We start from the raw sequence: 72,089 nt of genomic DNA on the forward strand, positions 1-72,089 counted from the left end.
ATATAAATATTTGAATGAGAGGTATTTAATTGAAGCTATTAAAATGCTGTAGACACCCATTATACCATATGCACCATTTCATTATGCAAAGATTAACCCTCCTTAAACAAGAGAATAAAACACAATAAAATGCACAGAAACGGTTAAACTGTGAAAACTGTCGCCATTTCTGTGTTGTCTAGTTCTTCACCCCTTTACTCAATCCATATTAAGACTTTTACTTTTTTATTTTGAAGCTCATCTCATTCTTATGAAGCAACTGCAGCATTACTGTAAAAAGGCGCCAAGATAAAATGACCTCAGATTGTGTTGATAACAAACTCCAATGACTTGTTAATGCAGGCATAATGCAAATGCATGTTCTGTAATTTGTAAGTCAAGGTCAGACGAAATATCAGTGCTACTGCTACAGTAGGGATGTCTTTAGTGAGGTCCAGTTTGTTTTAGTAATGACCAAAAATATGACTACGAAAACGGATCGTGTCTATCTTGCAGATCCAGTTACCCAGATGCCGTTGGCATTGATTTAAAAATCAACATTGCGACCACACTCATGTTCATTAATGACACTGTTTTTTAGATTGGCACTCAATCTTGGGGACCAAACCAAATAACCGTCCAATATACTGTATCCTCATATCCCAGTTTTCAAAGTGATGTCATCTTTAGGGATACATGAATAAAGCAATGCATTGCTTCTATCGGCCACAAGAAAACACAACCAGTTCCTGGCTGCAAAGGCATCAGAGAAATAAATCCCTAATTCTTTGAGAAATGTCACATGACCACTGACCAAATATCTTCCCAAGATATGATCAATATGATCAATACCATTTAATTTTCCCCCAATGTGGTTGGGCTAAGTTCAGTACAAGTTGCACCTCTGCAGCTGTGTAGGCCTGTCTGTCCAGATGTACCTCGTATTCCATCATATGTCTTTGATGATGAGTGTCAGTTTACAGTTCATTATTTGTGCATGTCTTAAAAAAATGTGAAATCAAGATGACAAGTAGCCTATAATACACCAATATATTTTGTATTTTGGGGCTAGATGGTCAGGCTTCATTATGTGAATTTTGAGTCGCCTGCTTCAATTACTCTTCACTTATTTATGCAGTATCTTTACTACATCATTACACAAAGTCCACATAATGTCTGCAGTCTTTACTTCTGAATCCCAAAGAAAAACAAGCATATATCTATGCGCCTGTTGTGTATTTTTTATTAATCATAATTGGTGTTCCCATATGGGGTTCTGTCTGCAGTGCTGTGGTTTCTGTAGAGGTCACAGGGGTGGAGCCTATAGGTCATATGAATAGCTGAATTGTCCGGTTAGGTTTTGGCATGAAAACTAAATGAGATAGAAATGAGTCAAACGGGAGGGTAAAATCACATCGTAAGTTGCAGAGAAATAGTCACGTTGCACTCTTTCTTGGAAAAATGTTGACAGTTGCAAAGTGAAAGTGTCACTTTTTCTGGGAAACACCAGCGCCTGTGGCTGCGGAGGTGACGTCTTCTGGAGACAGTTTGGATACGTCCACGCATGGCCGACGTCTTCTGGAAACAGTTTGGATACGTCCACGCATGGCCGACGTGTTCTGGAAACAGTTTGGATACGTCCACGCATGGCCGACGTGTTCTGGAAACAGTTTGGATTCGTCCACGCATGGCCGACGTCTTCTGGACACAGTTTGGATACGTCCACGCATGGCCGACGTCTTCTGGAAACAGTTTGGATACGTCCACGCATGGCCGACGTCTTCTGGAAACAGTTTGGATTCGTCCACGCATGGCCAACGTCTTCTGGACACAGTCTGGATACGTCCACACATGGCCGACGTCTTCTGGAAACAGTTTGGATACGTCCACGCATGGCCGACGTGTTCTGGAAACAGTTTGGATACGTCCACGCATGGCTGTCGTCTTCTGGACACAGTTTGGATACGTCCACGCATGGCTGTCGTCTTCTGGAGACAGTTTGGACACGTCCACGCATGGCTGTCGTCTTCTGGAGACAGTTTGGATTCGTCCACGCATGGCCGTCGCAAGGGGGTGGAGCTGAGTACCCAGGGCCCCAATAGGGAGAGGGTCTCGTGAAAATCCAGGAATTTGTTAGGATTGACGTGGGTGCCAAACCTCACGCATTTGGGGGGGGGGGGGGGGGGTAGTTGTCTCGAGGGGGGGGAGACGTCCTGGCGGGGGGGGGGGGGGGGGTTGCTTGTGACTAAGTGAAAAAATCTCAGGGGGGGCCCCACAGAGATCGTTAATGTATAGGGACCAGATTTTTGTGGAACGCCCCTGCGCCCATGCCCCCAATAAGGCTCTAGAAAAACACTTGTGTTTCTCATCTGGGAAAAGCTGGTCCAAATTCACCATTACTGAAATAGGACTGACTTACATTCGTCTAATGTCTTCCTGATGTGCCACCATTGTTACTGGGGTAGCTTAAAAATGCAGGTGAAGTTTGCGTAGTAGTATGTAGTATTTACATTTTTCCATGGAAAAAATGAACAACAACAAGGTTGAGCAACAAGATTGAGCTAGCCAGGCCATGTGCTAACGTGTGGTATTTATTCCGTTTGGGAAATCCCATGATCTCTAGAGCCAGCTCAGGCTATGGCGCACGCAGACCACATGATAATACATGGACTTGTGTGTAGTCCAGGTTGAGAAATGGTTAGCATTGCAAAAACATCGACATTAAAAGCAACTAAGGGCTTCAAAATAAACAAACAAACAAACATAGGGTACTCTATTCTGTGAGTGTCTGTTAAACACAGACTTTATTTACAGCATTTTTCAAAAATCCCATTCATTTTTCCAATAGGGGTTTTGGACTACACAATGGCGGAAATGCTACTGTAACTTAAAGCCTACAGAATGACATCACCACCTCACCAGTCTATAGAAGCTAGAGCTCAGCACCCCTGTGTGAACCAGGTGTGGCCACGCCTCTATGAGAGCACAGTCAGAGTGCCAGGATGTAAAGTTTACAGACTTGTCTTTTCTCATTGACTGCTTCCTCTCCATTAATCATAGCAATAAATAAATAACACCCCCCCCCCATCAACCTGACATCTTTCCATTTCGTAACTCCTAATATAGCTTGTAATTACATCCTTAGCTTTTAATCATAGTTATTGTTTTTAGACTAGCATACCTGTAAAATGTACTCCAATTCAACCTGTGTTACTTATGTACATTGCTGCCATGCTGAAATAATAATAAACTCTTTACTACTATAAACTGTTTACTACAATAGCAATATTGGAACCCCAATGATTCATGGGAATCACAATCAGATTTTATCGCCAGGTTTTTACACATACTAGGACTTCTGGTCAGTTGGTGCGTAACACTGATGGATAGACAGCATTAGACAGGGGTCCAAGGACTAGACAGGGCAGTGCACAGACAGAAGGACAACATTGAAGTACAAAAACAAAATAATCTACCAGGACATAGAAAAGGCTCCATGTTTTTGACTGGTCAGTTTTAATAACACTCCTTTTGAAGACAGGGATGTGACAGTTTGAATACTGCGGTGTGAGTTGAACTCACATGGTGTCAAGTCAATGAATGCTGTGCATGTAAAGACACAGCACTGCAACTGGCCCACAAGAAGATTAATCAGTCAAAACCAATCATTGATCTCTTTATTGATCTTTCCTCTGACCTTGCAAAAAAAAAATGTGGAAGCCATCTTGAGCATCACTTTACATGAGGCATGAAGAATGGCAAACCAACCAATTGTACTTCAAAATCCACTGTTCTCTGATTGGTCAGTAATGAATGAGCATTTAATCTGAGGAGGATAAACGGCACCATTTTTCTTAATCATGTCCAAACACTGTTTTCCGCTGAGTAAATCTAAAGGTGTTTTTCAGCCACTGGCAAACATTGAGCCATTACTCCTGTTTAAGAATCTGTGTGACTGCCAACGTGCTCTCCCGACAGCGGCTATTCTAATTGCTTGTACATTGAATAGGAAATGAGTGTTTAACCTTTGCTATTAAAATGCAAAGCAGGAAGGTGCACTGTTTCTCAACTCTGTTCAGTTTGAAGGAATGGATTAAATCCAACCAAGACAAGAAATGCTGAGTTGAGGCACTAAAAGTTTCAGTGTCAAAAAGGTCAGAATGGAAAATAGAATTGCCTAAAAACTGTGTTTCTGCTGTTTTTACTTGTTTTTTTTTAGCAGGGTCCAGTGTTTCCACTGAAGATATGGCCGGGAAAAACAGAGTTCATCAAGGTGGAACTATGGACATTGCATCCATCAAATCTGGTACAGCGCTATGGAAATGGAGATATCCGGCCTTTGAAGTATGTACAGACACACAGACATACAGACACATACATAATTGATAGTGTACTTTATACTCGACGGCCAAAACACCAGACACGTTGTAACACATCCATAAATGTCAGATTTATGATATCACCCACTTTAGAAAGCACCAATTAACCAACACACAGAGCCAATTAGAAAGAGCCAATTAACCAACACACAGGATCAAATAATGGTTTCTAATCAAACTGAATATGTCCATACCCTCCAGTGATAACTGTTCTCCAACCTGAATAGGCCTACTCTAGTAAGGACCGCCACAACAAACATTATTGTGATTGGCTATCACTAATAAGGCTACGAGAATAAAAACAACACAACAGAACCTATTTCCAACTAGATTGGTTTTGCCCCCCCCCCCTTCCCCTCCCCCCTCTCTCTCTCTCTCTCTCTCTCTCTCTCTCTCTCCCTCTCTCTCTCTCTCTCTCTCTCTCTCTATCTCTCTCTCTCTCTCTCTCTGCCTCAGTGATGGGCAACTGCGGCAAGGCAACTGACTTTAACATTTAACATGATGTTAACACGGCTGACATGATTTTGCACACATAGCCTTGTGAGACACACACCCACTCCAACACAACCTCCAACAAATGTATTCTGGTAGGATTTTTGCTAACGCAGTTAAAGCACATAACACGCATTATCTCACAAGTTTGTAAATTGACGGTTAAGATGCTGAGTAGGCTATAGTTGACACCTCTTATCCACAAGAATAAGCTTATTCTAATATGGACGACATATATATACTTACAAGTCCTGCCTGTTTTCGAGCCTGCTGAAGTTCTATTATAAAGCTCTGCAACTCCTTCCCTTCAATATATCCACTACCTGCAAAAAGTACAGGCACCAATTCACTAAGAGATCAGTAACCACCGAATATTACACACGATATCAAATTCATCTTAGATATTGATTTTAGTTTTGTATGCAGTTGTTTAACTGGCTGAAATAGCTAATTGTTCAATAGGCGTCTAAAAAGTACAAATTGAGCATTTATGCAGTCATTGTTGTCATTATAATCACTAAAACATGACTAAGATCATTAATAATCAAATAATTATTAGTCAATTAAGTAAAGATGTACAGAGGTAGTCTACTAAAGATCATTCTTGGGATTTAATCACTAAAACGCGCAAAATGATCCATGCAGTATTTGGCGCAAAAGTGTCCCAAAATCGTTCTACTTCAGTGCCACGATACTCCATACTTCTCAAGAATTGTGAAATCGGAGTTACCATCGTTGTCATAGTGGTGGAAGATGTCCAAGAACTGTGACGCGGATATCTCCACTCCTTGCAGGTACGCGTTGGCCATGTCGCCGGATAGGGTTGGTTGACTGGAGCGCACGGCTGCTATACACACTTGCAGAGGCTCTGCAATGAACGCGACTCCTTGATCAGTCTGTGCACGGTATTTAAAGGGCGCACTTTGACGTTAATCTTTCGGCACCACCCCCTTCCCCTGACGCTGGGTAACACGCCAAATGCGCAAGTCACCTCCCCGAGCGCCCTGCGCCGTCCGCGCTGCCGGTTGCGCGGGCTCAGCACATTGGTGCTCACCAGGGGTGCACGGAGATGTGAGCTGCATTCAAATAAGAACTGCTTTTTTTTTTTTGTTAAACTCACTATCCACAGAGGCACAGTATACAAGTTCTTCAGTCTAGAGCTGCAGCAGAATGTAGTTTAAGGCATTCCAAGTTTATGTCACTGCATACGAAAACTTTCAGGGCTGGAGATTAAGTGATTGTGTTTCATCAGTGGCCTCTCTCCTAAAGTTATTCTCAGTTAAAACCCCCCCAGCTGCACTAGTTTACAACTACTCCCACTAAAATCTGAGATCGCGTTCACACCTAAAGGTCCAAAAGGAAAATGTAGGCTACTCTTTTGTGTACCTTATTGTAAAGTCAGACATCATACAGAGTAGTTATTAGGTAGTCCTTTATTACCTCATCATTACTTAAGCATTAATTAATCATTAGGATATATAGCAGTCCCCAGTCTGTTCTCTTGTAGCCCATCATTATCTACTATATAGTCATGGATTGATAATTAATCAGTAACTACTCATTAACTAATCATTGGTTCCTCATTAGTTACTCAGTAACTACTCATTTGTGTACCTTATTAAAAAGTGTTACCGAAGTGGTTACTATTGCACAAGAAGAGAAAGAATGAAGGAACTCTCTTCCCAGATAGCAAGCGGATGTGTAATGATTCTGGGCCATATATGGGCCGGAACTAAGCCACGAGGGCAAGATCTGGCCTGTATATGGCTCAGATCCGCTTGCTATCTGGGCTGTTTCTACCAGTTATTGGATCTATCTCTGTTTCTGTCTAAACCATGTTCCCAACCATGTCTGTCTCTCTCTCTCTCTCCCCCCTCTCTCTCCCTCTCCCCCCCCCCCTCTCTCTCTCTCTCTCTCTCTCTCTCTCTCCTTCTCTCCCCCCTCTCTCTCCCTCTCTCTCTCTCTCCCTTTCCTCTCTCTCCCCCTCTCTCTCCCTCTCTCTCTCTCTCTCTCTCTTAATCTCTCCCTCTCTCATGACTTAAAGGGATATCAAGGGACTCTCTAAGTATATATTAGGAATATATCATATACAGCACAGTGAGCTCTGCAAAGAGCTACGAAAAATATGAGGGGAGAAAAAGCACTCCTGGGTGGTGAAGTAGGCGTGCATGTTGATAAGCAATGTCTACTGCCCTCTGCTGGTTGATTGGTGTACATCTCATGCTACAAACGGACACACGTCACGTATAAAGGTGGCTACACCACTTCAAAACAGATTTCAAATTGCACACTTTGATCTTCCATGATGCTTATAGGGTTGGTTCTTCCTTCAGAGCACAGTGCACCTTTACGTGTTGGATGGCCCAGAGCACACACACACACACACACACACACACACACACACACACACACACACACACACACACACACACACACACAATACCTGACATTTTCATTTACTGTGTGCTGTAACCGGTGTCACAGCAAATTGAGAGGTGTTGGGGGGCCTAGCGATTTCTTGTACTGTTACTGTATGTGTTTTCGGGGGAAAAGAAGAACAAAGGGAAATAAATCAATAGTCATGCAATGACAGATAGGCATTTTGGCAAAAGAGGAAATGAAAGGTGGAGAGGACATTTTGTTTGACTGAAAGAAGATTGAACTGTATTAGAGACTACAAGGATAGCTAACACATAATTGCCGACCATGTAGGCAACTTCTCTGTAACTATTTGTGCACTCTCCTGTTTCATGTCTCTCTTATGAAGTATTTAGCCCATTTACTGCTCTGTAAATGTTCTTAGCCATTAGACAAACATTTTCCAGGAGCTTGCTCGATCGCCTCGTTGAGAGAGGTCAGGGAAGAATTTTTATAGTTCACTTTTCTGGCCCCCGGGTGAAACTTTTTTTTTCTTCCCTCTGGAATATGTAGGGATGGGACCTATGCCCCCCCCCCATTGCTCTCTGTAAAGCACATTGTGTTGCCTCTGTGTATCAATCAATCAATCAATCAATCAATCAATCAATCTTTATTTATATAGCACAAGTCATACACAAAGTGCAACTCCAAGTGCTGAACATAAAAAAGCAGAAAAACAGACACAATACATGAAATGCGTTATACAAATAAAGTTTGATTTGATTTGGCTCTCTGTTTATCCTTGTGCCGGTAGCTATGGAGTCTCTTAGTAGCTCATTTAATGATCTCATATGTGAACATAAACCAGACCGCATGCTTCTGACTTAAACTTGGTGGGATACACATCCTCCTACCCCAACTACTGTCTCTCACAGTCTACCAGAACTGGGAAAAAGGGTTAAAAACATGGGAGGAACAGCCACCATAGCTCTGATGCTCTGAGCTGCAGGAGCATTTCCTTTGATGATTTGACCTCATTTGAATTTCACGCTGTAGTGTTGAAGTACCACTTTCCAGTTCTAGCAGTAACTGTCTATAGACAACCCAAGAAATGCCCGACCTTTTTAGTGGATTTTTCAGAACTCCTGTCTATGATCCACACAAACTATGATCGGATTATTATCACTGGTGATTTGAATCTGCATGTAGACAATGAGGGTGACTCAAAGGCCAGGGACTTCACTAGCCGAGGCCACACCCTTGACCTCGTGATCACAAAGGGTCTTAAAACGGTTGTTTCTTCTATCAGTGACCTTAACATCTCTGACCATTTCTGTATTTTCTTTACAGTGTTGCTACCCCAAAACTTGAAATTGTCACTCAACACTTTGTTAAGAGGCGCTATCTTAACTCTGTAGCAGCTGAGCATTTTAAAATAATGATGAATGCAAATAGTGCAACAATTCATGTTAATGATCTAGTAACTATTTTTAATGACAAACTGGGTGCAGCTCTTGACTCTGTAGCACCGATAGAAGGAAAAAGGTCGTAGCTAAGCAACAAGCTCCATGGAGGAATGAGGAGATAAATGAACGTTAGAGAACATGTAGGAGGGCTGAGCGCACATGGAGGAAGACCAAGCTACAGGTCCACCGCGATATTCTAAGAGAACATCTTCACTCTTTTAACAAGGCCAGAATAAATGCTAGAATAGATCACTTCTCAAAATTGATCTCTACAAACCAAAACAATTCCAGGGAACTTTTCTCCACCTCTTAAATCCCGCCCCCTAAACACCTATCAACATGTCCCCTACTGTACCTCAAGGTGTGAAGAATTTGTAGCATGGACAAGATAACTGGCATTAGGATGAATATCACCCAGTCGAGACCAAATGTTTGGATTGATGACCCTCTTCTCCCATGGGGCAGGGTTATGAACTGTCACAACTTGGATGGATGAATGGATGAATGGAAGGAAGGAAGGAAGGAAGGAAGGAAGGAAGGAAGGAAGGAAGGAAGGAAGGAAGGAAGGAAGGAAGGAAGGAAGGAAGGAAGGAAGGAAGGAAGGAAGGAAGGAAGGAAGGAAGGATGCAAACGTATACATTCATAGTATACATTCCAAAGTGTGTATGAGCTGTAGCTGTTGATAGCTCATAACATGCTCTGTAGTTGTTCACTGTAGGCCTTAAATGTACACAAGACAGTTCGACAAGATGTCAAGTTAGTCCGACAAATGTGAGCTGATTGCTGATCTCCTGCACGTCTTGCCGATGTTCCCCTACTGAACGCGTTGTGAAAAAAAAGGCTGCTGTTCTCTCGTTCCCGCCTCCCTCCCTCCCTCCTCTCTTTTGTGGTGAAAAATGAGCGTTTGATTCAGGCTGTGTCCGTCCCCGGAGATGTTCCCCGGGTCTAATCACCCGAGGCCGCCGGTGGTCGCCAAGGGGTTGGTGGTCTGCGGGCGGCCGAGGTCGCTCCGTAATGGCGTCGAACGGGGGCTGCCAGAGATTCCTCTAGGAAACGCGCCGTCATGAACTGGACTTTATAATAGCCCCTTGCAGGGTGCTCATTCTATGGTGTATGGGCGCCATAATGGGAAAGTCTTTTTTGGGGGGTAATGGAAGAGAGAGCACAGAAATGAAGGGTGAGATGTGTTCCTGTCATGTGTCAGGGGGTTGGCGGTGGGGGGGGGGGGGGTCACAGGTCATTTAGTTGTGCACTCCCCTAATACACACACATCAAAAGCAACAGGCCTGGTGGATCCTCACTAGTGCACCAAGCTCTATGAATTCATTTCAGACATCGCCATATTGTCGTTTTTTTATAACAAACATTTGATTTGAATATAATCAAATCATCTCTGTCTCACATAGCTTTGCATCCATGTATTTAACTCATGTTTTGCCTTTGACCTTAAGAAACATGAAGAAGAAAATGCAAGAATATTGAATAAAATCTATTTCGCGTCTCTCTGAAATACTCAATTCTGATTGGACATATAGTGATTCGTGAAAACAGAACACAAACTCGAAAATAACACGCAATCCATTGTCCTCTCCTCTAACACACGTTATTAGTGGCCTGTAGAATTCCTCTCCTCCCTTCTATGATGTTATTAGAACACATGGTGGTTATTTACAGCGCATTAGGGCAGCCACACACAGGCAGACACCCAAGGGCAGGTGTCAGACGGCTCCATCTGGTCCTAATGACACCCCCATCGGTCCAGTTCCAAACAGCCTCTGTTGCTGCCTCTTACCCCCACCAACCTGTCATGGATTGGCCAGCTCCTCTGTCGGGCAGCTGGGATGACGGAGGTGGAGCATGAGGCCCTGCATGGGATTGGACTGGAGGGGTTGGGTTGGATTTTTGCTGCTCCGCCACCTTTAATTGCTGCAGGCGAGCATGATGGGAGATATAGTGGTTCAGTTGGATGGAGAGTTGTTTCAGGAAAGCTTGTATCTCCCTGTCTCTCTCTCTCTCTCTGGACTCCATACAGTAACATCCAACAGCACAGGGGCAAAATCCATAGACCTTCTAATGTATCCATTATCAACACCTTCAAAGCCTATAATCGTTACATTACAGTTCATTACAGTCATTTAGCAGACGCTTTTATCCAAAGCGACTAACAATAATTGCACTTAACGTAGGAAGAGCCAATGTACTACTACTTGCCAGAACTCACGAGTGCATCTTCTCTCTAAATCATGCAGTTTGATAAACTGATTGATATCAGTAATAACCAAATGTCCTACTGTATGTCTGAAATCTCGTAGGATAAACACACATTCACCCTTACCCTACGCTGTAATACAGTATTATATAGGGACATTAACAGAGGCAGAGACATTAACAATAATTAACGTCTGTTTAACAGAGACATTAACAATAATTAATTAATGATTAGCCTGATAGTGAAGTTCATGAAGACCTCACAAATGAGATTTTATATTTTATTGGTTTTTTAAGTGGGCCTTAGAGCCGGTGTTGTATTTATGGTGTTAATTTTTCCCACTGAAGTCGCTTGTGTGTTTTGTGGTGCTGAAGCAGGTTGTAGATTGTGTTTTGTATATGTTAGCATGCTCCGATTTTCACATTATCACAAAAATACTTTCTGGGATAACCTCTTGTCTAGTCTAAAACTGAGAGAAAGGGTCACACACGCCGATGCTCCAATGCAGTGATTTCATTGTCCAACGTTTCGGGAGCAAGCTTTTCTTCATCAGGGATGTGACCTTTTCTCTCCATTTAAGATGATTATACACCCTTGGGTCAGCATCTCACCAAGCAAGGTGTGCATTCTCTTTTCTTGATAAATAACACCTTATCTATTATTTTGTTTAATTAGGTTTCAAAACTGCTTAGATATTAACCGTGGTCTCTCTTTGTAGAATTTTCAGTTATGTGGCTTATTCTTTTGTCGGAAAACATTGAAGAAATGATAATGGGATGATGAATTATCTTTTTAATTAAAGTATTAATTTATAAAATAGCTCCATTACAGCTTCTTGGTGTGAGAGTGATTGGGAGGGTCAGTGTTGTGCTGGAGGGGGAGTTGGCAGACGGAGAGTGTGATTTATGCAGCGTGTCACACAGACAACCCTGGAATGAAACACACCCATGGCGTCCGGCGTGTTCACCTCTCAGGGTTTCCTGCTGGGCGGCATATAGAAAGATTATTAATGTGGCGTCTCACACAGGATCACCTGCAAGACGACATAATAACACACCTGCAGCGGCCGGGATGACCACCTCTCACACAGGGTCTCCAGCAGGATGACATAAACATTATGAATAATGAATGGGTGAGAAATGGCACACATGCTTGTAAACAACAACAACAACAACAATCTACACTAAGGTAACCCTGTGTACTGCGCTGAACGCCTACAAGTACATAGCCTGGCGTTTTGTTATGAAGATTTAATGTGTATATATTGCGCATTTCATACCCAGAGGCAACACAATGCGCTTTACAGAGAACAAGGGAGGTGGGCATACGACCCACCCCTACATATTCCAGAGGGAAGCAAAAAAAACAGTAATCACCCAGGGGCCAGATAAGTGAGCTGTAATAATTCTTCCCTGACCCCTCTCAACAAGGCGATCGAGCAAGCTCCTGGACTCTCAGGGACCAGGGAAGGTTGCGAGGGATATTACACCCCTGACCAGACTCTAAGAGAGAGGTTGTTTGACCGCTGACGGGGAATGCCAACGGGCCTCCGAACTTTGACTAAGTTGCAGAAATTTCCTGCTGAGTCGTACCTGTCGGACGTTTTCATATACAGTATTTGTTTGGCTTGTAGCCTACTGTGGCTTCACTACCTGTATTTGACACTGACAAGGAGACGAAAAAAATCTAGGTGCCCTTTTCTTCATATGTAGTATCCTTTAAGAGCCATTATAACCCTCCCTATTACATCCTGCACTGTTGAGAGACTTATCGGCAACGAACCGAATCAAGACACGCCTGAGATCATCGATGTTGACTGGACACTTGAACAACTTCTGTCCTTTATAACTAACAGATACCTTGGATTATGATGTCATCAACATCTTCAATTCAGAACCCAGATGTGTCTTATCTAGGCTAACCAACCGATAAGGCCATGGCTTCCTATGAGGCCATGGTGTCTTATTTTAGTCTGGCCTGCCATGGTTGAAGTCATTCCGCTGTCATTGAATGTAGCCTACAGAGGAACATATGTTTATGACTGCAGGCAGCCTCTTTGAGCGAGGGAGTTCTGAATTGTGACTACTGTTGGATATTGGTTATTTAATTTGTGTTGTATGATTGCTTGCTGTAACTTAATCATAATATAGGGCTGTGTCTGTTCAATTGTGGAAATGAATTGCAAAGTCATGGTAAGGGGTTGGCATACATGGTGCATGTAGGTTCATATTGTGCATGACTGAGGGGTGGGGAGATAAGTTAAGAAATCTAGCGTTAAGCCATCATTTTACTCTTTGTTCCTGGGAAATGTAATCAGAATTCGTTCCAGGACACTGGGAACATGTTTCACTGACGGTAAATATTAATCATGCTAAGTTGACTTTGTTGTAATCATGATAAGTAATGTTGTATTTGATTGGTTGACACTCTCTGGATCGGTTCGCAGCTGAGTGCGAAAAACAAATCAGACAAAATATGGAAGCCCCGAAGGGTAACAAAAACCTCACACAAACCACAAACTTTTCTAAGTCGTTCGAATGAGATAAACTTTTGGGCACACATTTGGGCAGATACACAAATCAGATGGAAGCCGGAAAAATTACATTTTCTTAGCCTGGATCCTGTGGTAACTGAGGCATGACATTTTAACTCAGTTACACCGACAAAATGCATTAAGTGAAAATCTAATCAAATGAAGTCACCACCATTGCCCTCTGAGCAGTAGACTAGTCTTCCTGCTCACTGTTCACAAACCCAAAACCTGTTTATGCCATGGACACATGTTCTGGACATGTTCTACATCCTTTCTAGATGTAGAACTGCATCTATTGCTCCTCAGGCTGTGGCTTTAATTGCAAACTTCTGAGCGCATGTCAACGCAAGCGACAGGAGGAAAATAGGAACAGGGCGAGCGTCAAAAGGGCAGTTAAAACGTTGCGCCGCTTTGCGCTGTCACTCGCATCCAGTTAGGACATAACAATAGAAAGGATAATTTTATGCTGAAGCGGAAAAAGATTTGTACCTAACACCAATCAGATAGAAAAATAAAGAAAGTAAAATAAAAATAAAAATAAAGGGGCAATTCAAGATGTGTAATTTTTTTCTAAAACAAACAAATAAAAAATTACCAATATGTTGGTAATAATGAGTATTGAATCATCGTGAAGGAGTGGCCCTTCAATAGACATTCTCTTTAATTTATGATGTATTTAAACGGCAAGGAGAAAGTGTGTTTTGTATTCATTTTACTGTATCATTGATCAATAACAGTCAATTTAGCAAAATGATCCACAGCAATTTATTGCCAATGTGTGTTTGTTTCTTACTGGTCAAGCTTATGTAGTATATTTTTTATACTTTATCATACTGTATTACATCAATAAATTTGTATTACTCTCATGTAGTAATCATTTTAGTAGAATAATGAATAAACTTCACTTTAGTAGGAATTGTGTTAACCTAAGTAGTTGAACATTGAGTTATAGCAGATGTTCTGTCCTAAGTCAGCTTTCCTGTCCTGAGTCAATAAGATAGCACCTCTGAAGTCAGTTAGCCCACAGTTGTAACATGATCCTAGGAGGACCCAGGAAGGACACAAATAGCCCCATGTCCGAGGGGGTCAGAACATCAGTTGACCGTTTGTGACCATGTTTGTATCCCTTGTATGCAAATTTGTTTGTCATGTGATTCCTGGCCTGAAGCCAGGATATAAGCACGACACCTCGGATGAAGAATTCAGTATTGCCGAAGATTTGACCCCATGTAAAGGCTTGCTCAATAAATTTGTCGATTCAACCGTTTTTCTCCTGAAGTACTTTTTGACTCAAGTTGTGCATTTGAAATATACTGAACTTACTTAGTGGCTACCTGGTCCAGATGATTTTAAGGGATAAGTTCACTATTTTGCACATTAGACCCTATTTGTGGTCTGTCTACCACAAATAGACGTCGTTCCAGTATCGAGCTAGCTACAGTTTTTCTGCAGGAGCCCACTGGGCTACGATGGAAGTCAATGGGGCATGTGTGAATGTGTTGGAAAAACTATGATATGCTTTTCCGAGACGGGAAGCACAGGATGTAATGTTATCAGTCTCAGTATGCTCACCTGTGAAATATATCACAATTTGAATATTTTTACATGCTTGGCATGACCTCTGGGAGCAGCGATAACACCAGGAGGATACTGTTGAGAGCTTACAAAATGGAGAAGAGAATATAGTAATAATGGCATAATATCATGCAGTTAGATTTAAAAAAAAAGCCAATCTGAAACGAAGGAATTAATTATATTCTTTAATTTATTTTTTTCACTCGGTTTCACTCTCCTGTACAGTAGCCTACATGCTCCTTCCAAACCAAGATTCACTTTCACTTGACATGACTTTTCCTAGCAATGTGATTGTTTAGTTGTACCTCGAGATTATAACCTCCAGTAACTCCCTATTCCTAACCCTCATGCAAGCGTCGGTATGTACCAAGGATGAGTGAGAAAATAGCAGCCAGGAGAATGGGGTTGGCTGGTCACTGCCAGAGACACCAGGAGCCTCCAGACAGCAAATTGGTTCTGTGGGAGCCGACACACGGGCATCGATCACAAGGGTGTCCCACACCAACGTATGAGGACATACATGTGCTTAAGAAAGATGCAGAGGACGACCTAGATAGAGGAAATTAGTAGTGGTCGAGCCTGAGGAGGTGACAATGGAATAAACCCTGTATCTCCCTTGTCCACATCTGGTTCATTCTCAACTCCTACTTTCTCCCCTCCCCCTTCCCATCTTTCTCTCTCTCCCTCTCTCTCTGCTCTGTCACTCTCTCTCTCTCCAAGGTTGTGGCACTTCTTCAGCTAGTTAAATATAATAATTCAATTCAAGCTTTATTTATACTCAAAATTACACTGAGTAGTTACTCTCATTTGCAGTGTCGGTGAGTGATTACATATCATTAATGAACATCAAGAAACAATATTACATAAACAATAATAACCAAAATGACAAACAAGAATCAATTAACAATTCCGAAACAATTAAGCACAATTTAGTAAAAACAAGAGATTATATCTTCATTTTTTTTACACACTGGCTCTGTGAACAAAGTTTAAACATGCTTTAGAGAATTTATTACACCAGAAAGGTTTTCACTGTGGGATGTAGATGGAAAAATGTGTGCGTGAACATGAATAGGAACTTGATTATCTAGTGTACGTCTACCCTACTGTCTCCTCAGTTGATTATATATCTGTAGTGTACGTCTACCCTACTGTCTCCTCAGTTGATTATATATCTGTAATGTACGTCTGTCCTCCTCAGTTGATTATCTATCTGTAGTGTACGTCTCTGTCCTCCTCAGTTGATTATCTATCTGTAATGTACGTCTCTGTCCTCCTCAGTTGATTATCTATCTGTAGTGTACGTCTTTTCCCCCCCTGTCCTCCTCAGTTGATTATCTATCTGCAGTGTACGTCTGTCCTCCTCAGTTGATTATCTATCTGTAGTGTACGTCTGTCCTACTGTCTCCTCAGTTGTTTATATATCTGTAGTGTACGTCTGTCCTCCTGTCTCCTCAGTTGTTTATATATCTGTAGTGTACGTCTGTCCTCCTGTCCTCCTCAGTTGATTATCTATCTGTAGTGTACGTCTGTCCTCCTGTCCTCCTCAGTTGATTATCTATCTGTAGTGTACGTCTGTCCTCCTGTCTCCTCAGTTGTTTATATATCTGTAGTGTACGTCTGTCCTCCTGTCCTCCTCAGTTGTTTATATATCTGTAGTGTACGTCTGTCCTCCTGTCCTCCTCAGTTGATTATATATCTGTAGTGTACGTCTTTTCCCCCCCTGTCCTCCTCAGTTGATTATCTATCTGTAGTGTACGTCTGTCCTCCTGTCTCCTCAGTTGATTATATATCTGTAGTGTACGTCTGTCCTCCTGTCTCCTCAGTTGATTATCTATCTGTAGTGTACGTCTGTCCTCCTGTCCTCCTCAGTTGATTATCTATCTGTAGTGTACGTCTGTCCTCCTGTCTCCTCAGTTGTTTATATATCTGTAGTGTACGTCTGTCCTCCTGTCCTCCTCAGTTGTTTATATATCTGTAGTGTACGTCTGTCCTCCTGTCCTCCTCAGTTGATTATATATCTGTAGTGTACGTCTGTCCTCCTGTCCTCCTCAGTTGATTATATATCTGTAGTGTACGTCTGTCCTCCTGTCCTCCTCAGTTGATTATATATCTGTAGTGTACGTCTGTCCTCCTGTCTCCTCAGTTGATTATATATCTGTAGTGTACGTCTTTTCCGCCCCTGTCCTCCTCAGTTGATTATATATCTGTAGTGTACGTCTTTCCCCCCCTGTTCTCCTCAGTTGATTATCTATCTGTAGTGTACGTCTGTCCTCCTCAGTTGATTATATATCTGTAGTGTACGTCTGTCCTCCTCAGTTGACATTGATGCCCTGGTCCACATGGTCCAAGCGGGCGATGAGGGTGTTGAGCATCTGCTGCAGCATCTCCGCCCTCATCTTGCTGATCTGAAGCACCTCCTCGTGGTTCACCTTCTCCTCGCGGCTGTAGTCCAGAGACACCTGCGCGGTATCACCACAAGGAAGACGTTTCAGCAGCTATCACTTTACAATCCTTTACGTTATGAAATTCATAGGAGCGCATTAGTCATCAGCTCATTCCCGTCCATGTATTTCATAACGTGAAAACTACCGCGGTGAAAAACAATCAGAGTCCGGTAATCATGAGTTTGGAATTCCAGTAGTGTATTCTGAATGTTATTTTTGACTATTTTGAATCTTGAAGTGTTATTTTTATAACGAACTTGTACTATATGGTCGATGGATACTTCCGCATTCTCCCACCCTGAGCGTGACGTAAGAGCAAAATGGCCGCCGTGTGAATAAGGTCAATAGAACCAAATGAAGAGTGCACACTGTCTTTGCTCCAGTCCAATCGTTATGAAGAACCCTAACGAAGGCACTGAGTGCTAAAGTGTTGGTTTCCTTATTATAAACGGACTGTAGCAAAAAGAGAGTGAAACCCCTCCTTCACTTTTGAAAGTCTGGACTACCCCCCGCAGGTCAGAGCCTTTGATTAACGGGCCATGTCCACTAACCAGCGAATGAAGTCATGTGATTATCGTGCCCTCTGCGGTTTGCTCGCTTGTGGGCGTTCCACCCGGTTTCACTCTCCTCTCACCCACCGCCCATTTTTAGTTGACTCAACTGTTGTAATTTTGTCTGCAGGACTGTTAATATGTCACTTCATTAAGATGTAATATTATTTCAGGCGAGAACGTAACCACGTAGATTGCTGGTATGTGGTCAGGTTTTATTGAAATAAGCCCTGTTTCTAAATCTGCCTCCATGTTTGCGGAGATCGCTGGTCGGGTCTGTTTTCCCCTTTCACGTTCACCCTCTCCCGACTTGACACTAGCCTTGCAGCCCATTGATTGGATACTAGCCTTGCAGCCCATTGATTGGATACTAGCCTTGCAGCCCATTGATTGGATACTAGTCTTGCAGCCCATTGATTGGATACTAGCCTCGCAGCCCATTGATTGGATACTAGCCTGGCAGCTCAGTGTAAATTAACTGCGAATTGGCATCGCCTTGCCAGATCATTTGGCCCCCGCCACCGGAAGATCATTCACTTCACCTTCCGGCACTCGTTCTTCATTGGTTTGGAATTGGAGGCGATATTTCTTTTCCCGCTAGACATTGCTGACTAGTGGACCTGGCCCGTGACTCTTGCGTACGCAACCTTCCTTCCTCCCTTCAAATTGAACAAAGATAATAGACAATAGCAGAATATATAATAGAGTAGAAGCCACACCTTGTTGGTGATGAGAGAGAGGCCGAAGACCTGCAGACCACAGTGCTTGGCCACCGTCACCTCGGGCACCGTGCTCATTCCTGTCCATGGAGGGGAGGAGGAGAGGGGGAGGAGGAGAGGGGGAGGTGGAGAGGGGGAGGTGGAGGTATGAAGGGGGTAGAGAGGGCAGTGAAAGGTAGAGTGGGTAAAGGCATATAGGGGAGATCAAAGAGAGAGATGAGTGGAGATACATAGAGATGAGTGAGCATGGCATGGGAGAATGGGAGGGAGAGTGCAAGGGCATTGGGAGAGCGGAGGGAGCAAAGGGAATGTGGGGGGGGGGAGAAAGAGAGAGAGAGAAGGAAAGAGAGAGAGAGGCCTTTGATTAAATGGCAATTACTGATGTGGTGAAAAACACTCAACGGGGGGTATGGATGGCATAGGGACACTTTTTTATTGCCACTCGGAATGAAATTTAAGACCAACTTCACAATAACCAAAAGATCAATAAGGGGCAATTAGGGGTTTAGGGGCAGGCGAGACGTGCTGTGGTTCCTGTGCGGCGGAGACCAGCGGGCTGGATGCCTGCAAGGATGGGAAGGCTGTGAAGGTATGCCGCTAGTGTCTGCATGTCCTGGCTCAGGGTCTCCTCCACGGCCTGCCAGTCTCCAGCTGAGTACACCAGCACTAGGTCGTCTGCGTAGGCGTACTTCCTGGAGACTCAGATCAGCAGGTCGTAGGTGTAGCTGTTATTAAGGAGGCCAGGACAGATCCCTGGGGGATGCCGTTGTTGCTGTCCGCTACCGGTGGTGAGGGTGAAGCTGTGGTTTCTGACAAGCTCCATGATCATGCTGACAGCAGGCGGCAGCAGGCGGCAGCAGGCGGAGCAGCTTGCAGGTGAGGCTGCGTGCCATACGGTGTCGTAGGCAGCCATCAGGTCTATAAAGACGGCTCCGACCTTCTTTTTAGCCGAGAAGGTGTCCTCAATGTCTCGAGTCATCAAAGTAACTTGATCTATGGTCAATCTTCCGCGTCGGACGTTTGGTCGATGATTGGGTCCAGACGGGCGTAGATGAGATGCTCGAGGATGTTGAAGGGGATACATAACAGAGAGATGGGGCGGTAACTCTTGGGGTTCCCTTCAGGCTTGTTCGGCTTAGGGATCGCGACAACTAGGGCTCTTCTCCTGATTTTGGGGATCTTGAGTTGGCGCAAGCAGGAAGAGAGGAACGCTCTTAACCAGGACTTCAAGGCAGGCGTGGCATGGAGTATAAGCTCCGGGCAGATAGAATCAGGCCCTGGAGCTTTCCCTGGCTTTACATGCTGGAGCGCAGCAGCGAACTCCTCCGGTGTGAATTCACTAGCCGCTAGGAGTTGTGGCCTTCCAGAGGTCAGACACTTCTTTTGCCACGGGACGTGATGATTCGCGGTCTTTGCCCTCGCATGTCTCACTTTTCACAAATTGTGATGCGATTTTGCTTGCAGAGATGGGGCATTGACGGGGGGAGTGTCTAGACCTACCAGTGAGTTTGGGGGTGCGAGGCAGACACCTTCTCATGGTGCCCCCCGTCAGTAGCTGTAATTAACCACCGTAATCCAACTCATGGTGCCCCCTGTCAGTAGCTGTAATTAACCACCGTAATCCAACTGAGGGCCTGGTGTTCGGCTGCCATAGCAGCCGGCGGAGCTTGCTCTCTGTTGCCTGGAGACACAGTTTTGGCAGACTGTGGATTTGACATCGAGGACCATGTCACACTAATGTTTTCATTTTCACTAAAGTGAAAAGCCCGGGATTCACAAGAGGACACGCCTAGATGGATCCAAAATCGGTAGAGGAGACAGGCAGTAGGGCTGTGTTAAAAAAAATTGATTAATCGATTCTGAATCGATTCATGAATCCCAAAATCGATCTTTATATAATGAATGAATGAATAAATGAAGGAATGAATAGTTCATTCATTCATTCATTCATTCATTTTTGGATATCGATACCCAGCCCTATTATTGATGTGTTGCATAACTTGGCAGTCATGTAATTAAGGTTACAGCTAAAAAAACAAACAGGTTTTAGTAACACTAACCGAATCGATATTGAATCGAATCGTGATAATCGATTCTGAACCTTGTGAATGGGAATCGAATCGATTCTTGAAATTCGAATCGATACCCAGCCCTACACGGCAGACAGCACATCTCAGGGTCCATGTTGAGACAGTGATCTGTGTGGTACGCAATAAGTATTGCATGCTACATCATACCATACCAGTGGCCCTGCTTCTTCCATTTGAAGACAAGGGCTGTGCCATCATTGACAAGATAGTGACTGTGTGCCCCAATGTTATTATGAAACAGGCCATGTGGTACCAGATAGTGAGGGAGAGATGGAGTGAGGTAGCGAGTGTAATAAATCTGTTAGCTAAAGGGAAAATCAAGGCCATAAACTGCAAAATGGAAAGAGCCTCTTATTTTCCTCTTTCATATTGTGTGGGTTTTGATGTGGATTATTTAATTTCTGTTCATGAAAGAAAATTAGATGACCAGAAGCGAGTCAAGAGGCTAAGATAGGCAACTTGCCATGTAGCAGAAAATGTTTTTTAAGTGCTTTGGCTTGTGTAGCATACTAAAATGTGAATAATGATTTCCTGAAAATGTGCCCCACTGAACAATATAGCTGAGGTAAGTGTCCCTGGTATACACTGACAGGGCTTACTTGTAAATTGTCTTTGCTGCATGTTAGCCTACAGTATGTCATCTCATCTGTTGTGTAAATACATATTTCCTTTACATTGTTAGGCGGGGGTGTGTTTTTTGTTATCTTGATGTTACTGCTGTGAAATGCTGCAGCTTGCTCACTAAAGTAAAGTCAAAAGTCAAAGCCATTCTCTTGTACATTTGTAGTAGAATGCACCTGATACTCCCTTGATTCTAACAGGAATAAAGTGCCCCTCACTCCGTCTGTGGTGCCAAGCAGCTGATAAAAACAGCCGTATGTCAAAATGATGGTGTACTTGATTTTATAACGCAACTGAATGGAGCCAGAGTGTGTGGCACTGTCTTCCTGTTTTGATATTGCTGTCTAGTCCCATGACCTCAAAAAGACTTAAGCGTGACTTTGCCCACTCTTTCATTGATGTCACTGCAACCACTCAATTGCCTTAGCGGGTTGAGAAAACAAAATCCAATTTCAAACCATTCCAGTTCTTAATATCTTTATTGTTGAAGCATAACACAGATAAGGGCACTTAGCATGAATCAGGATAAAGAGATAAAGTGTCATTGTAACGTTCAAGCAATGCATATTGCAGTGAAATAGAGTGTAGCAGATGGACATGACAAATATTCTACAGACCATAATATTGTGAGACCATCTCACTGTCTGGAATGTTGGTTATGCCTGATAAGGATCTGGCAATGCCGGGACATCCTGCTCTCTCCTACCCAGTGACTCATCCATGTGAAGTCGTGTAGGGGGGAACATGGGTCATTTAGACTGTTTCCTGTCAACCGCACAGTAAAATCTGACGAAACCCTTTTAGCAAAGACTGGTTCTTTGAAATGGGACTTTCTCTCCTTGTCATGGTCCTCCTCTCTTTTCCCTCCCTGGGGTAATAAATCAATGGCATTCCTGAGGGCACATGGGCCCTCAGTGAGACAAAGGAGTATGAACATTCTTTGTCTTGTTTCTTTAATAACGTGCAATTACTTTCTCTCAACTATGTGATGCAACCACCATGAGAATAAGCCACGGGAATTAAGTATGGGCATTGATGCATTGTAACCAAGTGTTACTGTGTCTTGTAAATAACTGGTTTTAAAGTCAACCTAGCAATGTTTGGTATCAATATGAAGCTAAAATCATTAATCAGTTGATTATGCATGTTGGGGAAATGTAATATCATGTTGAAACCATAACAGGGATATTTGATGATTCCAGACTCTTAAGAGAATCTTGGCACCCCTTTTTATGATCCCAAGTGGGTGGGGTAAGCAGCCCCAAGCAGCCCACGGACCCCTCCCTCTGTGTGAATGACCAATTGGTGCTGTCTATGCAAACAGGACACACCTCAATTTCCTGCCCTTTTCAAGTAGGGACCGGACAGATTCTCTCTCTCTCAAAGTTTCTCTCAACTCTCTCAGGTTCTGTGTTCTCCAAGTAACACGTAACCCCAGGATCCAAGCTTGTGCCTGGTTGATGAAAATCAATCTGTATCCGTGGGATTGCGAACCACTACCTGCATCTAAGCTCTCTGTGCCAGCCATGTATGTGCAATGGGCAGTCTCCACTTTGCCACTTGAATGGAGGATAACCCATGGCTCGTGTGGAGCGTCCCTTAGCCGCTGAGAGTGTAAAACCTAAGACATAAATAGAACTTAAATTAGTATAGAATAAATGAAAACAACTCACTCACTCACTCACTCACTCACTCAAAACACTCATAAGAGCCTTCACTCAAATCAAAATCAGTGCCACTACACCACAACTACAGTGCTACTACAGTACAAGCACACGTTAGGTGAACATAAACAAGATGTGGCTACGTTAAAGTGGCTACGTTGACAAGTGGACGGCATCTTTAAAGGTTTTGCAGTATCTCCATTCTTAGCGATGTGTACTGTGAATGAAATTCAAGTCTCACCAAAGTGTTTTGTTTTCCTACTTGACTGTTGTTCTAACTTTGTAGTTCGTTCTCATAGATCATTCTGTTAAAACTACAAATTCTTCCTGTGTGACATCACTTCCCTGTCCTCTTCATCCTGAAACTATGTCACTTCCTTTTTCACGTTATAACCTATCTACCTCGTCCTCAAGTGAACTCACTCAGCCCGGATTCACTTCCTGTGCTAGAGTCCGAATCTGCAGAATCGTAACAAAATAAAACTATTGTCTTTGTTTAAAACCAGCTTGACCGACCACTCAGCGTGTTGTTTGAAATCTAAACTAAGCCAAGTAAGATTTTTCATTTACAGTACAGTTCAGCAGCATCAAATGCATCATTTGGAGAGTTCCATCAATTTTCTTGCATCAGCAAAACAGAACGTTCAAACACAGTTTCACTACAAGGCAATTGACCCTTGGCTGTACACTCCTCTTTACATAGATCCACCTCTTCTTGGTCAATTGATTTCAGTCTGTCCTCTGCACCAAACATCTGTGGGACTCTATTCTAGACTGGATGACCTCCGGGCACATTCTGGGCTGGCATTGGTCTGATATTGAGTGAATTCAATCTCCTCGCAACTTTATCAAGTTCTTGCTGCAGGATCTTAATGAAAATATTCTTCCTACCAATTGTGTATTGACAACCAGTCTAGTCAATACACAATACACAACAACAGTTAACATCTGATCATAATTGACATATTATTAAGATCATAATATCTTATCTTTATATATATAGGTGGTTTCTTCACAGGAATAACTGCATGTTCTCAACATCTCAGTTTTCCGTGCTCTTATCAGCTCGCAGCCTCTCTGGACAACCTCCAACACGCTCAATGCTTTGAATATAATATCCAGCTAGGACTTTCAGGTCGTTGTTTGTAGTGTATGCTTCTATCCACGTAACAACTATAGCCATCGATGCCACCATTGATCCCTATTCCATACGGCTTTAGTTTGTCACAAGAGTCCATATGCCAGAGTGCATTAGGACCTTGGGGAGAGTACTGCCATCGCCACAGACGATGTGCCCTTCGCTGTTCCACACCTTGAGGGTCAATTCATTTGATTATCTGTCGTATCACATCTAGTTGCACCATAAATCCCCTTTCGAAGGGCACAAAGATGCATCCAACGATGGCCTTGCATTTGGCCTCTTCCCGATAGGTCCTCCTGCATCAAGGCTATTACCTCATTTAAATCGGAATGATTTCTCCTTCTGTAAAGACCCAGTTCACAACAACTTTGCTTCAAAATATGAATACTTGTTGTAATAAGGTGATTTTGGGACAATAGACAAAGAATTTCCTTATTACTAAATCCAATTCCAAAGTATAACTTGATAAGAGTATTCATGTCATCCATTTTAACGAATAGGACCAATAAATAATTAACTGACTTTTTTTCTATTAAATTCTGACTTTAATCTTGGACATTTTTTTTCTCAGGAATTCTGGCTTAAAACTCAGAATATAACCCCCCTCCATCCCATTCAGGAGAAAAAAAAAGTTGCTGGCCCTAATACTCTTGCGTATGCACCTGCTTTTGATTTCAAAGTTTGAAGTTGAAAGCTAATTTCCGTCTGCTCTGTGCTTGGTCTGGGTCCCATTCCCACTGTTAATAGTACTGGATGAGAACAGCCCTCTAATCCCACAGAGGCAGGCAGACCACCCATGCACAACATGAGAGCCGCCTCCATGAGAGTCATACAGAAATACATAATAACAACAATAACATGTATACATGGACGCAGATGCTGAGACATACAGTAGAGACAAAAAACTATATTGTTTTATATACAGTTATAGCTCAGGAATATAGTAAAAAGCGAAGGCTGTTTATCCATCCAGGTAACTTCTTAAATAAATGTAAGTGAAAGGATTTGACACATGTCTGATAGACCGAAGTTGAATACAATTTCTATAGTGTAGAGGCAAAAATCACACCACATCGATTGGGCGCACAAAGAAGATATTCATCATGTATGTATACGTTATAAGCATGGAGAGTAACATTCACAGAAGCAACAGGTGTTTGAATCAATAGTATCACAACACAAGGAAACAAAATGGCTGTCAGCTCTGTTGCTATGGCTAAAACAACAACGACGACAACGACTCAAGGTATTGAGACACGTGTTCTTTGGTGACTCGACAATGGAAGACGCCATGAAATTCAGACACTGCATTCATACGGGTTGTTTGTGGTGTAACGTGATACTGCATCAGATCAGTGGACCAATTAGTGTCACAGCGTGTAGCGGCCCGTTGGTCTCCCTGTTGACCTAATCGCTATGCTACTGTAATTAGCATGCTTCAGCTCCGCTAGTGGAGCTAGCGCCATCATTTATTAACAAGCTCACCAGGGTTTTGTACAACGGACGACCAATTAGTACTGTAGATGCTTGGTCAGTGGGTTTGTGTGTGGTGCCATTAATGGTGTTAACTGTACGATTGAAGGATTGCCATTTATTTTATCCCGACACTTGTAAATATAATTTATAGCTAAGCAATCAACACATTCTGGCTCAGGATTTCACAAGAAATGTTAGTCCCCAGCCATCAGGCAAACAGCCATTTAAAAACATTGGAATATTACTCTTACTTTACGTAACTTTGACCCCACAAGTTCCCCACTTATCACTTATATTCGCAATTGTGCATGTCCACTCACCCACAGAGTCACTCCCCAGGATCTGGAGCATGCGGGCCTCTGCGATGGTCTCAAAGTTGGGCCCGCTCACCATACAGTAGACCCCCTCGTGGACAAAGTTGGTATAGCCCAGCTCAGCGCTGATGTTCAGGGCTAGCTTCCTCAGCTCCTTGCTGTAGGCATCTGACATGCAGGGGAAACGGATCCCGAAGCTGTAGGATAGAAGACACAAACCCATACAGGCTAATCCATACAGTATACAGTACAGCAGACCAGGGACATCTTGGTGGATGCTCACTCATAGATACAGGTATGGCTATATGGGCTTTGTCCTTGCAACTACAATCTCCCCAAACCTCGTATCAACGCCCTTCCCACCTCTACACCTGAACAATGCAACCCATTCCTTCAATTCTTTGCAGATAAAATCACCTCCATCAATAAACCAGTCCCCTCTGCCGGACCCTGCAGAACCCCTCCCATCACGGACCTCCTTTCCCCCAACCCCCCCCCCCCCCTCCTCTCAACCCCCATAGGTCCAAAATGTCACGGCTTGAAGGACAGGGCCTTCTCCAGGGCGGCTCCCAAGGAACTCTCCCCCCCAGGTCAGTAGAGACTTTTCAATTTTCCAATTCCGCCTCAAGGCCTTTCTCTTCTCCACCGCTTCCTCTCCTAGCCCCGCCTCCTCCATCCATTCTCCTGTGTTTGTGTTGTGCTGTGCTATGACTGTGTTATGCTGTGCTATGACTGTGTTGTGCTGTGCTATGACTGTGTTGTGAGGTGTTATGACTGTGTTGTGCTGTGCTATGACTGTGTTGTGCTGTACTATGACTGTGTTATGCTGTGGTATGACTGTGTTGTGCTGTGCTATGACTGTGTTATGCTGTGCTATGACTGTGTTGTGGTGCGCTATGACTGTGTTGTGCTGTGCTATGACTGTGTTGTGCTGTGCTATGACTGTGTTGTGCTGTGCTGACTGTGTTATGCTGTGCTTTGACTGTCTGTTGTCCATCTCAATACCCACCCCCCTTGTAACCCTGTGAAGTGGCTTTGAGTTAAAAAAAAGCTCTATATAAGATGAGTCTTGTGTCTCTTGTGAAGGGTTTCGAGTCTCTTGTGAAAGATGCAATATTGTGCTTACATGCAGGTTGCTGAGATAGTATGTGTGCAGTGTGTAAATGGACAAATGTAAAGCAATTCTATCAAAACAGTAGTGATCTATGGCACAGTCTCTGTCTTGCAATGCATTTACATCGTATACGTAGATGTGAGTAGCCATGAACACGACAACTCATTATTTCTTGAGCCTCCAGTTCAGGAAATAAATTGAAATTCATGCTATTTGCGTTGATGGGTTTTGTTGACAGTGATGAATGACAAACATGTCCCTTATCAATATTGCAGTTGTGTAAACTATATTTTGAACACTGCCCTGTTATATTTCTCCTTTTTTCAGTTGTCTCTCTTTCTCTCAAGGTCTTCCCTCACTAATGAGACCACTTTATTTCTCTCTCTTTCTCTCTTCCCCCACTTCTCTCTCTCTGCTTTTCTTTCCACCCGTTTCCCTCCATAACTCCATCCCCCTCTCCACCCCTCCTCGATTTCTTCTCCTCTCTTCCATGTATCTCCTCCTCACCATCTTCTCTCTCTAACTCTCTCAATCCTTCTATTTCTCTCTTCGCTGTGTGTTCATCATTGTGTCCGCGCCGACCTGTGAAGCTGCACTATCCTCCCCTCTATCCCATTCTCTCTTTTCTCCTCCCTCCTCTTTCCCAATCTCTCCATCTCTCTTTACATACTATTCATCATTCTGGCCTCCTTTTGCCTTGCCCCATTCGTCCTCCCCCCCTCCCTCCCTCTCTCTCTCCCTCCCTCCCTCCCTCTCTCTCTCTCTCCCTCCCTCCCTCTCTCTCTCTCTCTTCCTCCCTCCAACCTGCTTTCTCCCATGGTATATCTCTTTTCTCTGATGTGTGCTGCTTTTTATCCCGACAGTCATATGCACAGAATGTATTCTTTTCCCGTCTTCTCCCTCTCTTGTTCCCCTCCCTCCCTCCCTCCCTCCCTCCCTCCCTCCCTCCCTCCCTCCCTCCCTCCCTCCCTCTCTCTCTCCCTCCTCCATCCGTGTTACGCTTCCTCCCTTCCCTTGCTCCCTCCATCGCCACCATCTGTCCATCTCCCTCGTTCTCTGCCTCCCTCCATCTCTCTCCTTCCCTCCGTCTCTCTTCTCTTCTCTCCCTCCATCTCTCTTCTTCCCTCCCTCCCTCCATCCCTCTCATTCTCTCCCTCCCTCCATCTCTCTCCTTCCCTCCCTCCCTCTCGTTCTCTCTCTCCCTCCATCTCTCTCCTTCCCTCCCTCCCTCCCTCCATCTCTCTCCTTCCCTCCCTCCCTCTCGTTCTCTCCCTCCCTCCATCTCTTTCCTTCCCTCCCTCCCTCCATCCCTCTCGTTCTCTCCCTCCCTCCATCTCTCTTCTTCCCTCCCTCCCTCCATCTCTCTCCTTCCCTCCTTCCCTCCCTCTCTCCTTCCCTCCCTCCCTCCATCTCTCTCCTTCCCTCCCTCCCTCCATCCCCCTCGTTCTCTCTCTCCCTCCATCTCTCTCCTTCCCTCCCTCCCTCCATCTCTCTCCTTCCCTCCCTCTCTCCTTCCCTCCCTCCCTCCATCTCTCTCCCTCCCTCCATCTCTCTCTTTCCCTCCTTCCCTCCCTCCCTCCATCTCTCTCCTTCCCTCCCTCTCTCTCTCCTCTCCCCACACCCCTGTACCGTTCATCGTTGGGTCCACACAGTGGATGCTGGCCGGCGAAGCCTGGCAGGTTAATGTGGTCCTTGATGATCATGATGTCACCCACTTTGAAGTCCTGGTTCAGCCCTCCAGAGGCGTTGGTCACTATGATGGTCTCTACGCCCAGCAGCTTAAAGATCCGCATGGGGAACGTGACCTGCGAGGGTGGAGGGTCAATCAATCAATCAATCAATCAATCAATAAATCAATCAATTAATCAATCAAAGCTTTATTTGTATAGCGCATTTCAAACACAGAGGCAACACAATGCGCTTTACAGAGAGCAATGGGGGGGGGGGGGGTTACGACCCACCCCTACATATTCCAGAGGGAAGCAAAAAAACAGTATCACCCAGGGGCCAGAAAAGTGAGCTGTAAAAATTCTTCCCTGACTGCTCTCAACGAGGCGATGGAGCAAGCTCCTGGAGTATGTTTGTCTACCGGCTAAGAGGGCGGAGGTTGAGGAGGAGAGCGAGGCGAGAGGGAGAACAGAACGGGGGAGATAGCAGAGGAGAATGAGAGAGGAAAAGATGGCCGTCGAGGTAGCAGGGGAAACAGAAATATGGATAGAGGGAGAAATATGGGGTAGGGAGGAGAGGAGTGGTACGGAGAGATAAGAATTTTCGCAACACTTAATGTCCCAGTAGGCAATGCTTCACATTAAGGTCAATTTTCCACTGAACATCTGGGCCACTAGCTCACTGGTGCCAGCCTAAAAATAAGTAACTTATTTTGAACCATTTATTTACTCATAAAGAATAATAAAATGTCAAACTGATCAGTAGAACTCTGGAGGGGCTGATGCTCGGATTTTTCAGTGGGCAATTTGGGGCTGATTTGAGGATAATATAATTTTGCAAGCCTGCCTATCCAACCCATCACCCCCATGGAGCAAGCTCTGGCTGGTGCTGAATAAGATCATGTCCAGATACCAGACATCATGTCCACTCCCAACACCCTACCCATGAAAACACTATAGTAGGACAAGCTACTTTCTGGATGAACAAAAACATGCTAGGTTGCATGAGGTCAGGTAAGGTCAAGTAAGGTCTATAAGGAAGCAGTTCCTCAGGACTAGTCACAGAGTGGATGTGTGTAAAATGACACACTTCTATTCAGCAGGGTAGCGTGTGCATTCATACGTTTCTGTCACTTGTCTTGCGCCGAGGTTGTCACGTGATTCAAGAAGGGTAGTCTTGTGCCACACACATACTTTGTTTTTGTTTTGTTATTGTTTTCTTATTGTTGTACCTACATTTTGTGTGTCTGTTTACTTGTTTTTACCATGTACGGTGACCTTGGGTGTTTTGAAAGGCATCTTGAAATAAAATGCATTATTATTATTATTATTATTGTTATACTGTACACACCTGTCACTGTCGTTCGTCTGTGTTGCCTCCATCCTCACATGGCCTGTGCTCCCAGGGCGCCCTGCAGCTGACTGTTCTGAGTGTTAACACTGTGAAGGGGGAACAGCTTTTAAATATGCTGCCCCTTCTGATCGGAGCTTCCTACAAAAGGGCTTAAAACTCCCTGACCTGATCTCACACGACGCCTTTAAGGAAATCCTAAAGGATTTGGAGCTTGAAAGTAGTGGGAAGTGTCTCTGTCACTAAACTCCTATCCTGCCTACGCACTCCTGAAACTTTCTATCAGTGTTTTATTGTTGTTCTGTACGTGTGAAACCTGGATGGTTGTGTGTTTTTATTGTGTGCTGCCCTCTTGGCCAGGTCACTCTTGAAAAAGAGATTTCCTTTCATCTCAACAAGTTTTATCTGTTAATAAACCTTAAATAAAAAAATTAAAAAATGCCTGCGTTGGGTTCGATCTCAGGTCCTCTGACTTACCAACGCATGTGACCACTTCTCATGAACACCACCTTAACCAGCTACGCCACTGAAAAGACCACCTCTCATGAACACCTCTCATGAACACCACCTTAACCAGCTACGCCACCAAAAAGACCACCTCTCATGAACACCACCTTAACCAGCTACGCCACCAAAAAGACCACCTCTCATGAACACCTCTCATGAACACCACCTTAACCAGCTACGCCACCAAAAAGACCACCTCTCATGAACACCTCTCATGAACACCACCTTAACCAGCTACGCCACCAAAAAGACCACCTCTCATGAACACCACCTTAACCAGCTACGCCACCAAAAAGACCATTTCTCATGAACACCTCTCATGAACACCACTTTAACCAGCTACGCCACTGAAAAGACCACCTCTCATGAACACCACCTTAGCCAGCTACGCCACTGAAAAGACCACCTCTCATGAACACCACCTTAACCAGCTACGTCACCAAAAAGACCACCTCTCATGAACACCTCTCATGAACACCACCTTAGCCAGCTACGCCACCGAAAAGCCAGCGATTCGATGGCACGGTTGGGAGGTATTTATACTGATGAGTGAGTTTTAACAAATTCAACTCGGTTAAACACACATGCACAGGGTGAATGTGTTGTGTGTTTCTTGGGTGTGTACCTTTGTGTGTGTGTGTGTGTGTGTGTGTGTGTGTGTGTGTGTGTGTGAGTGAGAGAGAGAGAGAGCAAGTGTGAACAGTGACTCATGGAAATGTGTCTGACGGCGAGTCAGGAGTGGTTGTCGTCCTGCAGAGCTGTAACTGGTGATTATGTTTCGATGCCAAATCCCAAATTTCCAGCTGCTCTCGGTTTCCGCTCCCTCCCTGCGTCTCTGCCTCTGTCAGTCACAGCACCTCCTCCATCTCTCTCTTACCTGCTGGGTCACAGCACCTCCTCCATCTCTCTCTTACCTGCTGGGTGCTTCATACAAATAACACTTCTTAATCCACTTCTTAGGGGATCAGAGGAGGAGTGTGTGTGTATGTGTGTGTGTGTGTGTGTTTCTGTTTTCACACTCAAGCATACAAAGGCGCAACTCTTCGACCCAAAGTACCTCATAAAATCATTTGTGAAATGAAGATGGATAGTCCACAATACTGTACCATGATACTATACAAGAGCCTTGGTATAAATATGAAGCCAGATGTGAGCGAGAGAGGGAGATTACCCTCAGTGCTGTTGTCCAATAACACAAAGAAAGAGGGAGAAATAGATCAGTACAGATCTACAAAATCTACAACAGATCGTAGTCAACTGTTGTACCTGTTGATCTTCCATGCCCCCCCCCCTCTGTTCCTTACCCCCCCCCCCCTCCCACCGCCCTACTAACCCTCCCCACCCTACTACCCCCCCCCCCCGCCCCCCTATGTCTCTTTCTGTCTCCCTCTCTCTCGCTCTCTGTCTCTCCCCTTTCTCTCTCTCTCTCTCTCTCTTGCTCTCTCTCACCTAATATGATGCTATTTATACTTAACCTCTCATATTATTCTATTTCCATCATTATTTCTGCATATTAATGTATTTTATCATTGTTGATGTAAATGATGTGTACATAACATGTTTATTTTCAGCCTCCCACTTCCCCCTTCCTCAGGCTGCTTCTGTATATAAGAATGTGTTCTTAATTGCTTCCCTGGGTAAAAGGTTAAATAATAAATAAATAAAACAGGGATGCAGAGCTCAATAGGGGTGAGAGAGGCTGACGGCACATCTATGTGCTGGAGTGTGTTTGTGGTGAAGGAGAGGGGAGGAGAGAGGGAGAGGATGAGAGGCAAATGGGGTAGAAGGCACCCTGACACCTCAGCTGTATCAGTTGCATTGGCGCTGAGGTAAATTTAGCTGATTGATTTGTCGCTTTGTCTGGTGTATTGATCACAATAGCTATACCTACCACATGACTACCATGCCAGGTGCCTCACAATATGGCGTCAATGGTGTGTGGAGGCGTCCTCTTAGGTCTACATCGCCATCTGTATGGATCTGATGAAGCCTGACTGGTATAAGCAATATAGCAGAGGCCGATCATCTGATTGGGGTCAGGGAAGAATTTTTACAGCTCACTTATCTGGCCCCTGGGTGATACTGTTTTTTTGCTTCCCTCTGGAATATGTAGGGGTGGGTCGTATGCCCACCTCCCTTGTTCTCTGTAAAGCGCATTGTGTTGCCTCTGGGTATGAAATGCGCTATACAAATAAAGCTTTGATTTGATTGATTGATTGATTGGCTTATTCGTCCTCAGTCTTTCTCAGTGCAGACGAATGAGAGGGCAGAGTAAGTGTTACAGTACTAGGATAAGACCTTTTCTGTTACAGTTTCTCTCTCGATATATTTTTTTTTTTTATCTCCCCCTCTCTCTCTCTCACGCCCCAGACACTGAAAATGTGAAATGATGAATGACAAAACCTTGCCTCGTCTCACAGTCATGGCCAGTGATGAGGGTGACATAGCTAGCAAGCTGGGTGGAGTCAATACATCTGCACTATACATCTCTTCTGTCTCCTATGCCCTTTATTGACTGTCATAGTATACCACACATACAGTATATTGATAGGGTCATTGTTGTCAAATGCATTCTGGGTATACAAGGTTAGGGACGAACAATGAAGGAAGTCAGGCTGGCTCGACACAGAATTACAAAGAAGAGTGATGCCTGGTGCTGGAATGCTGAGCAAAGGAATATGGAATATGTAGGGGTGGGTCGTATGCCCACCTCCCTTGTTCTCTGTAAAGCGCATTGTGTTGCCTCTGGGTATGAAATGCGCTATACAAATAAAGCTTTGATTGATTGATTGATTTGGTATTAAACCAAAACTATCAAAAATGAAATGCATGCCGAAAAATGCATGCCGATTTTCCAGAGGGACAGGAAAGCTTACGTTGATTAGCTGTACTGATTGACAGGAACGCGCTGTGAGCCTCCGTAGGTTTACTAAGCTCCCATTTTGATAACACCCCTGGCATTCGACAGCCATCACAGCTGATTGACTCTAATACATCATGTCATGTTGTCAGTGTCGCAATTACTCTGACATTCCACTTGCGATTCTTCGGCAATTTACCAGTGAGTGGATTCTGACACTGCAAGATGGCTTAACGATTCCCCCTGGACATAAGCATGTGTAAATTTGTCCTCTCCCTCCCAGACTGAAGGAGAACAAGGGCTAAGAGATGGGGGAGTTTATGCTAGCCTAAAACAGTCAAGAGATAGGAATTGGATATGGCGCGCCATGGATCAATGTTATTAAACTGTGGCGACAGCATAAATATGCAATCTTTGGACTGATGGCAAGAGGCAATGTCAGAGCTGTGAGCACTCTTGCCATAGATGGGATACTCTTGTCTCTATATTTTTTTTAGACTGATGTTTATAATTGTTTTGTTGTTGTTTTACCTTTGTAAACGTTCTGCCTGTTTACATTTATTAACCATGTTCAGTACGGTGACCTTGGGTGTTTTGAAAGGCGCCTTAAAATAAAAAGCATTATTATTATTATTATTATTATTATTATTATAACCTGCGATATTAGGACATAATTGATGCATTTATGCCTCCCTTTTTCTTAACAGTATACCATCATTTGTTTGCACTGTATTTTGTTTGCAATTTTATATTGCAAACAAAATATTTTGTCACTTTTCTGGGTACCCAAAGTTGCTTTGCATAGTAAAAAAATAAAATAAAAATAAAAATGAAATAAAAAATCACGAGACTGTTTTTTGTCATGTCAATATAACATGTCAATATGACATGTCATGTCATATTGCGAAATTCAGTGCCACAATATTTTGTCACATCCCTAATTCCCAATGTGTAAACTAGAGTATGTTGCCTTTGATCATACATAACATAACGTATAACAAAATTAACGTATGGTTAGTCCCTTAACGAGGACATTCCCATGTTTCAGACATGGAGGTAAACAGGAAGTTGTGAAAGAGAGGAGCCGAATCAAGCCGTACTGAAGCACCTTTTTGTTGGTGCCAACTACCATGAAATTCCATCAGAGCAGTCGTTAACATGCTCCTATGAACGGCTTGACTTTCAGCTTTCTAGTGTTTATTGACTGTGGGCTTACACCTGTATAGGGATTGGATTTGCAACAGCCTTTTTCTCATTTCAGGGGGATTAAAATGGTAAGTGGAATGCACTTATATAGCTCCTTTCTACCTCAACGGACAACGCATCTCTCATTCAGCCACTCACACACACATTCACACACCAATGGCGGCAAGCTGCCAAGAAAAGTGCTCACCTGCTCATTAGGAGCAATTTGGGGTTCAATGTCTTGCTCAAGGACACAGTGACATGTGGACAGGAGAAGCTGGGAATCGAACCACCGACCCTGTGGTCATTGGACGACCCGCTCTACCTTCCTGAGCCACAGATGCCACTATGAGGAATATTTTGTGGTAATTCTACAACGACTAAACTAAAAGATCAACACTTTTCTTTAAACTCCTTTAAACTGATTTTTTTTTTCTTGTTTATTTCAGCATTCACTGTTTTAATTCTCTTCCTGTTCACCCTTTCTGGATGACAAGCGTTGGTCTTGGCCTGGTCTTCAACTTGCTTCGTCACTTTTTTTATTTTTTTATGCCATGCTCTCTCCACTTGCAGATATGGCAAAGAAAAATCTTGGCGAGAGACTTAGGAATAAGTTGATGAAAGATTTAATGAATGCTCATCGTGAACAGTGCTCAGGTGCTAAAAAATAAAAAAACGTTTCGGTCATGAGACCTCAAGGTCTCAACTTAAGTCTCTCGCCACGATTTTTCTTTGCCATATTTGGAGGTGTGCGAGTCTTTCCCCACTTCTACATTTGTATAGTTTGTTATGTTATGTTATTTTTATTGATAATGCGCCCCCCAACCAACTGTTACATCAGCCCGGGGCGCATCGTTTGACCACCGCACCCTCCACCAACAACTTTAAGAAGGACAATACTAGGCTCAACAGTCCCTCCTCTACTCTCCACTCGCAGCATATGACATAGAGTAGACACCTGCCCGTTTGTTTTTAGTAAAGCCAAAATGTTCCGGGGGGCTCACAGCGACCTTCATTCAATTCTGCCATGCAACAGGAACCAAATAAACCTTGGCTCCTCAAACCGTTGTATATTAAAATATACAGCCCTCTGCCGAGTCAGTATTTGCGAGCCCGGGTTTTAAGCCATGCACTTTGCTGATTGTGACATATAAAGTTGAAGGACCAAGGCCAGAGGTGTCAGGCCCTCTCTGTTATACAAACAGGAGCTACGTTCCTCCAGCTCACATGACCTTGTCGAGCCAAAATGGAGACTGCTTAGCATAGCGTTCCAATCCAGGGGGCACCTTTGTGTCACACTTTACTGGTTTTTGATGCCGAATGTAATAAGCAAAGCACACCCCAGAGATGAATAGTACAAAACATCCTTTCTCACAGTTTGCCGGAATGTAAGGTTTCTAGATTAGGGTGGAGCAGCTGCTTCGTGGATGGTAGGGGATACCGATGGCTAAAATAATGTGAAGAGGTGTCATCTTGGTCTCAAAGGAAAGGTTTGAGCCGGGGAGGAAAGAGCAGAATAAAGCACATTTAATCATGTTTGATGTTTGTGGTATGAGAAGAGAGAAGAGGGGGGTGTGGATGGATATGACTGACTCAGCTCAACAGGAGCTCTGAAGTAAGTGTACTCTCATGGTCTTTTGTTCGGATATTGGCTGTACTGAATTGTCTAGTACGCTGTGGTAGGAAAACCTTTACATTTCTCTGTAACTCAAGACACATTTACTTTGATATTATATTGAACTATGATATTCTTCAATGCATAATGATGAAACTTGTTTCTTTTCAGAAAAGGAATCGTTGTCTTTGCCATTTTGTCTTACCTTACACAAAGAGTAACCCTCGTACAGGTGAAATCTGCCTTGCATGAAGACGCAGGGCTTGTCCTTCACGTGGCCGAACACCAGGCATCCCTCGTGGCCCGGAACTGTACGGACAGACACAGCGTCATGGAGGGACAGCGGACAGAGATACCGCCATTCCAACTGTCAAGATAACTTCTATCATTTAATCTAACAGATGATGTTTGAAGTCATACAAATAGTGTGTATACACACAGTAGGCTGGGCCAGACACATGTTCCCATGGTTACAGTACTGTATGTACAATAGGTTGTGTAGAATAAACATTGATGTTTTGTTTATATTCAATTCTAGCCAGCTCAGTGCCCTTGTGGTTAGTGTCCGCCCTGAGATTGGAAGGTTGGGGGTTCGATCCCCGGCCGAGTCATACCAAAGATTATAAAAAATGGTACCCAATGCCTCCCTGCTTGGCACTCAGCATCAAGGGTTGGATTGGGGGTGAGTCTCTGTGACATACTAGCGTCATGTCCAGGGGGTGGACTTGTACATCAAGCTGCCTCACGCTAAGGAATCAAGAGGTTAGGCTCTTTGAGATTATATATTTTGGATCTAGTACAACCTAATTTAACTTTAGTAAGAAGTAAAAAGGGCCTCCGGTATTCAAGTCATTCATTCAATCATACATTTCCCTCAGAATCTTGAGTACAGCATCTATTTTTTTTCACCACAAACTACTTTCTCAGACCTTATGTTTGCAAACGTTTGCTGAATTTCAATGCACGCCAGATCATACAGGTAGAAAAGGGGGTGGCAGTGTTACCCACTAAGCCAATACCTCTCTGGGCATTTCTGGTTCATTAGAATAACAAAAGATCCTTATTTGAAGTTTAGTAGGTGACTGTACTTTTCCATTTGAACTATGGTATTTGGTTACTCTGCTGCAGAGTAATGTTTGATGGTTTGAAGGAATATGTTAATGTGAATGTGTGTTTGCCAGGACAGGATTTGTCATTTTATGAATAATTTGGCAGCGTGATGAAGCAAAATATTTGTGTGGATCATACCGAGTTAAAGCACTAGTCTAGATTGAATTACCTGCTACATTAGCATTTGTTGTGGACTCGATGTGATGGATTACCATATCGTATGATTACATGGAAGTGTTTCTTGAACTTGAAATACTGTAAGTACCCATAAATTATCTACAACTCCAATATCCTGTTCTTTTACAGAAGATAGAAAATGGATGGAAAAGACAGATTTTTCTTAAGGCCATTTTTAAATGATGGTCTTCCCCCTGGACATTTTAAGCATCAAACACTTCATAAAAAGGGTTCTGGTGAATTTTTCTGGGAGCCAGGGAGCTCTGGAGACGGTCTAAAGAGTTGCTCCGGTGATGCAGGGTCCAAACCCCTGGGAGAGGTGAACTACCATATCGCCTGAAATCACATCGCAGAAGTTCACACACACAATTTTATTTACCAAGACAATACCAATGCTACTAATGTCTAACTGAACATAGTTAGTTCGTCTGTAGCTCAGTTGGTAGAGCGGGTTGTTCAATGATCAAAGGGTCAGCGGTTCGAATCCCAGTTCCGACTGTCCACATGTGTAAGTGTTCTTGAGCAAGACACCTAACCCCAAAATTGCTCCCAATGAGCAGGTTAGCACCTTGCATGGCAGCTGCTGCCATTGGTGTGTGAATGGGTGAATGAGAGGCCATTGTAAAGCGCTTTGAGTGCCGCTAAGGTGGAAAAGCGCCATGTAAGTGCAGTCCATTTACCATAATTACAAATCCTTAACTGTCTCCTCCAAACCAACTCTGACAGTTAAATTAACCTCAAGATAATGGGGACGAATGGGACATGAACTGAATTGGAATTAAAAGTAATTTGAAAAATATCTGCTTTCCAAGGAAGACTGCACTTCAGAAACATCACTGACATTTATGTGTATTCATAGATGTTTGTTGTTCAAGAACGCACCAAAAACTGACACGAGATGTAAGGCAACTTTTCAACTAGAAAGACTCAACTACCTGCACCTGCTCTTACTGTATCAACACAGACACACACACACACACACACACACACACACACACACACACACACACACACACACACACACACACACACACAGACAATATTAGATAGTTAGTAATACAAACATATCCAGGTACATCTGCGCACTGCAGACAGTACATTTACCTCTGCATTATGAATATTTAAATAGGTTAAAATCATAATAAGCAGTCCCTTTGGCAGATATTAAGGCCTATTTTTATTCAAGCCATATTTTATTCATGGGCCGCAGTTATTCATTCTAGGTTCATTTTCTCATTTTAATTTTCACCCTAGCTGCTTATAATTATTAATGCAACACTTTGACAAATGCGCAAAAGAAGCAAAAAAAAAAAACGAATGCCATTCAACTGCCTCAGTTGTAAATAACAACTGAATAACAAATTACTTGGTTGAATTTTTTTTTTTAGAATTATCAAGCCGAAATGATGGTTCCTCTGCTGTGAAAGTGTAATTAGTAACACCAGGCAGGTTCACCTGTTGTCTGGGCCAATCACGCATGGTAATTTGGGTGATGTCATGTTAACAGGGAGGGGATGTCTATTACATCTGCCGAGGCAGAAGTCACATGGCACCAAATCTGTGTTTGTGTTCACTGAGCAAGGCAGCTCAAACCAGACGTTCACACAACCATTCCAGAAATGTGTGGCTGGAGAGAGAGATAGTTCAGGTAATATGGGGAGAGGTAACATGGATTTAAATCTCTGGTGTGAGTTCTGTGGTGTGTGTCTAGCACATCTGGCCCCCAAAACCTTAACCCTTTTAATCTTCTTGTCTTTGAAATCGAGAGTTTAACATGTTTTTGAATGATTTTTCACGGTGCCCACCCACATCCATTGTATGACCAAAACGTTGGTAGAGCAATTATCAGACTTTCTCAAAAGTGCTTGTTTTGTCAACGTTTTGATCTGAACCATTGTATATGATCATAACCTTAAAACAGGGCTAAACATGCATTTTACCTTTACTACTCCTTTAATAAAAAATCCTGGAAGCATATTTCTGGTGTGCGGACTCTACTTTTCCTTTTCTGTCTAGCACCCAGTCTTAAACATTTTGGATGAGCGTGCCTTTGTCTGTTTTCTGCGACGGTGGCATCGCCTCACCTGTGCTGACGGGGAAGTTGGGGATGTCGGTGTAGCGGAAGGTCTGCTTGTTGGTGACGCCCTCCGCCAGCAGGCCCAGCCCGGAGCCACACACCACCGCGATCTTGGGCCTGTGTCTGGTTCTGCTCAGCAGCCACTCAGACGTGTGCTTGTAGTCATCAAAGGAGCAGCAGCTACTGGAAGAGGTTAGACGGTTCACGTTATTCACAGATACTACCTCCCACTTTGTGTTGTTTACATGCCAGTCAAGTGAAAATAGACAGGGAGGTTTAAGAGAGGAATTTCGCTGGGTCGTGTGGGAGTGTTTGATGCTGACCTAAAATACCACTCAACTGCCTTTGACCTTTGACCCTGGAGTAAACACAAGTTTATGTATATAGATAAGATAAGTAACATGTATTAATCATTATACAGTAAATATTCCAGTGTGTCCACGGTTATAGTGAGTTACAGCAGTAGTAGGCTACCTTATAATTAGTTAAATCACAGAGTAGTAGTAGGGTAATTGGACAGTTGGGCAGTTTATAATGTGATAAATCACAGATTTGATGTCATTTTATTTATATACTGTTGCACCATTCATACAAATGTACATAAACGGAGAAGGATAAAAACATGAATCATACAAACACAGTGAGAATAAGATAAAATAAAATAAAAAAGTAAATTAAAAGTGAGTGTAAAATAGAATAAAAACTATAAAACAGAATGCAAATTAAGAACACTAAGATATTTAAACAAGTAAAACTATGTGGTAAGAGCAATGTTAAAAAGGTATGTTTGACATGTGCTGCTGCATTTTGTACTAGTTGAAGTTGGCTAATAGTTTTCTTTTACCAGATAGGAGAGCATTACAGTAATCCATGACATACCATACCACACCACTTTATTTATAGAGCACATTTAAAAACAACAAAGTTGACCAACAAAATTGGGGCGGCTGTAGCTCAGTTGGTAGAGCGGGTCGTTCAGTGATCGAAGGGTCAGTGGTTCGAATCCCAGGCCCGACTGTCCACATGTCGAAGTGTCCTTGAGCAAGACACCTAACCCCAAATTGCTCCCAATGAGCAGGTTAGCACCTTGCATGGCAGCTACTGTGAATGTGTGTGTGAATGAGTGAATGAGAGGCCATTGTAAAGCGCTTTGAGTGCCGCTAAGTTGGGAAAGCGCTATATAAGTGCAGTCCATTTACCATTTACCAAAGTGCTGTCAAGTCAAACAGCAATAACACACAAAGAGCACATAGTAAAACATACGTAGTATGTCACATGAACAAGGACAAGTCTCTTAGGCCATGTTAGGAAAACGCCAAAGAGTATAAGTGTGTTTTGAGGCGTGATTTAAACACCTGCAGAGTGGGGGCCTGTCTAACATGCAGAGGCAGCTCGTTCCAGAGCTTAGGGGCTGCCACTGCGAAAGCCCGACCCCCCCTGAGCTTCAGCCTGGATTTGGGGACAACCAGGAGAAGCTGATCAGAGGACCTGAGGGACGTTGAAGGAGCATAGGGTTCCAGCAGCTCCGAGAGGTAGATGGGTGCCAAGCCATTTAGGCACTTAAAAGTAAACAGCAAAATTTTAAAATCAATCCTAAAATGCCCAGGAAGCCAGTGGAGGGAAGCCAGTAGCGGGGTAATGTGCTCTTGCTTACGTGTTCCAGTTAGCAGGCGAGCGGCAGCGCTCTGGACTAACTGCAGGCGAGAGAGAGACGCCTGACTGACACCAACATACAAAGTCCAACCTGCTACTGGTAGCAGAAGCAAAGTCCAACCTGCTACTGGTAAAAGCATGCATTAGTCTTTCAGTGTCAGTCTGGGAGATAAAAGGTTTCACCTTAGCAATGCTTCTCACATGATAAAAAGATATCCTAGTCTCACTCTTAATATGGGTCTTAAAATTAAGATCTGAATCAAACATGACACCTAGGTTTGTGACTTGGCATTTGGTTTTCAGTGTCAGCGTTTTTAAGTGCCAGTCTCTCCCTTTCAACTTTTTCACCAATGATCAGCACATCGTATTAGGAACTGTTGGTAATCCTTATAATGTGATAAATCACAGATATCATGCAATATGTGACAAAACATGAAGAGAGAGACAGTAATTACTAAGTGTTTCGTAGTGAGTCGTTTTGGCAATGTACTGTACTGTATGAACCTGATCTTGATCTGAAATTGAAATACTTTTTATTTGCCTCTTTATTCACTATGGGAAATACTCCAGAAATATTCAGGGGAGTAAAAATAATGTTTTAAGTATCACTAAGAATCTCACTACTAGAACGGGCTACATGACCCAAGGAAGCATTCAAAGCAATATACTGTACACACATTATCCACCCCAAATGATATTTTCATATCCTGTTTGCAATTCAAATCCAGTTTGGGCTTGGCTATATTCAAAGCATGCACTGTGTGTGACTTGGCAAGCATGCACGTGTGACATGGGCCTAAATGAGCAACATGATAATGTGGGATTAATTTAATAAACTGAGCAACATTATAACGTGGAATCTCCTGCCAGAGCCAGTATTAGTTAGATTAGACGTGTAATTGGCTTGGTGAAATAACGCAAAATTGTTTTTGTTTTTTTTAACCCAGCATTTGTTTGTGTCATTAATATTTCATTCACTCTATGATACTGTAAGGTTAATTGATACTGTAAGGCTAATTGATACTGTAAGGCTGATTTGCTTTAAATACTGTGTTACACTCTGTCTAGGCTAATTAGTACTGCTGTTTTATTAGTAATATCCACTTATCACCCCCCAAAAAAAATAAAAAATAAAAATAAAGATGTTGTGCATGTTGAATCATTCTGAATGGTTGATGTGCAATAAACCAACTGATAACAGAACTAAAGTAGAATGATAAAACAGTGTCAATGAGCTGTAAAGAGCATTTACCAGGGGTTTCCTTTGGAGTGCATGGCCCACGCAAAGATCTGCCAGGTCTCAGGGGAAGATGTGAAGCAATCAAAGCGGCAGACTATCGACTGTGTTAGGAGAGACAAGAGAGAGAGACACACAGAGAGATAGTGTCTTTGAAGTCTGTGTGGAGTTCTCAGAAAAAGGACCTGTTGAGTCACATGGAGTCGTTGCGTCCTCGTGGGAAGCAAAGGTTCAATGTGACAGGTGTAAACAATGCGCTGTCCACCGTTGCCTTTCATAGCCATCATAAACTTGACAGAACTGTCCGACATTCACAGCAAGCGTAACCATGTTTACTTCAATATTTAGAGGTCTTAAATGGTATTATTAAATGTTTTACTTATGATTTACTAAGATAAATGTTCTTAGCCGTTAGACAAACATACTCCAGGAGCTTGCTCGATCGCCTTGTTGAGAGGGGTCAGGGAAGAATTTTTACAGCTCACTTATCTGGCCCCTGGGTGATTACTGTTTTTTTGCTTCCCTCTGGAATATGTAGAGAGTGGGTCGTATGCCCACCTCCCTTGTTCTCTGTAAAGCGCATTGTGTTGCCTCTGGGTATGAAATGTGCTATACAAATAAAGCTTTGATTGATTGATTGATTGATTGATTACTTATGATTGATTGATTATTGTAAATCGTTATTGTCGTAAGGCTGACTCCTGGTAAATGAGATGGGTGATACCATAACAAAGCAGCAGGTGTGCTGATGACGAATCACAGAGATCCCAAGCTGGTCTCTGTCACCATCTGCCTGTCTGGCCATCAGCTGTTGTCTATCACCTCTGTGCTGCCACTTAGCTTTCACTTCCACATGTCTTCACAGACACATTGCTGCTCCATCCACGCTCCGCATGGGCAGCATGTGTGGCTCAACACGAGACCATTCATTTATTTGACCAGGAAAACAGGCTCTGGTTCAGTTCAAGTTCAAGGTAAAACCAGTCAATGAGTAAAGAAGTTATGTAATTGGTTCTTGTTTGACATGTCACTGCACATCCAAACACATAAGCAACTCTGTCTACCCGTCCGTCTGTCTGCACTTGTCCAAAATTAGTGCGGCTGCCCTAATACAAACACTGCACTAGTGTTCCAGGTACTCTAGAATTACTCTAGTAGTTACTGTAGCTTGCTAACGTTATTATTATTATTATTTTTATTTGTTATTTTTTTATTTTTTTATTTTTTTATTTTTTTATTTTTTTATTTTTTTATTTTTTTATTTTTTTATTTTATTTTTTTAAGACAGGGACAAGGTACAGTAGACATTTACCCTATAGAATAGGGAGAGATGCACTGTACAAGGTTATAGCTAAAACAGCTAATTTCCACCCGCAGTCCCTGGGCAAATAAATATACATTCTTAAAATAGTGGGGCAAATAGTATACAGTAGGAGAGTTACATACATAAACAACATGTCATATCAATGTTCTAATTGTTTTGCCCAATTAAACATTACAGTCTATTAGGCTAGCCTTGTCAATTAAACAAAATAAATCACATTTAGATCGTTTCTAAGTAATAAGCTATAAAGACAGACTGAAGTACTGTTTTGGGGAGAGTGAAGTGAATAACCCTGTGCAATGAATGCAAAAGGCTGCAGCCGAGTGGTTGGGAATCTCTGTTTTAGACTAGTCATGCAGTCGCTAGCCAAACCACCATCTCGTCATTAGTGAAAATAGTCTCTGCGCCCATCCCTACCATTTTGGATAAATGCATTTGGTGCTTGAATGAATTTGGCATGATGACCTGCTTATTGTCAGCTCGGTCAAACCTATAAAGAAAATGACAGTTTAATTGTTTTGAATTCTGCTATAAAAGGACCGGGAAGATAACAGTCAACTCGATATTTCTGTGGTGGTAACACAAGGACATAATGACACAAGTCTTGTTTGGACAGACAATGTGCTCCAGCCAAAGCCTCTGCAAATGTTACATTTCACCTAGAGATTGATCATTTTAATGATAAGACTTTAAAGTGACAGTGGCCACTGGGGTTCAAAGACAGGGTTCAACTCCTTGCCACATGCACGCACGCACACACACACACACACACACACACACACACACACACACACACACACACACACACACACACACACACACACACACCCACACCCAATAAAGGTTCCAATTCAATTCAATTCATTATTAGTGCCAAAGTAAAAGCAGGCATGTATTTATTTGTTTTTTGTTGAGTTCAGACTCTGGGCCCTTGTCAACTTGTTATGTATTCATCTTCCCCTATGGGGACGACCAGTGTGGAAATGAATCCATTATGTATTGAGAGCATCTGACTGAGGTAAGGAGTGCAGTGGTGATTGTGGAGAGGGCCTGAGGAGGGACTTAGGGGGAGAAGCAGGAGGGATCTCAAGCAACTCTCCCAGTTGACATCGTTTACCCAAATCACCCCCCGTCGCACATGGGGGGAGCTGGTGTTATGCATTTCAAATCATGTGCCTGATGGCTTCCCCTCCACCTCTAGGGGGGGGGGGGGGGGGGGTGACGGATGTCGAGAGGCAAAGGTCTCACCTACCCCCCCGCTGTGGGAGGACTCAGAAGGAACCGAGGACTGGGGGGAATGGCTCTGGGCACCATAGCACCTTTCTGGGGATACGTTTCAACAGTATGAAGAGGCCCAAGTCTAGAATATTAGGCACATCAGATCGATTTTTTCATCCAGCAACAGTGCAGTACAGTGCTAAGCTGCATAGCATCCTTGAAATATAGTGAAGTGCGGGTGGCTTCTAATTCTTTCACAGTCTGATGGAATCTAACCTGGCGCTGGGAGTGATTCTCATCTCTGGACTTGATCTCAACCTCTTATCTGTTTTACTGGCAGAGATATGGGGAATTCATCAAAAAGTATGCTTGCTGAAACATCTAGCATTAGCACAGTAGATCTCTCAACAATCAATCTACAAAGTGCTCATGGTACAGTATCTAGGGCCCTAGGTAGTTCCTGGACACGTAATCTGATTATGAATGGTTTAATTTTTTTTTTTACCTCTTCCTCACCATGGTAACACATCAGTGGTGACAAAGTGCTGTTTGGCTAATTAGATGAGGCAGATTGATTCTCGAACTCATGGCAGTCATAATTACTGCGTTGACCTACGGCATTACTGAAAGGTCAAAGGTTAATGACGTGCTAAAAAAAGTAGGTGTCCCAATGAGGAATCCATACTCTAGATGAAAGGCCATACCTGTCACCACAAGTGGTGGCTCGATAACTCTGTGGTACAAAATGTCACCGGTCAGACTACTTATGACAGTTAATGACATACTGTAGAAAACAAAGTGTTAATTTAGTCATATGCCATATATCAATATGTAATCAAGAATAGCACTAGGGGCCTCACAGTAATGAGCATGCACTTAAGTTAACAGTTAAAACGATAGGTCAATCTTTTTATTAGTTAATTTCTTCATACATTTGATATTTGTTTCACTTATGCCGGGCTCACACTACAGGTTATTTAAAATCCTAACCAATTTCGAAATCGGGTTACATCACGCACATAAGGAGAATCTTAACAGATATTCTTCTTGCGCATCTCAAACAAGCACACACAGCAAGATTTGAAAATAACGGCTCATCACACACTACAGGATCTTATCGTGCCCGAGGGAGAAACGAACCACTGGTCTCGCCGTCTCACTTGTAAAGTCGGGACGTAATAATCTCAAATATCAAACATGTTTGATATTATTGGGGCCGCCCCGATGGGTCTGCGAGCCGATCTGGAGGTATAAGATTGGATCTGTAAACCCCTCACATTACGAGATAATCTGGGCCGGTCATCGGCCCCGACCAACGTTCCAGACCAGATTTCTCCTCCGATTGTCGGGAGGGGTGAATCGGGGATAAATCGGCCCAAAAATCCTGTAGTCTGAGCCCGGCTTTACCCCCAAAGTGATGATGAAATTGACTGATTTTCAGAGAAATGTCTTTCAATCTGATCCTGTTAGCTGTTTCTAATTATAATGATTGACCTCTGAGTATGGCTGTCGGCCAGAGTTTTCTGTAAGAAACGGTGTCTCTCTTCCATAGACTTATGAGATAAAGATGACGTTCTTGTAAGATCAGGTTTAGGCTAACGACTAGATAGATAGGTCTATCTACCTGTCTATTGATCTATCTATCTATCTATCTATCTATCTATCTATCTAGCTATCTACATTCAGTAGCTTCAACCTCCAACATGGCCGACTGATGACGGGCTGTGAAAACCCTTTATGAACATAAACCTGGTGAATTCTAGAGTCCATTAACGATGCAGGAAGTGTGACGGAAGTGAATGAAAAACCCAGAACTGTAGAGTGGAGTGAAATTGAGGTGGTGAAATACGGTGGAAAAGCGACATACAGTAGGAAGGCCCTGGTGTGTTACATGCCCTGTGCACAGCGACTGATTGAAATGTCTTATTCAATCAACAAATGTTTCATTCCTGATGGCCAGGGGTAAAAGCTAGATCCAAATGGCTTTCCATATGTTTATTAATGCATGGAGAATGAATGAATGAATGAATGATCGGTGTTGATTTACCAAATTCTGTTTTCCCCGGCAGTGTTTCATATAGATAATGCCTGTATTACATTCTCACTGTGTATGTGAATAGTATGTGTTGTGGGGGTGGAAGAGGGAGAGGCAAGTGTGTGTGTGTGTGTATGTGTGTGTGAGAGAGCGAGAGAGAGAGAGAGAGAGAGAGAGAGAGAGAGAGAGAGAGATAATCAATGGCCTCAATAATGTCACTACATTATTGCCTTCAGAAAATAAAGCCTTGCTTTGATGGCCTGGGGACAGAAAATTATTTCATTTGTTTCGTCCGCTGGGCCTGGGGGAGGCGGCTTGGCTTGGGGGAGGCGGCTTGACGACTTGAAACACGTCTCCCTGTTGTTTCACATCAGAATGAAATCACACACACTGAGTCACACAATCACACTCACAAACACAGAATCTTAGATCAGAAGACGCATACTGTGTCACAGAATTAAGCTCTGATGCGGATAGAGATAATTATAATTCAGTGCACAGTTGAAACCAGTACCAAGTTAATTGGCACACAGTAATCTGAGAATGTGGAAGAGTTGGTGTGATTATGGTCTGTGGACTAAGCTTGCATTTGCTTTTTAGCATTCTGCCCTTTGCACGTCAGACAGAGCACTTGATTGTGTCGAAACGTTGAGTATATCTGGGCTGCTATTGTATATTGAGTGTTTGAAAGTGTATGTTTATGGAGGCCTACTTGTTATATATCTTTAATGTATTTGGCTGCTATGATGATTGAATTTCCCCTCGAGGATTAATAAAGTCACCTATATCTAACTGTATGCAGACCTTTATCATAGGAAGCAATGCTATTGCATATCTGCGTCTGACTTTGTCTGTCTATTTGTCTGTCTGTCTGTCTGTCTGTCTATTTGTCTGTCTGTCTGTCTGTCTGTCTGTCTGTCTGTCTGTCTGTCTGTCTATTTGTCTGTCTGTCTGTCTGTCCGTTGGTAGTCGTGGTGTCTTGTCTTTGTCTGTCAAGTTTGTCTGTAGCCTGGCTGGTTCTGTAGCCTGTCTGGTTCTGTAGCCTGTCTGGTTCTTTAGTCTGGCTGGTTCTGTAGACTGGCTGGTTCTGTAGCCTGGCTGGTTCTTTAGTCTGGCTGGTTCTGTAGCCTGGCTGGTTCTTTAGTCTGGCTGGTTCTGTAGCCTGGCTGGTTCTGTAGCCTGGCTGGTTCTATAGCCTGGTTGGTTCTGTAGCCTGGCTGGTTCTATAGCCTGGCTGGTTCTGTAGCCTGGCTGGTTCTATAGCCTGGTTGGTTCTGTAGCCTGGCTGGTTCTATAGCCTGGCTGGTTCTGTAGCCTGGTTGGTTCTGTAGCCTAGTTGGTTCTGTAGCCTGGCTGGTTCTGTAGCCTGGCTAGTTCTGTAGCCTGGCTGGTTCTGTAGCCTGGCTGGTTTTGTAGCCTGGCTGGTTCTGTAGCCTGGCTGGTTCTGTAGCCTGGCTAGTTCTGTAGCCTGGCTGGTTCTGTAGCCTGGCTGGTTCTGTAGCCTGGCTAGTTCTGTAGCCTGGCTGGTTCTGTAGCCTGGCTAGAACACTGGTTCTTCTTAGTATGCAGACAGGAGGGCCGGGGATTCAGCACCACTAGTTCCATCTTCTGTTCCTTTCATCCTTTTTACGGAGCACTGCATAAACACACACAGTCAACCGGAAAAGATTGTAAAAGCTGATAATTGCTCGATGTCTGCTCTCTACTGGCCTTTGCCTCTGTCTCCCTTTCTCTTCCTCTCGCTCTCCCCCGTTTACCTATCTAGCGTGACATTTACTGACACTTAGGAGCAAATAAAAACAGCAGACCCGTAGCCAGCCTTGTGGAGGGGGGGGAGGGTGGGGGTGGGGGGAGGTCTTTCTTTTCTTTTCCAAAAGTGTACCGTATCGTTTCGATTTGTTGACGGGGGGGGGGGGGGACAGATTAGATTGTCGGGCGATTTGTTGACAGGGGGGGGGAGTGTGGACATTTTGTCTTAAATTCTGGACCTTTGGTTGTGAGGGGGGTTCGTTCTATGGGGACTTGAACCTCAGGAATTACAATCACAGCGTTCCCAGATGCAACCCTTTAACTAAATGAGGAGCAGAGATGAGAATTCACAGGTCAAACGTTCTGGTTTTATTCATCGAAAGGCCATGTAAGTAAAATGCTGTAAGGGAACCAGGGATTAGGAGAAGCACAGCTTTATTATTACTAATTAAAACGTCCAATTACAGAAATAATTTGTCCTTAGATCAATAATTAGGTGCTCTTTGTGGGCAGGAGGTGTGGCTGGAGCATCGGAGGGGGGGAGATACGCAATGATCCTCCCCAAGGACAAACACACACACACAAACACACACACACACAGCTGTGCAAAAAGTGCTAATGTGGTGAGTTTAATGATATAGTTACTCCACCGCATGCAGTGAACAAGAAAAGGGGCTAAAGTCAAAACGGCAGTGAAAATGTCCTAGTGTCAAAGAGGAGAGCAGTACAGACATTGGCCAGGTTTCCCGATAAAGAACCTTCTTAAGGAACCCTTCTTAAGCAACCCTTTGTATGGGAGTTAAGAAGTACTTTGGAGTTAAATGCTTCTTAACTCGTTCAGGAAACCCGGCCCTTGGAATGGGGATTCAAACTGTTCAATGGAATGTGTTTAACACAATGCCCTAGCGACTTGCACCACATGTTTGTAAAACATCATTTCTGACTTGAAATGGCACGTATGGAAAATCCTGTTTGAGAGTCGATCAATGACGAACAGTATCTAAGGAGATACACTTCTAAACCTATGGCCTATGACCCTAGGTGCAATGAGATTCAAAAACAATTATATCATTTTGGCAACTGAGATCAAGAAAAATAAGAAAGTGTACTTTCTTTGGTCAAAGATTGACATTGATTTTGAAGCAGAGAAGAGAAAACAAGATGTTAATGAGGAGAAAGTGCTCCAGGTGAGAAGAGAAGACTGAGAATCTTGTCATGGAATTTAACACACAGTCTCAAGACTATTCAGATTCATATCTTTTCTTTCAATCATCAAGTCCCCTGCAACCTCTAGTTTCAATCTCCCTTTTGTAATTGTAAACACCTCAACTCTCCCTTTTGTAATTGTAAACACCTCAACTCTCCCTTTTGTAAATGTAAACAACTCCTCTGCCTCGCTCTTCCTCCTTTCTTTGTTTAAGTCAGAAGGGCCACACCTTATGTCCTTCCTGCCTGGCTCAGACCTTTTGTTTTCTTTGTCTATATTCAAAGTGATATTCAAAGTGAGTTTCATCCCCCGCCCACTGTGTGGCCAATCAAATGACGCCTGTACTACCTCGTTGGCCTGAGCAAGATATAAGGAGAAGAATTGGCGATCTGATTTACTTCTCCTGTTAGAATCACTCTGTGTTTTTACTTTGAGGTCCGTTTGCAATCGTATTGTTTTCTTAATAAACCTGACTGAACATATTTTTGAGCGAACCCAGGCTTTGGCAAATACTTTCATTTTTATTCAACTACAATTGGCGACTCGAGGACGGGATCGACTGCCGTGAGATTCGCCGGGGTGGAGCGAGGGACGCAGACGTGCGGAGCGGTAGCCGCTTTGGAAAGCTTCTCTCGTTGCGTCTATGCGCATTGGTTTTGGAGAAGCCCCGCCGTTGGTTCCACCCGGCTAAGCTCACGGTACGTTGAAAAACGAAATCCTTTTATGCTTGTTATTTGCCTTGGGTTTTGGTTCAGCTTGTTGGTCTAGATGATTGAAAACAGAAACCCCAGCGTGGGTATTTTTAGTACGTATGAGTTAAAGTAACTATCTAAGGAAGTTGTGAACAGCAATATATATATTTATATCGTATTGTCCTTTGACTTCGTCCTTGTTTCGTTACGAGGGGATAAGCAGTGTTCAGAACAGGCTTCCCTTTGGCCGGTCGCGGGTGAGATTAAAACCGCGAGCCCGTTGAGAGAGTTTTGCTCAATGGAGGTAGCTACAGGGCGTGATTGAGAGTTTGGCAATCCGCGTTTCTTGGAGAAACGTTTTCCCCTTTGATCCCGGTTGGTTTGGTAAACCTAACGAGAAGTTAGCTTTGACCAAATTGGTAAACCTAACGAGAGTTAGCTTTGACCAAGTGGCTGTACAGTATTTGGTAGGATCTAGACATCCGGTCTAGCCTTGACCAAGTGGCTGGTGCAGTTCGAGCATGCTTGTGTGTTAAGTCGTATGTTAGTCGTCTTTTGGTCGTCTTTTGGTCGTTCTTTGTTTTGCGTTCCCGTGTTAGTCTGTTGTGTTACTGTTGGGTTTTCGGCTCTCTCTTGTATGTGCACGGGATTGTTAGTCTGCTGTGTTTTACTGTTGGAGTTTCGGCTCTGTCTTGTATGTGTTGTTAAGCGCTATATTTTTTTCCAGGTAAAAGTACTGTTTATTTTTTTTCCGACACTGTTTTTAAGGGCCGTAAATCGTAACTGCTAGTGAGTAGTCTGAGAGACGTTCATCTCCGTGTTACGAAGGAGTGTGGGAGAGTATCTTTTGGTTTGTTTTTTCGTAAGCGATTTTGGTGCAAAAGATGAAAGAAACTTGATATTCTCAAATTGTCTGGTCCGGCTAAAATTGTTGCGCTAAAATATTCTGCTAGTGCCTGTTGGCAGATTCAGTTATGGAATAAGAATAGCAGTTTTCCGTCTCCATCTGGTACTCTTAGCGTTAAAGCTTTGGCCAACATTAGGGTTGAACTAGAAGCATTTGAGAAGACTAAGTTGGGTAAGAAAAGTGGTAATGCCATCGATTGGGCAGCGTTTAAAATTTGGGAGTCAGTAGCGCGGGAAGGGTTTTTGAAGTCAGAGAAAAGATACAATGAAGCTATACAGCCAACGGCGTCTCCGCCGTTTCCCCCATCGAATCACTCTGACCTAGTTTTTTCTCCCTCGACTCGTTGCTCCGTGCTCAAACCCAACCAGGCTGTTGCTGTTTCCCCTTTTCATGCTTCCGCATTTAGCCACGCCCCTTCTCTCTCCCCTCTACAATACGAGTTAAGCGCGCCCCTTTCTACGAGGTATTCGTCCGAACAGGTCAGGAAGGAAGAATTGGCTAGAGCTATATCTGAGGCTAAGTTTAATTTGGAACAACTGCAAATGGCTAGAGATAGTCTGGAGGGACCGCAAATACAAGCGCCTCTGATACGCTGCCCAAACCCTGTTCCTCGCCCTTCACAAATAAATGGTGCAGCCAGATTACAAGCTGCTCAGTTACAACAGCTGGACAATCAAACTGCTGGTGCGAGGTGGAACCAACAACGACCACAGTGGCAACAGAGAAACAATAGGAAGCGTTCTGGTAGGGTTAGGCGAGGAAAAAGGTATAATCGAAGTGAAGACAGAGACGATTCATGTTACCATTGTGGTCAGTATGGTCACTGGATCAAAGACTGTCACAGTTACCGCAGGCAAAATGAGAGAAAGAATCCTGCAACCTGGGGTTCAGCGCCATCTGCTGGAGTTCCCTTGAACAACCCACAAGGTAGATTTTAACTAGCCAATATAGACCCATTTTTTTTAAGGTAAATAAACAGGACAAGACATATGTAGCTGAACACATAAGGTTGGTGCATAATAGTGGGGGGAATAGATAATGTTTGCCAGTGTCTTAATCTGAATGCAGCATCTCATAACCCAATTATATATTTTTAAATGGTTATGTTAAATATCTCATGTTTATAGTTTGAGGCACATTCATCGGGCCTGAGTGTTTTTTCTGAGTGTTTTTACAGACAACTGTCGTTCCGGGAGTGATGGGTGAATGCCGAACCAGGAGGCGGGCACAGGACCGGAGGTGCAGATGGAGGTTACCGGCCTGTTTCCCTACAGATGGGCGATCTGGGGTTCGTGAGATGCAAGGCCAACGCCATGTCACCGACTCACTGTGAGCGACAGATAAGTATGAAACAGGGAAGAGACCATTTTGTCCGAAGCAGTGCCCAAATACTCTGTCCTCAAATGCAGAAGAGGGAGGTTTTAGATATACACATTTTAGCTATACAAATGAAGCTTTGATGGATTTTTTGATTAGTTAATTGTAAATGAAGCCAGTTCATTTTAGTGTCATTTTCTTTGCCCCATCTCTATTTTATCCTGACTTCAGGGAATTTTGTTTTCACCCTTAGGGGGTGTTGTTTTGTTGAGACGAGAATGTGGTTATTTTATTTTATTTCATAAAATCGCGAGAGAAATTCTAGAGCCAAATCCAATTGCCTTGATCATGACTGGGGACTGGGCGTGTTAAAGTCATTCTAACACTGCCCCTGATGTCACTGTAGGCTACTGCAGACTGGCTCTAATGACACTTGAACAGACATTCGTTTAAGTTTTCCTGACTGAATAACAAAATTTTTCCCCAAAGCAGGAGCTTGCGCTTAACCATGTTTCTTAGAATCTCCAACAGACTGCGGATAACCGTTCCTGACCAAAGAAGGGAACAGGGAGACCAGACCAGAGGACTCTCCTTTTTTCTCTTCTGTTTTGTCTCTGTTTGTCTCTCTCATCTGTGGATCCACAGATGGAGCACTTCATCAGCCTGTACTGGGGGAGCGGGAGCGCCGAGGTGGCCCTCCAGCAGCACGACCCGGGCCGGCCCTACGTGGAGCAGTACAGGGATGGACCGGGTTCAGTTCAAGAGCCTGTACGTGCTGCTGGCGCCCTGGCTGTGTGGCGTCCACACGGACACCGTGTCCCATCGCACCTTCACCCTGCTGAACCAGGACAGGGACTCCCTCCTCACCTTCCGAGAGCTCGCTGGCTGACCGCTCTATGTAGACCTGCCCAGTGGGGAGACAAGAGACTACCAGGAGCAGATGAGCAGCCTGAGAACAGGCCAGAAAACATGGAAGAGAAGCCAGGGATGTCTTCAACAGAGTGAGGACCGCCATTCCTGAGGCTAAGGAGGGGTTCCTGCATCACATCTCTCCTGGGGATTGGGTCCTGGTCCGCGACCACAGACGAAGGAGCTGGAACTCGCCGAGGTGGCTCGGGCCGTACCAGGTTCTACTCACCACGCAGACAGCGATCTGAGAAGACTTCGTGGATCCATGCAAGCCATTGCCGACGGGTCCAAGCAGCAGAGGACGGTCCACCAGGGGATCGCCAACACCAGGAGATCAAGGATGCAGCTGAACCAGAAAGCTCAGAGGCCAAAGCCATGAGCTGCCACAACTGTCCTCTCCTCGCACCTTGCTGGTCACCTCTTTCTCATGATCGTTATGATGGCAACATGGAGAAACTCCACAGCCATGACCTCACAAGATGCACCACACACGCACACACACCTGCACACACTGCAACTAACATTGAACATAACTGATTCAAACAACGCGACATTGAAGTTGCGATCTAGAAGAGAAGACGCCTTGCATTCCCCAGTGACATTCTATTGCCCAAAAGAGAAGTGTCACCTAAATGACTGTTGGATATACACTGTGAACAAGAGTGACCTTGACAGTCACCGCCACACTCTCCTCTCCTCTGATGAGCAATCGGAGACTGACCTTGCCGGTCACCTCCTTCTTGTGGTTGTGGTATGACAACATGGACAATCTCAACAGCAATGACTGCACCTCTAATCGCACACACTGGAACCTACATTAAACATTCAGAGACGCACACATGGAAGCTATGTTCCATAGGACATCACATGCGATTATTCACAACAAGAGTGAATGAACTTTGAAATAATCTGAAAAATATCATATTTGTTTACAAGAGTTACAATGGTTGAAACATGAGTTGATAAATAAGTTTGGGTTTTTCCTCTAAATTGACCAAGAGGTTTTTTGCCCTTCTTACACTGGTAACCATTTATCTTTTTGACTTGTTCAAAAATTTAAATCAAGGGTTTTTGGTGAATGGTTGTCCACTCTTAGGCTATACATGTTTTTTTTACCTTGTTTCCTGTCAAATTTCTGAAACAAGGAGTTTTAAAGCGTAATTTGCATTTTTGTTCTTGCTCCACCTAGTGGAGAGATTACTTCCTTTCCACATGTATAGCATAGAGTTTTTGAAATTTGTGTTTATAATTGATTTTTTTTTTTTTTTTTTTTTGATTATGCTTATTTTATATCTGATGTATATATTTTATGTGGCTGTTTCAGCCACAGATGAGGGAGTTGTCATGGAATTTAACACACAGTCTCAAGACTATTCAGATTCATATCTTTTCTTTCAATCATCAAGTCCCCTGCAACCTCTAGTTTCAATCTCCCTTTTGTAATTGTAAACACCTCAACTCTCCCTTTTGTAATTGTAAACACCTCAACTCTCCCTTTTTTAAATGTAAACAACTCCTCTGCCTCGCTCTTCCTCCTTTCTTTGTTTAAGTCAGAAGGGCCACACCTTATGTCCTTCCTGCCTGGCTCAGACCTTTTGTTTTCTTTGTCTATATTCAAAGTGATATTCAAAGTGAGTTTCATCCCCCGCCCACTGTGTGGCCAATCAAATGACGCCTGTACTACCTCGTTGGCCTGAGCAAGATATAAGGAGAAGAATTGGCGATCTGATTTACTTCTCCTGTTAGAATCACTCTGTGTTTTTACTTTGAGGTCCGTTTGCAATCGTATTGTTTTCTTAATAAACCTGACTGAACATATTTTTGAGCGAACCCAGGCTTTGGCAAATACTTTCATTTTTATTCAACTACAATCTCTCTGAAGGAGGACCTGGACATCATACCCTGAGACACACACACACACACACACACACACACACACACTATACCCAGGACTGACAACTTGGTAAGTAGACTGGATGGAAGATGTATCTCATTAATTTCTTCATCATTATTATCACATGCTGCAATCTTCTCTCTTCTGATGCAGCGGGAAATGACAGCGACTCTATGAGACTGTTATTACAGCCGCAGGGGAATCAAACACAGATTTGATTATTCGGCTGTAGGAGAGGGACCTCCTATTGTTTACGCTTTTCTGCCACTTTCCATTTTCCCACTAGACAAATTGCTGCAGTTTTAATTTCACCTGCTATTCAACCCAGGACCCAAGAATAGAAAGTCCTGATAACTGAGAAAATCTTGCGAAGATTGCTCTCTCAGTAATCTTCGTCATGAAGAACGTTGCTTTGTACCGAGGTAGGAGGGGACTTCTGGGGACAGAACGTTATGTTACAGTCATTTAGCAGATGCTTTTATCCAGAGGGAGTTATAATTAGTGCATAGGTAGTCAAGTGTACTACTACTCACCAGAACTCATAAGTGCATCTCTTTATAAACAAGCTTTATAAACAATTTCAGGCATGCTTGTAAAGGTGTCTGCACACTGACCCAACCAACGCCAACCAACACCAACGTTGGCATTGGTTGGATGGATTTTTGCAGCTGAATTTTAACAAAACTAACAACAAATCCCACTGAGCAAAGACATATCTAAAAGACGTCTTTTAGATGTCTTTTTTGTCTTTTTCGGACGTCCAAAGACATCCAATTAGGAGCCAGAATGAAAGTTTTTTTTAGACGTTCAGATATTGAACCCGTTCTGCACGTCCACAGACATCTTAGAGGGGTCCAAGCCAGACGTTTGAATATTGAGGGGTCCAGCAGACGTACAAATGGGGTTCTGGACAGACGGACGTTATTAAGACATGATCTGAACGTCTCCCTGACGTTGTGTGTTTGCTGGGACGTCAACTTTAGATTGTTTGGTGTTGCCTGGTGACACGTTAGTTGGGCCCATCACACGCCCGCCCTGATGGTGCTTTTTCACTATTCTGTCACCAGAGTGAGGAACACATCACCAGATAGTGAAAAACTCTTGACTGAAGTAGCACTTGGTAGCTTCAATGATAAAGGAGCATTAAGTAAATGATCAATGTGCACTTGTACGTCCGTTTAATGAAGATATAGATCTGAAAAGTCCAAGGTCAGTGGCTTTTGGCAGAAATCGAATCCATCACTGTTCCTGCCCCAGTAAGTCTGTTATTAAAACAGAGTTCTCAGGGGCGCTAGCTTTAATTTAAACCCAATGATGTAGTTATCATAGTTTTTCAATTCCATGTCCATTTCACCACGGCGATCAGTACGCTGTCTCCCCCAGGGCACATGTAACTGAGGCTGCTCACTGGGAGAAACCTATTTCTCCTCTCTCCTTCTCATACTCTCTCTCTCTTTCTCTCTCTCTCTCTCTCTCTCTCTCTCTCTGTTTTAAAAAAACTAATTACTGTGAGGAGTCAGGACCAAAGGGCAGAGCATCGTGGTGGCAATACTAACACTGGAAATAGAAAAACAAAGTGTGTGTGTGGGAGAATGTCAGAGAAATTGGGCATGGAATTTCTCCCCTCTCTGTGTGTATTTGTTATGCCTGTAGTGTGCGGCCCAATCTCAAACCAGCCCCTAAGTGCTCGCGCTATCCACTCCCCCTCCATTTGCGCGTTGACGCTGTGCTTCGCCATGTTAAGGGCCGTCCCAAACCAATTAGTGCGGAGTGCGCTTGGAGTGTGTGGACTGTCCAACCCTTATATAGCAAGCCTGCATCGTTGCACGCTCCCGATAGCCGAAGCAGGAAGTGCACGTGCCAAAGCGATGCCGGAGGAAACAGCATAAATAAAGTTCTGTCTTCCTACACTGTTAATTGTCAAAGTTACAGCATTCAAACTTTTGTTTTCCTTACACTTATTTCACAACCTCAAACAAAATCACAGAACGTGTTAAACCAAAAATTGAACGTCACTTTATCCCTAGATTGCTTGACTTGAAGCAAACAAAGCCTGCAGCCTATTCATGCATAGCCGGCATTAAAATAAATCTAAACAGGCCTAGGTCTACGTCAAATGTACATCATATATTCCATTATTTACAGGGACAATGGAACAGATAAAGCAGGTGATTAGGCTGCAACATGCAAATGCCTCTTCACAAAAAAAGGAAAAAAGAGGCATGGGAAGTTATTTACTCATTGATTTTTTTTACATTTTGTCTCGGGAGAGTGTTATAGTATTCATTTAGAGTTCATTTGCAAAAACATATCTCCTTTTTAATGTTTGACCATTTCTCATTATATATATATTTAGCTATAGTGATTTATATTTTTATTATAAATCATAAACATTTTTCCCATGAATCACCTAAACATGCCATGGTGACGGCCCTGTCCCGGTCGGTTCCGGTGGAGTGGGGAGTCCATCCCACATTTGGCTTTCCATTTATATCCCCTCCCCCTCGACTGAGAGTACCCTCCACAGCTGCGAGCAACACTTCATTTGGAATGACTCGGTGGTGGAGCGGGAGTGGGTAGGGGCTGGTTGGGATTGGGCCACTTGGTGGTGGAGTGGGAGTGGGTAGGGGCTGGTTTGGGATGAGGCCCGCATGTTCTGTTCTCCCCTGTGCCTCCTCTCCCCTTGCCCCGTCTAATCAGCTGGAGCGTGTGTGAGTGGACACACACCTGCTCTCAATTGCCTTGATGAGTAATGTGGAGGATAAGAGCCAGGTGGACCCAACAGAAGTCGCCTGTGGGCCAGTCGGCCGCAGCCATTAGACTGCTGTGTCTCTGAGCACCTTACAACCTTAGGGTGGCGTGTTCTTTTACAGCCACATAATGAGTTATTAGCTGTGTGCACTGGGGTTGGTGGCTGTCCCTTTCACTGGGAGGGAGAATGCATTTGTTGTGTTTGTCTTAAAGCAATACATCATGATATTTGGACCTTTACAAACATGTCTGGTGCTAATTCTCCAATTAGATTTATTAAAAGTAAGCTGAATCGTCCAAACAGTCTACTTAGAAAGATAATACATTGACATTTATTACCTTTTAAAACTCGCGCCCCCGGGACGCAGCATTCAGTCGAAGTGCGCATGCGCAACGTTGTGCTTAAACAACAAAGTAGTAGCTAACTATTCCGCCGTCTATGGATATCATGTGTTTTTTAGCTCAATGATATCATGGTGGAGGTGAGAAAACCGAAGCGAAACATCACGGAGGAAGCCAGAAAAAGAAAAAGAAAATCTGATAACGTTACGACAGTACGAGAGTGCACCTACTCGCAGAGCCTGTGGGGGCGCAGTTCTGAGAAAACTGGAGAAAACGCTATGTATTGCTTTAATGTGTTAACACTAGAAGTGCCAAGCATTTGAAACTTACCAGCATCGCTGTGGAGTGGGTCAAATGCCCCCACAGTCTTTAGAATGGGAGGCTGTTACTGATACATAATGACCGCTAGATGGCGCTTGTGTGTGTGTGTGACACCAAATGCAGCTGTATAGCCGTATCATAATATCAGTATTATCAAATAGAAAGCATATCACTGATAACACTTGAAAAATAAGAACACATTGGTGCAGTATGATGTAGGCCTTTTCGCCTATTGAGCAATTTATGGATGGATTTATGGATGAATTCTATGTTTACTCAGGCCCGGTCGGATTTCTGGCTAAGCCGCTGGTGTAGGCTTGTGTTGCAGTTTTACCACATGAGTTATTATTTTCGGTATTTGAGGAGAATAGCAAGTCAGGTAAAAAAGATGGCGACCGGCTTTTAGCCAGAATTTGCGGGGAAAAAAAGACCAAACTACCTTTTCCTGGTGGGATTTCGAAGTTTCAAAAACACTGACATGTAAAACGCACATATCTAGGAAAAGTCATGAAAGCAGGGCGCTGTAACTTGAACGGTTGCAGATAATTATTTTTTTATATAGTTGCATGGGTCAAATGACCCACCTTTGGCAGTTCTAGTTTTAAAGTACTTCAAAGTAACATTTTCATCAATCCATAAGCCTAGATATTTATATTCAGTGACTCTCTTAATGCAAGAACCATTTACAGTGGATATATGTACATTATCATAAGCAATATGTCTGCCTCTAGAGAATAACATAAATTTAGTTTTGTTAGCATTAAGAGACAATTTAAGATTAATAAGCGCCTCCTGGAGAATATTAAAAGTATGCTGCAACTTCTCGATGGCTAATTGTACAGAATCTGCGATACAGTACACAATTGTATCATCAGCATACAAATGGGCATGACAACTGTTCAAAGAAGACACAATATAATTTATGTAAATCGTAAAAGGAACAGGACCCAACACTGCACCTTGCGGCACACCTTTAGTTATAGACAGAAACTTAAACTGGAGATAGGTCGATAATTATCCAAATTATCCCTATCACCTTCTTTATGCAACGGAATCAGGCGGGCAGACTTACAGGCAAGAGGAAGTGTACCCGAGGCGATGGAAAGATTAAATATGAAAGTCAACTGCTCAGTGACAACTGGAGCAGATAATTTAATAAAAAAGGACTCCAAGTTATCCTCACCAGTTGAACACTCAGGGTCAATGTACTCAGTCATCAAGTACCTCATTTTGGGTAAAGGGGTGAAAGGAGAAATTTGTAGGGGGGGCACATACTCAGACAATCAACAGCATCAACAGGATGAGACCCTTTGAAGTTCCTATCGAATAGATGACCAGCCTCAACAAAGCGCTTGTTAAAGGCTAGACATTTCATTGTGATCACAAATCACCGTGTCATGAACTAGAATGCGAGTGGTATTTGTTTCTAATCTATCCGAAAGGTAAGCCAATGCTGAAGGTCACCCGAGCGCCTCGCACGAGGACATGCTGAGTTCCTGTCCTTAAACACTGCTGATAACTCATGGGTAAACCAGGGCGAAACTCTATCCTTAATACGAACACTCTTAAGTGGCGCGTATTTATCCACTGATAAATTAAATTGAATCAACAAAAGAGTCCAGGGCAACCTGGACATCAGTAGTCTCCGCATTAAAATGGATGTTCCTTCCAAGGTCATCTAGAAAGCCTTGAGCATCACAGGATCTAAAATTCCTCCTCATAACTGTGTGAGATCTCGATTTAGCCAAACATACTTCTCACACATACTATGGGACAGTGGTCACTTACCTTGGTCAAAGACACAACAGGCAGAAATCCTATCACATTTATTAGAGAAGATCAAATCAATGAGTGGACCGTGAATAATTATTAGGATTTGGCCTGGTGGGCTCAGTAACCAGCTGAACTAGGCTAAGGTTCCCACTAACTTCTTTAAGATGAGTTACTGCTCAGCCAATCTAGATTAAAATCACCCAGTACAATAATTTCCTTATCTAGTAGTATTGAGTAGCTCTGCTAATCTATCAATAGAGTCAGCATCAGCAGAAGGAGGTCTATAGACACCAGCCACATAGATAGAATTACTGATCCCCAAATCAACCTTCAAAACAAGCACCTCAAAGCATTTTGGGATGGAGACCGCATTGATGACACAAACAGCAAAGCTGGATTTGATATAGAGGGCCACACCACCACCCCTACCAAGCCTATCTATTCTGTACTGTATAAGTTAAATTGATGCAACGCTACTGAAAAGTCATTAACAGACTTCTTCTACGGAAGAGCATTAGGGCCAACAACTGAGTTTATTATTTGTTTAAGCTTCTGAGTTTAAAGTCAGAATTTCTGACTTTAAAGTCAGAATTTCTGAGGAAAAAAGTCAGAATTTCTGAGAAAAAAATCTGAATTAACTTCTGAGATTAAAGTCAGAATTTCTGAGATTAAAGTCAGAATGTCTGAGAATAAACCTCAGAATTTCTGACTTTAAAGTCAGAATTTCTGAGAAAAAAATCTGAAATAACTTCTGAGATTAAAGTCAGAATTTCTGAGATTTAAGTCAGAATTTCTGAGAAAAAAATCAGAAATAACTTCTGAGATTAAAGTCAGAATTTCTGAGATTAAAGTGAGAATTTCTGAGAAAAAAACTCGGAATTTCTGAGAAAAAAGTCAGAAATAACTAATGAGAAAAAAGTCAGAATTTCTGCTGTTGGCCCTAATGCTCTTCCGTACTTCTTCAGACAGGACTCAGACAGGACTAAAATATCAGGATCAGCTTCTGACACGAGTTTTTACACGATCTAATTTATGTTCTCGAAGACCAGACGTGTTCCAGCGCAGCTCTGATGACATCAACGTGTTTACGGAAGAGGTAAAAGGAGATGAGGAGGTGAAGCTGAACAGAGAGACATAGGGAGGAGAGAAGTGGTGCTGAGGAGGTGATTGGGGAGAAGGAGATAGGAGGAGCAGGTGCAGGAGGAGATACAGAAGAGAGATGTAAGGAACAAATGGAGGAGATTTGAAAGTGAAACAGTAGAAACAGGACAGTTGAAATCAATTTAATCAGGTAAATACTGTAGGTGGGTGAACAGCAACTCAGCTCCTATAGTGCAAATAAACCCCAACATTCATCTTTGACATTATAATTCTTTAATCTACAAATTAATGGAAATTAATGAATTCTTTGAACATGCCATTTCAGTGCAATTTCCTTCCAGTGATCAATAAACTACTACTACTACTTTGGGCAGGGGGAACTTGAGTGGCCTCAATAATCCTTGAGTAAGGAGTCCCCTCTAGTGGTGTAAATGTGCAAGTACAAGTGACCATCACCCTGATGTAGCATAGTCATAATCTATAGCCCTCAGGAAATCGAAAAAAAGGAAAATAAAAAGACAGCTTAGTTCAATTGAACAAAATAAAAAACAAAAATAAAAAAACAACTCTTGACATGGGTGATGATCAGTGGGGCTGTGTTTTTACCACTATAAAACCTGGGCCAAAGAATGGATAGTGTTTCTCAGTGAAGGAGTGGATATTGAAACTATTGTTCCCATCAAAGAAGGAGACTTGCCCCCCCCCTCATGATCCACAAACACCCCCACTTCCCGGAGAGGGGTACACTGTCTCCGACTGGCTCTGACCTGAGGGGGCGGAGCCTCGCCACCACACCAGGACAACAACCATTTGCTGAAGGATTCAATTTACCAATAACCAAAATCATTTGGGGCATGCATGGTTTGGGTAAATTCCATGAATTTAAACACTTTTGAAAGAATGCCATTCATGCAAAAATGCAAATTACAGAATTATTGGAAAGTGGAAATATGTCAACTCCGGATCCGAAGTCAGGATGTGCTAATATTTCTAAAAAATTGACTTGATGATGTGAATTATGTATGTACTAACACACACACACACACACACACACACACATAAGTAAAATATATATAAATATAGGCCTATATATATATATATTTTTTTTTTTTTTTTAAGGAAAGTGTACCTTATCTTTTCTGGTACTCTTTTTCAGTAAATCAAAATGAGGCTTGTTTAAAGCCAATGTAAAAGCTTCCTCAATACAATCAGATGAATACCCTCATTGGGCAAATCTAGAGTTCATATCTACAGATTTCTCAGTAAAGTCATTGGTGGAGCAACAAACTCTTCTCAAAAAATATCTACATACAGTATGTATAAAATATAGAATATAATACAGTTGTAGTTTGTATTTTATATTTTGTTGTTCCTCGTACACACAATGCGGGGCTGGACTTCAAAATTCCTGCAAGGTCAGAGCGTTTGAAAGTTTTGTCTCACTTGGGACTACATTGACATGGTGGTTTTACAGTGATAGCACCTATGGCTGATTTGTTATGATTTTTTAAAGTTTAAAATTTTAGTGATGTAGCGCCACCTTCAGCTTTATTGACCTACAATGCAGGTTGAGGACTTTGGGTAAAGTACTGGAGCTATGTGCAAAGTTTGGTGATTTTTTGTCCACAGGAAGTCAGACTTCAGTGGAAGATGGAGAATAATAATTATTCTATTATAATAGTAATAATAATATAGGCAAATACAATAGGGTTCCGGCAGCTACGCTGGTAAGGTGTGGACAGGTGCTTCTCATGAGATTGGAGACCGTTGTCTTGCTCCTCCCTAACCTCAGTTACATCACAAGTGAGCTAGAGAATGTTGATCAAGTTCAAGATTATTTGCTGTATACTCGTCCTGAAACTCAGTATTCTAACTCCATTTGGTTCACTTTGCTGAAAGAAGGACATCCCTCTTCCTCTCAGGGATTGGTGTATGACTGGTAAGACGCTGTTCATGTGTTTATCTTCCTCCACTATATTTGGTTACCATAAAAATTAAAAAAAAAAAAAAAAATTAAATCAAACACCATGCCACATGGGGCTGTAGTACTGGATACCTTTTTTTTTTTTGGTATATACAGTATATGTAGTTGTAGAAGGTATAGGTTGTAGGAAGTAATTGTAGTATATATTTATATTTATACAGATTGTATGTACAGTATGATATATGATATATGATGTTTATTAAAGTGTCATGCACTCAAGGTCCCAGCCCCGCATTGTGTGTACGAGGAACAACAAAATATAAAATACAAACTACAACTGTATTATATTCTATATTTTATACATACTGTATGTAGATATTTTTTGAGAAGAGTTTGTTGCTCCACCAATGACTTTACTGAGAAATCTGTAGATATGAACTCTAGATTTGCCCAATGAGGGTATTCATCTGATTGTATTGAGGAAGCTTTCATTGGCTTTAAACAAGCCTCATTTTGATTTACTGAAAAAGAGTACCAGAAAAGATAAGGTAAATTTTCCTTAAAAAAATATAAATAATAATAATAATAATAATAATATATATATATATATGTGTGTGTGTGTGTGTGTTAGTACATACATAATTCACATCATCAAGTCAATTTTTAAGAAATATTAGCACATCCTGACTTCGGATCCTGAGTTGACAAACTGCATATTTCCACTTTCCAATAATTCTGTAATTTGCATTTTTGCATGAATTGCATTCTTTCAAAAGTGTTTAAATGCATGGAATTTACCCAAACCATGCATGCCCCAAATGATTTTTTGTTATTGATAAATTGAATCCTTCAGCAAATGGTTGTTGTCCTGTCTGCAAATGATGTCGTTTTCACAGAATTTCAGTTTTACTGCATCCTTCTCAAACTCTCTGACCCTCTCTAGGCTGTGGTACAAGAACAAGGAAGCTTGACAGTACTTTTTTGGAGACAACCTTCCGTGCTTATTAAGCAAGGTGATTATTTTTCCAGGATTATTAAGCAGAGAAGCAAACCCATATGGTGAGCACTGGTCACAGTGGTTCCCAACATTTGTTCTTATCAAACACTGTGTAACATTTCCTCATGTCTTTGTTTAACCTTAGAATGAAAAGACGGATTGGGTGTGGCACCCTGCTGGTGTTGATCGTGTGCATCATCCTGCTTGTGTGCGTAAGGCTCTCTGTGAGATTCTCCACTCAACTCTTTGAGCCAACTGCAGACATTGCAAACATTCCTACATACCACCGATACAACATCAACTGCATCGCCATCTACGACCATGACCCCGTGGAGGTGGGGAAGTCACTGGTCATCAGGAGGAGCATTGTGGAGGACCAGGATGAGAGTCTGGTCAACCTCACCACCAACTGCCCACGCTACCTCAGGTCCAGGGGCTATGGGGACATCCAGGTGTCAGAGGCGGAGCGGACCTTCCCCCTGGCCTACTCTATGGTGGTCCACAAGTCTGCCTGGCTGGTGGAGAGAATCCTCAGGTTACTGTACTCTCCCAGCAACCTCTACTGTATCCACTACGACCAGAAGTCCTCCGCACAGTTCAAATCAGCCATGGAGGGTCTGGCCCGCTGCCTGCCCAACGTCTTCATCGCCTCCAAGCTGGAGTCGGTCGACTACGCCGGCATCAGCCGCCTCAAGGCTGACCTCAACTGCCTGTCCGACCTGCTGGGGTCGGAGGTCAAGTGGAGGTATGCCATTAACCTGTGTGGGCAGGACTTTCCTCTCATGTCCAAAGTAGAGCTGGTGGCAGAGCTGACGAACCTACGGGGCGCCAACATGCTGGAGACCAGCCGACCCTCTGTGGAAAAGAAGACGAGATTCACCTTCCGCTACGAGCTGCAAGACTTTACTTACAACAACTTTGAGTACCGCAAGCTGCCTCTTAAAACCAACCAGGCCAAAGATCCACCTCCGAAAGGTATCGAGATCTTCATGGGCAGCGCTTACTTTGTGCTGTCCCGGGAGTTTCTCACCTATGTGCACCGCTCACCACTAGTCCGAGACTTCCTGGCCTGGTGTAATGATACCTACTCCCCAGACGAGCACTTCTGGGCCACTCTCATACGCGTGCCCGGGGTGCCAGGAGAGGTGCCCAGGGCCCAGGCTGATGTCACGGAACAGATGAGTAAGACCAGGCTGATCAAGTGGAGCTACCTGGAGGGGCCCCTTTACCCCCCCTGTACTGGGACATACATCCGAAAGGTGTGTATTTACGGGGCTGTAGAAATCCGCTGGCTACTTAGCTATGATCACTGGTTTGCCAATAAGGTGGACCCTAAAGTAGACCCCGTCCTTATTCAGTGCCTGGAAGAGAACCTGATGGAGAGACAGATGGTTTTGGTTTAAACACAACAAGTGAGCTCATCTAGGGACGCCCGGTAGCTCAACGGGCTGGAGCGCTTACCATGTAAAGGCTAGTCCTTACCGCAGCGGCGTGGGTACAAATCTGGCCCACACCCTTTGCTGCATGACTTCCTCACTCTCTCTCCCCCACCTTTCCTGTCTGCCATCTACACTGTCCTATCGTAATAAAGCAGAAATGCCTTAAAAATATCTTACAACAAACAAGTGAGCTCATCTAGAAAATGCTGACTTGGACATAGTCCCCCCCTAAAGTCCTGGGCTACTCAGACTGGGGCTCACAGCCCGCGTCCTGCTCCATGTAGTGGGGGGACTTGGTGCTGTGACCTGGACCCACTCAGCCAACTGTCCCAGGCCCTCCTGCCGACCCTCTGACTAAGCATGGACCTTGATCCCTCTCAACTGGAAGCCCTTGATCATACAGGGCATTTTCCATTTCAATAAACACATTTATCAAAACATCCACTCACTAACTGCAACGTTTTTCATTTTCATCAGGTTGGTAGGTTGATTTTTGTCCATACACGGTGCACAGCACAGGTGATCAAATGTGCCTTCTGATTTCTGACTTCTGATTTCTGCTGTTTGTCAATATGTCCTTGTTTTATGCTCTCCTTTTATATATTATTTAATAGTTAATTTAATAAGTAATTTATGTTTGTGTTTAACTCAGGGCACATATAAAAGACCCTGCTCATGTTCTCTGATATAATAGAAGTCAATACAAATACTGTCATTCCTCTCAAGAACTTGGACAAATAGGGTACGACAGCAAAATGTGACATTTAATGAAAATTATATGAATGATAACATATATATATTTGAAGGTCATATAGGCAGCATTTTGATGTAAACAGTAATACTACTAATACTACTACTACTACTACTACTCCTACTACTACTACTACTACTACTACTACTACTACTACTAATAATAATAATAATACATCCACAGAGCTTTTAGATATGTACAGAATAAAAGTATTGCCCCCCCCCCCCAAAAAAAACGTTTTTTTTTATAAAGAATAAGTCTGAACTTATTAATGAAAGCTATTTGACGGGTTCATCAAGAGTGTCTGGAACATAAACTTCACATAAAGAGGTTACAAGATCCAGGGCAGGGAAGTTCCAACTCTGTGTCTATAGTAGCCTAGCTTGAACCCAGCACTGGTCCATACTACCTTGTTTGTGGAAAACCAGTACCCCCTACTGGAGCAAAGTAGGAAGTGCACTGGCATATTAGTCTGAATTTGAATAAAGCAATGTGATTGTTCCATTCTTGTAATTAAGTGAAGAATCATCCAGTAGATTCGTGTCGGCCAATCCTCTTGACCGTAGGCTACTAGTAGCCTATTCCTGATTGCAGTCTGTGACACATCTACTGTGTTATGTCATTTGTGTATCGATGTAAAATAAGCATGCTGCTTTCTATGGTTCTCCTATTGTACCGTGATGAGACCAAAGACACTTCTACCGAATGTTGTATCGTATATTAGCTCATGTACACATGGAGTTATAAACAAACTGAGATTTTTGTTGTTGTTTGTAATGCGCCGCATCATCCAATATTTACATCAGCTCGGTGTGAACGTGCAAAGGGAGGGTGAGTTGATAGGGCGAGGGGATAGTGGATAGGGAGAGGGGACAGGGGCTGGTTTGGGATTGGGCCAGAGAGTAGTGGGAGGAGCCAGGGATTTCCTGGTTCTGCCAGTGTGCATGATTTCCTGGTTCTGCCAGTGTGCATGGTTTCCTGGTTCTGCCAGTGTGCATGGTTTCGAGAGAGTGAGAGAGAAACTGCTCACTCTTGTTTTCTCAGACAACGAGACAGTTGTGGAAGTGAAAGATTGAGAGTAGAGTGAGAGAAAGAAGAAAGGACATTTTCTAGTTGTATTGCTTGATATTTTCAACTAAGAAGATGGACAAGACAAGGTGGGCTTTGGGAGTGGCTAGGGAGTCCATAAACAGGAAAGGTCAGGACATACTGGGTAATGACAATACTGGACTGTGGAATGGGGAGTATGGCGTTCTGGACTCTGCCACTCCTCTCTGTCTCAGACAGAAGCCCCAGAAGTGGGGGTGTTTGAGGATCATGAGGGGGGGGGCAAGTCTCCTTCTTTGATGGGAACATTAGTTTCAATATCCACTCCTTCACTGAGAAACACTATCCATTCTTTGGCCCAGGTTTTATAGTGGTAAAAAAAAACACAGCCCCACTGATCATCACCCATGTCAAGAGTAGTTTTTTTTGTTTGTTTTTTTACTTTGTTCAAATGAACTAAGTTGTCTTTTTATTTTCCTTTTTTTCAATTTCCTGAGGGCTATAGATTATGACTATGATACATCAGGGTGATGGTCACTTGTACTTGCACATTTACACCACTAGAGGGGACTCCTTACTCAAGGATTATTGAGGCCACTCAAGTTGTGGCCCTTGAAAGAAGGAAGTTAGCCTATGGTGTGTGCGTGTGGGGGGGGGGGGGGGGGGGGGGGGGGGGGGGGGGATGTCCCCTAATAAAACAAGAAAAATGCTCACCTGTGAGGAAACGGGGATGGACAACCATTAAAAATATTAAAAACTAGAAATGATCCTCAAAGAGCACAGACCTCTGCCTTCGGGGTTATGTTGTCCGCTACTTCCCCGATAAATCCCACAACCTCTTCCGTAAACACGTTGATGTCATCAGAGCTGCGCTGGAACACGTCTGGTCTCCTTCGAGAACATAAATTAGATCGTGTAAAAACTCGTGTCAGAAGCTGATCCTGATATTTTAGTCCTGTCTGAGTCCTGTCTGAAGAAGTACGGAAGAGCATTAGGGCCAACAGCAGTTTTTTTTGAATTTTTTTTTAAGCTTCCGAGTTTAAAGTCAGAAATTCTGACTTTTTTCTCAGAAGTTATTTCTGACTTTTTTCTCAGAAATTCAGAGTTTTTTTCTCAGAAATTCTGACTTTAATCTCAGAAATTCTGACTTTAATCTCAGAAGTTATTTCTGATTTTGTTCTCAGAAATTCTGACTTTAAAGTCAGAAATTCTGAGTTTTTTTCTCAGAAATTCTGACTTTAATCTCAGAAATTCTGACTTTAATCTCAGAAGTTATTTCTGATTTTTTTCTCAGAAATTCTGACTTTACACCTGGAAAGGGGACACTGGACTGTGTGGCATTGTGTGAGATTAGGGGCCGTCTTTTATTGAAATCAAAAACACAACGCAGAACTTAATAAGAACAATGATAAAAGACATCGAAAGTCAACACCAATATCACTCTCACTTAGTCAGCATTTTCTAGATGAGCTCACTTGTTTTAAGATATTTTAAGGCATTTCTGCTTTATTACAATAGGACAGTGTAGATGGCAGACAGGAAAGGTGGGAGAGAGAGAGAGAGGAAGACATGCAGCAAAGGGTGTGGGCCAGATTTGAACCCACGCCGCTGCGGTAAGGACTAGCCTTTACATGGTAAGCGCTCCAGCCCGTTGAGCTACCAGGCGTCCCTAGATGAGCTCACTTGTTGTGTTTTAACCAAGACCGTCTGTCTCTCCATCAGGTTCTCTTCCAGGCACTGAATAAGGACGGGGTCTACTTTAGGGTCCACCTTATTGGCAAACAAGTGACCATAGCTTAGTTGCCAGATAGATAGATTATTTTTGTGTCACTCCTTAACAGACATTTCCATCACATTAGTACAAAAGTGCAATAATTAAAAGTTAAGGACCACTCACAATGAGTTGTGAGACACAATATAGTTACAAATCAAAATAGAATAGAGCGTACATGATAGTACTACACACATACAACCATACAATTGAGAATACAATACAGTATAGCGACATACAAAATACAGTATAAGGGAGAATGGGGTATAAATGAATAGAGAGGAATGGAAATGGGTCAGTTTATAGACCAGTACTCATGAAAGCGACTCTTCTTTTTAGGATGAGGTGGCAGGCTTTGGCGCATTCGTTGATACAGTGTCTACCGGCTAAAATTATAGACAATTTATTTGAATCATCAAGGTCATTAAAAAATTCAAAGTGCTTTGAGAGGGAGATATGAAGATCTGAGCGAATGTCCTTGTTAAGTTCTCTCTCTCTCTCTCTCTCTCTCTGTGTCTCTCTCTCTCTGTCTGTGTCTCTCTCTCTCCCCTCTCTCTCTCTCCCCTCGCTCTCTCTCTCTCTCCCTCTCTCTCTCTCTCTCTCTCTCTCTCTCTCTCTCCCCTCTCTCTCTCTCTCTCTGTGTCTCTCTCTCTCTCTCGTCGGGCTTTGCTCTAGCGTCGGCGTGTTTGAGAGCGGGCAGGTGAAGTTGACCAAGCGCTCTTGCATATGGATAAGCACGGGGAACCTGGGGTGGGCTAGGGCGAGGTCAAATAAAAGCAAATATTTTGCTGTTTTTCCATATCTTTTTTTTTTGACTCACTATATTCAGTCGTCCATAGAGAGAATATATCACCCCCCCCCCGACTGCCTTGACCCTCAGAAACCGTCATGGAGAGTGAGTGGATAATCTTTAAAATGCTTAGCCTCACTGGCAGGGTGGATCAGATAATGCAACGAGACAAGGGAGCGGTTCCCACACAGGCACATGCCTTAACACTAGAACTGCCAAAGGTGGGTCATTTGACCCATGCATTTATATAAAAAAATAATTATCTGCAACCGTTCAAGTTACAGCGCCCTGCTTTCATGACTTTTCCTAGATATGTGTGTTTTACATGTCAGTGTTTTTGAAACTTCGAAATCCCACCAGGAAAAGGTAGTTTGGTCTTTTTTTCCCCGCAAATTCTGGCTAAAAGCCGGTCGGCCATCTTTTTTACCTGACTTGCTATTCTCCTCAAATACCGAAAATAATAACTTGTGGTAAAACTGCAACACAAGCCTACACCAGCGGCTTAGCCAGAAATCCGACCGGGCCTGAGTAAACATAGAATTCATCCATAAATTGCTCAATAGGTGAATAGTCCTACATCATACTGCACCAATGTGTTCTTATTTTTCAAGTGTTATCAGTGATATGCTTTCTATTTGATAATACTGATAGGCTATACAGCTGCATTTGTGTCACACACACACACACAAGCGCCATCTAGCGGTCATTATGTATCAGTAACAGCCTCCCATTCTAAAGACTGTGGGGGCATTTGACCCACTCCACAGCGATGCTGGTAAGTTTCAAATGCTTGGCACTTCTAGTGTTAAGGCCTGTGTGTGCCTAAGTAAATTTACTGCACCCTAGGGCACCTTAGTGACAAAACGCTGCTGTCAGGTAGGGAATGTCTATCAGAATGTCCTACGACCCAGCGCATCCTGTCTGGTAAGAAATGTTGATAGACATTTTGACATTTCCTACCAGGCAGCGCTACCCATGAATCAAGCACAATTAAAATGGGTCGTAAAACATTCTGATAGACATTCCTACCTGACAGGATGAACACCGGCTTTTCATTGGAACGTGGGAGTAAACAATCACCGGTGAAAACGGCTGCGTTGTTTCATGCGAAATGCGAGTCGGTTTTCATAAGGTCCTCTTAAATATTTAGATAAACCACCATCTGATGGATTTATGATCATGTTAATGGTCAGCTGTTATTGGTCGTATGAGAAACGTTTCCCTTTGATACATCTAATAGCCTACTTATATTTATATTGCGCT

The 72,089-nt window shown here is 43.2% G+C and overlaps 3 protein-coding genes across 4 annotated transcripts in view; 1 reads left to right on the top strand and 2 right to left on the bottom strand.

Annotated features, from left to right (window-relative positions):
- Nucleotides 1-5,659, bottom strand: part of calb1 (calbindin 1) — a gene marked incomplete at both ends in the record, with an annotated part of 15,391 nt that extends 9,732 nt beyond the window's left edge. Inside the window, 2 exons of the mRNA XM_084442752.1 lie at nt 5,097-5,173; nt 5,581-5,659. Of these exons, the coding sequence (XP_084298878.1) occupies nt 5,097-5,173; nt 5,581-5,659 (156 nt within the window). The remainder of the gene's footprint in view (nt 1-5,096; nt 5,174-5,580) is intronic.
- A 10,087-nt stretch (nt 5,660-15,746) lies between these two features.
- Nucleotides 15,747-42,740, bottom strand: pnp4b (purine nucleoside phosphorylase 4b). 2 transcript variants are annotated; one of them, XM_084442672.1, is made up of 7 exons: nt 42,583-42,740; nt 39,685-39,860; nt 36,519-36,622; nt 28,758-28,933; nt 26,021-26,211; nt 18,709-18,788; nt 15,747-17,453 (listed from the first exon to the last, which is right to left on the bottom strand). In XM_084442672.1, exons 1-7 carry the CDS (start codon nt 42,603-42,605, stop codon nt 17,307-17,309), a joined length of 897 nt encoding a protein of 298 aa, XP_084298798.1. In that variant the 5' UTR covers nt 42,606-42,740; the 3' UTR covers nt 15,747-17,306. The 2 variants fall into 2 exon arrangements, with proteins under 2 accessions (XP_084298798.1, XP_084298799.1); XM_084442673.1 differs by having other exon boundaries at nt 39,685-39,857; nt 42,583-42,734.
- Nucleotides 42,741-55,760: 13,020 nt separating this feature from the next.
- On the top strand, nt 55,761-66,431 carry LOC311312133 (beta-1,3-galactosyl-O-glycosyl-glycoprotein beta-1,6-N-acetylglucosaminyltransferase 4-like; the record flags this gene model as incomplete). The annotated part of the gene is made up of 3 exons (XM_084442004.1): nt 55,761-55,888; nt 64,975-65,044; nt 65,174-66,431. Exon 3 carries the CDS (start codon nt 65,175-65,177, stop codon nt 66,429-66,431), a length of 1,257 nt encoding a protein of 418 aa, XP_084298130.1. The 5' UTR covers nt 55,761-55,888; nt 64,975-65,044; nt 65,174.
- Between the last annotated feature and the right edge of the window lie 5,658 nt (nt 66,432-72,089).

Source organism: Borostomias antarcticus (genome assembly GCF_949987555.1).
Source record: "Borostomias antarcticus genome assembly, chromosome: 8".
Taxonomy (NCBI): Eukaryota; Metazoa; Chordata; class Actinopteri; order Stomiiformes; family Stomiidae; genus Borostomias; species Borostomias antarcticus.

Coding starts and splice junctions, on each gene's coding strand:
- pnp4b (XM_084442672.1), bottom strand. CDS start 42,605: ATGCACTCCAAAGGAAACCCCTG. Junction 28,934..36,518: donor AGGGTTACTCTTTGTGTAAG/GTAAGACAAAAT, acceptor CCACCCTCGCAG/GTCACGTTCCCCATGCGGAT. Junction 18,789..26,020: donor CCTGGGGAGTGACTCTGTGG/GTGAGTGGACAT, acceptor CTCCATGGACAG/GAATGAGCACGGTGCCCGAG.